This window comes from Marmota flaviventris, chromosome 10, assembly GCF_047511675.1.
Source record: "Marmota flaviventris isolate mMarFla1 chromosome 10, mMarFla1.hap1, whole genome shotgun sequence".
Lineage (NCBI taxonomy): Eukaryota > Metazoa > Chordata > Mammalia > Rodentia > Sciuridae > Marmota > Marmota flaviventris.
In genome coordinates this window covers 120395190-120463553 of record NC_092507.1, presented here as the reverse complement: position 1 = coordinate 120463553, position 68364 = coordinate 120395190, and the positions used below count along the sequence as shown (strand labels likewise).

Sequence of the window (68364 nt, the reverse complement as noted above, 5' to 3'; positions counted from 1 at the left end):
AGCATCGACAAGTGCAGTACCAGGCACTGTGTGTGATGGTTTCCCCACTGGCCGGAGATCCTCCTCCCTCCTCATGAACTCTCCTGTGTCAGTACTAACTCCATCCGGCCCAGGTTCCAGGCCAGCCCTGCTCCCTTCTCTCCTGGAGCCCCTCCGCCAGAGACAGCGCCTGCCTCCTTCTCAGTCTATGCCCCCTGGGCCACCCTTCTCAGTTCTGAGACCCTTCATCTCAGGACTAGGCATAGGTTGAAGCATAGACCTCCTTAGTTTGGTTCCATTCCCCCCCTTTAAATAAATAAATAATAAATTCAGACTGAAAACTAAATATGTATGTGGATATGGGTGATGATCCAAAAATATTAAGAAGGAAGTCTCAGGGAAGTGTCATTTCCTTCAAGAAAAAAAAAAAAAAGCCTCAGGTTGGAAGGCAATCAGAATGCACCAGAAGAGGGTACGTCAAAGGTAGGTGTGACAGAGGCCGGCTGGAGGCAAAGGGAAACTCAGCCTCCTCCACCCAGAAGCCATGGTCAGCAGAGCCCAGAGCTGAGCCAGAAGTCCCTCCTAGGCTAAAGGCTGCAGCAGGGTGGACCCTTTACAAGCATCCCTGGGCTCTGCATCCACCGGCACCCACCAAGCTCTTCCCACCCTCTTCGTGGGAGCCCTTTCCCCCACACCAACTTTTTTCCTTCTCCCTCCTCCTCCACCCGCCGTCTCTCACTAAGGTGATGCTGTTGCCCTGCTTGGGAGCAATGGCCCTGGCCTGCCCTCTGACCAGCTCCAATATCCTACCTCTTTCTAAGTTGAGAGCATCCATGTTCTCAGCCCTCGCCCATCCCCAGCCCCCAACTACTGCTCTCATGAAGCCCAGGGACAACCAACCAGCACCTTCATGGCATTAGATAGAGGACAAGGGGGGGGGTCAGGGTTGGGGGTCAGTCTGACCCAGCCAGAGGAAAGCCACATGATGCCCTATCCTTCCCATTAGACAGGCAGCTCCGATGACCGGGGGCATCTTCCCCCCGACTGGAAGCTTCCTGGGGGTCATTTGTGAATAAGGGACAGAGCCCCTTTTTCTGCTGGGTTCTCAGGCCAACTGGGGGGGGGAGGCTAATGGAGTAAAGCCAGTAGACCCCCAGCACATAGGTGAGGGTGGACTTTACAGGTGAAGTCCCAGCTATGAGGACGGCTGGTCCCAGGGGACAGGTGGCTGGGACCACAGGTCCTGAACTATGCAGCAACAAAGAGGACACACTCCCAAGGCTGTTGAAGTCTCTCTCAGAGATTAATCCCATTAGCAAGGTCCAGAACACATAAGCTCCTCCCTGGCTGCTGGCCCAGCTTCCCCACCCACCTCCCGGGAGAGCACACAGGCACGACCGCGGCTCCCCAGGACTATAGCTCTATTACCCCAGTGGCCTGGGCATCAGCCCACGGGCACCCCATGACCTCCTCCACTGAAGGTGAAGCACCCCTGAAACTCAACAGTAGGTGCACCCCTACTCCCCCTCTAGCTCCCGCCCGCCTTCTCCCACCTCTGCTAACCCTTTACTTTGACGTTATCAGGTGAAGCGCTGACACAGGGTTCTGGAACCATGATTAGATCTTCAGGCTTTGTTTATGGATTCATTAGAGACCAAAGCCGAAAGCCAGGCGCAGGGTTTGCAGAGTGGCATAATTACAGGATGGCAACACGATTATTGTTTACTACGCAGCACAAAGTTGCTAAGATGACATTCCTTTGTCTAATGGTTCCAAGTCACAATCTCTGGTCTCTTTCAGGATGATTATCTAGAGTCAAGACCAAACATATTCTTTTCATTCTTTTTGCTACAGGTTGAATATTTGGGCTCCCCCTAAAAATTCACATGTCAAACCTCACCCCCAATAGTATCTGTAGTGTTTGTAATGAGATCTTTGGAAAGGGATTCAGTCACACAGTAGAGACCCAAATGAGCCCCTTTACCCCTCCCACTATGGGAGAGCCCAGCAAAAAGACAGCCAGCCATCAGAAAACAGGCCCTCACCAGACCCCGAGGCTGCTGGCCCCTCGATCTTGTACTTACAAGCCTCTGGAAGGGTAAGAAATAAATTTATGTTGTTTAAGCTACCCAATCCATGGTATTTTTTTAAAAAACAGCCTGAATAAACTGAAAGAGCTAAGACTTTTTAACTCTCATTTGCTCAAAATTTCATGCTACATTTAAAAAATATTTTTAGTTATACATGGACACAATATCTTTATTTTGTTTATTTATTTTTATGTGGCGCTAAGGATCGAACCCAGTGCCTCACATATACAAGCCCCAACCCCAGCCCAAAATCATGCTACATTTTAATGTGCTTTCTTCCTGGATCATAACCTCATTTTTTATTTTCTGTTTTATTTGATGTCTCTAACTGCTTTGGTGGATTCTCTTATTAAGAAAAGAAATATAGGGGCTGGGATTGTGGGTCAGCAGTAGAGTGCTCACCTAGCATGCGCGAGGCCCTGGTTTTGATCCTCGGCATCACATAAAAATAAACAAATAAAGATATTGTGTCCAACTACAACTAAAAAGTAGATATTTTAATAAAAGAAAAGAAATCTATCTTTTATATTACTATATAATATAAAATTACATATATAAGGTCATATGTATTACCAACTAATATAACTAAAGATTCTTATTCTATTAAATAAAATTTTTTTTCCACCAAATAGAACTTTTCTGGAAATCCCATGTTGAATATTTTTAAGAACGCAGTTTTCTTCTGGTTCCTACATTTTCTCCTTTCCATCTAGGGCCATTGATTTTTCTACATATTGTTTTAGTCTTCCTCTTTTATACTGTGAGTGTTCTTTATATTACGGTGATCTTAAGTCCTTAGGAATGAATGAAAGGTTAAGTTAGCTTTTCTAAGTAACTCTTTTTTTTTTCTAATCAAGGATTGAACCCAGGGGCACTTAACCACTGAACCACATCCCCAGCTCTTTTTTATTTTTTATTTTGCAATAGAGTCTCACTAAGTTGCTCAGGGCCTTGCTAAATTTTCAAGGCTAGCCTCAGACTTGCAATCCTCCTGCCTCAGCTTCCTGAGCTGCTGGGATTATAGGCATGTGCCACTATTCCCAACTCCAAGTAATACTTAAATTGATGCAGGTTTCCTGCATTGCCGTAAACATGTATATGTTTCCCAGCTGGTTTCTCCCCTGCACAGCAGAGTTGCCTAGAGGTACCATTTATAACACTGAAGAGCTGAAGACTGAGTTAACAATTGTTCATACCTACATAATGAAGCCTCCATAAAACATGGGGTTCAAAAATTTTCAGGTTGTCAAAAGCATCCTTGAGGGCTGGGACTGTGGCTCAGTGGTAGCTCACTTGCTTGCGTGTGTGAGGCACTGGGTTCGATTCTCAGCACCACGTATACATAAATAAAATAAAGATCTATCAACAATACCACACACCAACTTCACAGGACGGAATCTCCTGCACCTGGACCATCCCATCTCTTCATCTGCAGTACGTCTTTATCCTTCACCATGTCCTTTATAATGAACCAGTAAACATAATGGCATAGCAAATTATCAAACATAAGGAGAGGGTTGCAAGAACCCACAATTGTAGCCAAAACATATAGAAGTGTGGGTGACCCAGGGACCCACTACTGGCAATTGGCATCTGAATTGACAGCATCTTGTGGGACTAAGCCCTTAACCTGTGGAATCTGGCACTAACTCCAGGTAGATAGTGTCAGAATTGAATTAAATTGTTGGACACCCAAATGGTGTTTGGACAGTTGGAGAATTGATTGGAGGTTAGGGCATCACAAATACACTGTCAGAAGTGCGGTACTGTGTGAGGAGAGAAAGCGTTTTTTCCTGTATGTTCTCTTTCTATAAATTTTGCATGCATTGCAGTGAGCATTTTTGGTCTACATGAGTGTGTACCTTTTTCAGCTTGGAAACTTTCTATGTCGCAGTTACTTCTGCTCTATTATGCTGATCCCTTCCCAGGAACAGCTATAACCGTGGACAGTGCTGTGCTTCAGGGTCTAGATGCCGAACCACATCCACTAGGCTATGTGATCTTGGCTGCTTTATTTTTTTTTCCCTTTAATGAGATAACTTTTCTTTTATAGCTTTATTTTATTCATTTATTTTTTATGTGGGGCTGAGGATTGAACCCAGGGCCTCACGTGTGCTAGACAAGCGCTCTACCACTGAGCCACAACCCCAGGCCATTGGCTGCACCTTAATTTTCCTAAACCTGGCTGCTCATGTGGGAAAAGAGGGTAATGATACCTTGCAAGGATTCATTGTGATGTTTGTGAGTGCTTAGTACAGTGACTGCTACCTGAAAACTCTCAGGTTGCAAGGTACCTGGAGCTTTAACTTCCTGTTCAAAATAAAATAGAAATAAAAAAAGGAGCAAAGAGCTAACTCTTTTATAATTATAACTTCATATGTGCTTCATCTTAATTTCTACTTGATACTTAATCTTCCATGGTTGGAATAATTGTTTTTAATTTTTCCCTCTGTCAAGAATAATGTTCCTGGGGCTGGGCTGTGGCTCAGTGGTAAAGCACTTGTCTCGCATGTGTGAGGCATTGGGTTCGATCCTCAGAACCACATGAAATAAATAAAGATATTGTGTTCATCTACAACTAAAAAAAAAAAAAACTAGGAAAAAAAATCATGTTCCCAGCCAGGTACGGTGGGGCAAACCTATAATCCCAGTGGCTGCGGAGGCTGAGACAGGAGGATCACAAGTTCAAAGCCAGCCTCAGCAAAAGCAAAGTGCTAAGCAACTCAGTGAGACTCTGTCTCTAAATAAAATACAAAATAGGGCTGGGGATGTGGCTTAGTGGCTGAATGGCCCTGAGTTCAATCCCTAGTACCCAACTCCCCCTCCTCAAAAAAAGAACCATGTTCCCACTCAGTGTGGTGGCACACACCTATAATCCCAGTAGCTTGGGAGGCTAAGGCAAGAGGATCTTCAGTTCAAAGCCAGCCTCAGCATCTCAGCAAGACCCTGTCTCTAAATAAAATATAAAAAAGGGCTGGGGATGTGGCTCAGTAGTTTAACACTCCTGGGTTCCATCCCTAATGCAAAAAAAAAAAAGAATGATGTTCCCCGCCACACAGAAGCCTGAGGCAGGAGGGTCCCAAGTTCAAGATCAGCATGGGCAACTTACCAAGACCTTGTCTCAAAATAAAAAGGTCTGGGGATATAGCTCAGTAGTAGAGTGCCCATGAATCAACACCCATACCAATAAAAAAGAAAGAAGAGATAAAGAAAGGGAGGAAGGAAGGAAGGAAATTATGTTAAGATTTTGTGACTCTTTCACATAATCCATTTTTTTTTTGTAATACAAATAATTTCATCCTCTAAATTGTGCAATGGCCAGGCATGGTGGCACACACCTGTCATCCCACCGACTCAAGAGGCTGAGGCAGAAGGACCACAAGTTCAAAGCCAGCCTCAGCAATTTAGTGAGCCCCTAAGCAACTTAGCAAGACCCTGTCTCAAAATAAAAACTAAAAAGGTCCAGGGATGTGGCTCGGGTTAAGTGCCCTGGGTTCAATCCCCGGTAAATATCCTGTATGAGAGTGTGTGTGTGTGTGTGTGTGTGTGTGTACCCTTCATTTATATATTATATAAAATGAAGATATGGGAGTTCTAATGTTAATTATATTTAATAATATAAAGGGCTAATAATTCACGTGGTGGATGCTGTAGCTGTAGAGAAAGTAGTTTAAGATTTGTTATTATTGGTGGGTTTTGTTTTTACTGTTTTTTGGTTTTGCTTGGGTTTGGGGAGCTCTGGAGAGCCCAGCACTGTTTACTTTTGGTTTCACGCGCCCCTGCGCCCACCTCATCCGCGCTCACCACCCAGGCGGGCTGTGACTGACATCAGGGATCCTCAAGTCAGTCTGGACAACTACCTGCTGCTGCAATGACATGTCCCTTCTTCTCTCTGGCACTACTTCCTGCCCTGTTCTTTGGGAGCTGTGGGCTCTTATTAGATAAAGGAAGATTGGAAAGAGGAGGGAGCTCAGAGCCCTGGCTGCCTTATATTAATAGATAGGAAGAAAACCACAGAAATTCAATCAAATAGACTATGAAGAATTGTCCATTGAAGGACCTGGGGTATGACTCAGTGGTAGAGCTCTTGGCCCGCATGTGCAACCCTGCGGTGGTGGGTTTCATCCCCAGCACCACTAAAAAAATAAAAAATAAAAAAAATGAAGGGAGGGTTGGTAAACCCTGTATAATGGGGAAACTCCTTCTCCCCAAACCCACCCCCGTGAAGGAGGAAAGGGAGGACTCCCCTTCTAAGCACCACCGCCCAGAGAGGTGTCGCTGTTGGAGGATGAGGCTTCCACACAAGGTGGGAGGATGCGAGGTTCATTGAAGTGTCCAGATCCAGGGTCCCCCTCCTGCTGGGTGCTCTCTGCTCCCACCCTGTCTGACACCCCTATGAACTGTCTGGCTTAGGAAGGGATTGCATATGCTTCCAAATCTTTATTATCTTGCATCTCTACCCTGCCTGGATTTTTTTTTAAGTGCCAAAAAATAAATAAAACAAAATCCTGCCAAGATTGCAATGCCCTTGTTTTTTCTGTCCCTGTGTTAACCACTCCACTAAAGCCGCAGCAGGCCTGGTTTGTGGCTGGATACTGGGGGGGCTCCAGGAACCGTTCAGTGAAGCCCAGAGGAGGATAAACCACAAAGGGAGGAGCGGGGGCTGTGGCTCTGTGGGAGAGAGCTTGCCTAGCACGTGTGAGGCACTGGGTTCCATCCTCAGTACCATATAAAAATAGATAAATAAAAGTAAAGGAATTGTGTCCATCTACAGCTAAAAAATAAACATTAAAAAAAAAAACAAAAGGGAGCCCCATCCCCTACCTATCTCTAAGCTCTCCCAGAAGCAGAACTTTTGGGACAACAGTTCTCAAAGTGGGCCCCCAGATCTGTAGCGCCTGAGAAGTTGCCACAAATACGTATCCTCAGTCCCCCCGGACTCGCTACGTTGAGAGCCTCTGGGAGTGGGGCCCGGTGATTTCCACTGTAACCAGCACTTGGGGTGATTCCAATGCAGGCTCGAGTTTGGGGACCACTGCTCAGACACCAGCGTCCACTCGCACTTTCACAGGCTGCAGAAACTGTTATTAGAGCAGAAGAACCGCACACGGCCCTCGGCCCTCAAGTTCGGTGCCCATCACGCTGGGTAGTAGGAGGGTGTTGTTTTTCTCCCGTGCTCATGAGGTTTTTCACAAGAACATATGGTTCCAGGGGCCACTATCTGTCAGTGCCTCCTGTGTTTCAAGGCTCAGAGGAGTGCCAACAAGGGGCCAGGCCAGGGCCCATGGCACCAGGAGACAGGGCCCGTGGGTCAGCTGGGTCTGTGTCACACGTTTGCACTGTGGCAAACAGAAGTAGGGCAGGAAGATCGGGAGGACCCCAGACCAACATGGAAATGGGAGACAGCTCCACTAGGAAGGCGGGGAGGTATCGGATGGGAAGAGACGTCAGCGGACATACGCAAGTGGGAATGAATGCAGGAAGGACTCCAAGGACCCACAGCGGGACCAAGGCAGAGACAGGGAGCTGACTGTCGAAGAAAAGGAAATGGGTGGATAACACTCCCCTCACCCGGTGCTAACAAGGCAGGGAAGGTTGCACTTTCCAACACAAGCCGCCACCCCCTGGAAGGCTCTCTTCCTGCAGTTTTGGTCACCTTTCGGTCACATAGGCATGGAAGAAAGAAAACCAAAAATCTATAAAGGGGCAAGACACCCCAACTCCGTCAGGTACCAGCTCTGGACCCCCTCCTCTCTGGAGGAGTCTCTCTCTCTCTCTCTCTCTCTCTCTCTCTCTCTCTCTCTCTCCCTCTCTCTGTCTCTTTTCTATTTCTTAAATAAAATTTACTCTTTCATTCTTGCCTCAGCATTCCTCTGGTATTTAATCCTCAACACTGGGTGAACAAGGACCTGATCCTTATTTTCAAGGCCAGTATTACAACCATGCAGCTAACTATTCACCCTTTATTCCTCCCACCCATCCATGCTTCTACCTACTTGTTTATCTGTCCGTCTGTCTATTTGTCCACCCACCCATCCATCTACCCAATAAGCCAAAAAAAAAAAAAATTGGCCATTTGTGAAAAACTCCTAGGGGTTAAGTTCTGTACTAGGTGCTGGGCATCCGGAATTAAATACACTACCCAGTCCCTGGGGCTTGGGTGTGGTTCTCTATGCCATGCTCATGCATAATTCATTAAAATTACAGACCAACATTGAATATGGGCACATGGATGTTCCATGATCACCAACGGGTTTGACAGAAACCCTGTTTGCCCTGCTTTATGGTGACCATCTTGCTTTCTGGGAACCTTTAAATGCCCAATTCCTAATCTTGCAGCTCCTGGAGAAGGCTTTTCTCTTTCTGAATTTGCTCCGACTGATTTTTTTTCTCTAACTGCTTTCCAGCTTGTTCTTTCAGTTGCTCAATAGCTTTCAGTTTCTTCTTTAGGTTTCTGTCCGTCCGTCTGTCTGTCTACTTCAGGGTCACCAGAAGATGACGGAGAGATAGTGTTTCATGATGTGCTCTGTGGAGCAGGAGTAGGTGCCAAATCTGGGCTCTTGTCATTTTTTTGCTTCCTGCTCAACAGCGTTCTTAGCCTCATGCTTCCTTTGGTTTTGAGGGCCGTGTTTTGATGATGGCTTGTCATTTCCTGGTGGTGGGTTCACTTTCTGCTCCCTTCATGCAGTTTGGAACTGGTGACTGGTTTATTTCTTAAACCTGGAGGTCTGTAAGCTGTGGTAACTTCAGGGTCCTCCCCGGGCACTTCACTCAAAACCGCTTCATAACTGGTAAGTTATTCTTTTTGCTGGGAATATCCCATCAAAAAATGGCTGCCAAGAAATCTCCCACGATTCTGCACTCGATGGCACCTCCTGCTTGTGCAAGACAGAGCCAGTGCAGTGCCAAATCTTGTGCCCATTATTAATGCATAACCTGGGAGCACATGTGGCTGTTAAAATATGCTCACTGTCTGGGCACCGAGCGAAATAATAAGTTGGTAGTTTTTAACATCCCACACTTTTTATTTTTCCCCTCAGATTTCCAAATCCAGCTGGGACTCATATATGTCCATGAGCGCGGAAATAGAGTGCACTGCAAGACCCAATCCCAAAGTCAAACGCACATTCCAAGTTAGAGATCATTGCCTTGGCAGGCATAAAAGCATAACAGCACAAAACCTGGTAGAGCTAGAATCACACCCTACATCCTAAATGGGGCCATTTTTTTGGTAACTACACTCTCCATCTGTTGCAATGTAGTGCCGTTTGTTCTCCGTAATACGAAGCTCCTGTCTTGTGAACATCACCAACACAGCAGTAGCTTTTTTATTCCATATCTCTGTAACCTTATCGGCTTTAAAGAAATTTTATTGGCTAAAGCTGCATGAGGTCCAGCAGAGTTGGGGTGCTGACACAATCTAACAATTGAAGGTGCCCCTTTACTCCCTGGGACATGGACAGCCACCTGATATGGTCGTGGCCCAGGTGGTAAAACAAAATCATTCACTTTTGCAAATGTAATTCACTTACAACTGTGTCCACATTGTTGTTTTCAAAGAAGTGAACTTCATTGTAGACACTTCGGGCACAATAATTTCATCTTCTGACCAGGATGGACACCAATTTTGCATTTTTTTTTTTCTGTCTGAAAGATTTCAAACATGTCCCGGTTTTCCTGGGCCAGTTTTCACATCATTAAGCTGTAGGTTGGGTCAGCCAGCTGGGCCATCTTTAGAAGTTTTCTCCATTGCTCCAGGAAAATAACGTTCCCTCCTCACTAAAGGCATCGACTTTGCAGTTTCCCCAGATTCCCTTGGAAACACTGTGCTGTCTGTGAAACGCAGTGGTCTGTCCACTTTCTGACACTCGGACTGTCATTAGCGACATGGACAGAGCCATCTTGTCCCAGAAAAAGGGACCCCGTTTGGTGTTAAACACCTAGCAACAACTGTCATAACTAAAGCACAGCCAGGCCTGGGCACTTAAAAGGAAAGACAACAGATCTTTCAGTGTAACTTAGGATATCACCTGTGCCAGCCCCATCGAGGGCAGGAAGCTTTTGTAGTCAACTGTAGGCCTGCAGGTCTTCCCAACCTCCTCACAGGCAGACTTGGTTTGTTTACCAGCCCTAAGTGACGGAAATAAAGGGACCTCTGCCAAACAGAGGCTCTGCCAATAGAAAGGTAGTCTACAAAAATAAGATGCCGTTAGAATCTTAACGATACCTTATGGAGGCATCTGTTACATTATAAAAACTAAGTGTGGTGTTTACAGTCCTGATAACTCTGCAACGTAACTGTCCCCAACAGAGGCCACGTCCTCACTGGCTTTGTCACAGAGAGAACTTCTTAGCTCGTGCACTTCCTGGTGAAAAGTGACTGGCTTCTCTCGTCCTCGTGATAGTCATTGACGGGTTCCAGATGCTGCGACATTCGTTTTGTATAATCTCGGTCCAGCACTATGTGTTTTTGTTCCTCCCTCCCACGTGACTTGGCGGCCTGTTCTTTCTCAGCTAGACTTTTACTATAAACCCCCTGACGGACCCAGAACATTCCTAAAAGGAAATCCCAAACTGCTTGCCCCTCTCAGCCTGAAGCAGCTTTACAGCAGTCAGGGTGGCCTTAACCAGAAGGGAGAATGTGACCCGGGCAAAGACAGGCAGCTAATCATCAGAGAGAGGAATGAATGGATAGACAACTCTCTCCAGAGGAGAGGGAGGTTGCACTTTCCAACACAAGCCATCACCCTCTGGAAGGCTCTCTCCCTGCCTTTTGGTCACCTTTCGGTCACATAGGCATGAGAAGAAAGAAAACCAAAAATCTATAAAGGGGCAAGACACCCCCCATTCCCTCAGGGACCAGTTCTGGACCCCTTCCTCTCTGAAGGATATTTTCTCTCTCTCTCTCTCTCTCTCTCTCTCTCTCTCTCTCTCTCTCTCTCTCTCTCTTCTGTTTCTTAAATAAAATTTACTTTGGGCTCTTGCCTCGGAGTTTCTCGGGTGTTTAATCTTCAACACCAGGGGAACAGGATCCCATTCCGATTTTTAAGAATGGTCTCACTTGGACTCAGAGCTCAGGAGTCCTCTTGCACCATCCTCTGTCCCACCTGACTCACCGCCTGCTCATCAGCTCCATGAATAAGTGTGTCCACTCCCCCCACAGGGCTAGGAAGTCTTTTGCCAGAGAATCCAAGGAGCCCAGGAGTCAGCTCCCCAGACCAAGGTCCGGACCCCTCTTCCAGGTCTGTCCTGAGTTGTGGGGCTGACCCTGAAGACAGGAAAGGGGGGATGAAAGAATCTGGACTTGGGCTCAGAGTTCACAGAATCCTGCCCCCAGGGCAGCTCTGCTGGGCCGGGCCCAGGGCTGAGCTGGTCCTCCCCAAGAGACAGAGTGAGAGGTTGACGTGCAAGACTGAGATGTGTCCTCAAGATGGGTCAAGGAGCACGCCTCGTGGAGTCTGGTGGAGACGGGAGGGTGTCATCTCTGGCTTTATCCTCCAACCACTGCCCCACCCAGGGCTGGACACTGGCCTCTCCCCTGCTTTGAACGCCGCACACCATGGCTCCCACCTCCCACCCACCCTCCCCTCCTGATGCTCCCATCCAAGCCAAGGAGCCCAGCCTGACCAGCACCTCTGAGAGGAGCAGCCATGCCAACCACGAGGGCCCTGCTGGGGTGGAGAACCTCCCGAGGGCCAATGCCCCCCTACGTCACCTCATTCGCTTTAACCCCACGTGGGTTCAGTCCCCATCCCTATTTCAGAGATGAGATAATTCCGAAAGAGAACCAGCAAATTTCCCAAGGACAAACAGCCAAGAAATAAGACAGCCAGGATTCAAGCCCAAGTCTGTAGAGGGAATCCACAGCAGAGTCCCCCCACGGCTCCCTGCTGACCTTCCTCCCTTCCACCTGCCTCCTTTCTCACCAGGAAACCTCCCAGATCACAGCCCCGGAGCTGATGATCCTGAATCCAGCCAGCCAGGCACAGTGGCACATGTCTGTCTCCCAACTACTCAGGGGACAGGTGCAGGAGGAACTCGAGTTTGCGGCCAGCCTGGGCAACACTGTCTCAAAAAAAATTTTTTTAAATAAAAAGTACTGGCCTCGATGCCCTGAGTTCAACTCCCAGTTATTGAGGGCAGGGGGACGAAATGCATCCATTCTTTCTACAAAACCCTGTCTAACAGGATGCTAAAATAGAACCTCTTCACTGTCTCCATTTTCACTGTGTCTCCAAAGCTGAGGGATGTTAAGTTCCTACACATTCTACAGAAAGGTTCTTGACCAGCTGTAGAGAATTTTCTAGGCAGGAGGTAATGAAGTCCTTTGATTCTATCCATCAAGGGAAGGAAAGGCTGAGATTGTTCAAACACAGGCCCGAGCTTCCCCCTCCAAGGCAGAGGAGCCGGAGCTTCCCTTCCCCTCTAAACAGGGGCAAGGACCTTGAAGACAACCTACCAGAGGGCTGGACTGTGTCCTGTGGGATTGGAGATGCAAGAAATGGCTCCTGGCTCGCATCTAAAGCATTCTGGAAATGAGAGCTGGCCAGCTCCAAAGCACATGAGGGGAGGCAGCTTGAGAGGTGACCGGCACTTCCAACTGACCTCCAGCAATTATTAGGGTCCCCTGGGCAGATATGAATCCCCACCAAAGGGACCTGCCTGCAGGACACTGTGACCCCCAACAGAGTCTATGTAGAGACTTCTGCTGGAACCCAGGGGTAGAAGGCTAAGTAACCAATTGAAGGAGGCAGTGTGCCCATCAGGAGTTCACAAGGAGGGGGGGAAGCTCAGGGAACCCCCAAAAGCCACCCCAACTGAGGGAGTCAGCACTTGAATTTCCACGACCCCAGGAGGACCCCAAGGTCAGTACTTTGTTTGTTTGTTTGGATGGTTGTTTGTTTCTGTGCTGCGATGGAACCTAGGGCCTCTGGCATGCTATGCAAGAGGTCTACCACTGAGCCCTATCCTTTGTCCTTCAAAACCAAATTATAGATGCTCCTGTCAGAATACCTGTGTGCCCCCTTGTCTGCCCCTCCCTCTCCCTTAGAAGCGCCAGGGTGGAGGGGAAGGGGTCTTGAAGGACAGAGAAAGGCTGCAGCATGCTGCAAGGCGAGCCCCGGACCCACAGGAGAGGCACTTTGACCAGGATGGGACCCAACTTTTCACCATCTGAGAATCGAGACCCCGAGTGACTAGAGAGGCCATAGGAGGGCCAGGTTATAGCTCAGTGGTGGAGCGCCAGCCACCTGCACAAAGCCCTGGGTTCAATTCCCAGCTGCCAGGAAGGAAGGAAGGAAGGAAGGAAGGAAGGAAGGAAGGAAGGAAGGAAGGAAGGAAGGCAGGCCTGTATCACAAGTTCAAGGCCAGCCTGGTGAACTTAACAAGACCCTGTCTCAAAATAAAAAACAAAAAGGGCTGAAGAGGCAACTCAGTTGCAAAATGTGCCCATTGGTTCTATCTCAAGTACAAAAAGTACATGAAATAAAATTAAAAACTAAGCTCATCTTCCCAGATTTGTATGGGTCAGAGCCCTGTGTAAAACACTTTTTGCGGGCACTCTCCATCAGTTCTTTATCCCACAACCCTCACAGCATGGAAGTGTGTTCATCCATTCAGCCAAGATTTAGTGAGCAGCTACTATGTGACAGGCCCTGTGCTAAATAAAGATGAGGATGTCATGGTGCCTTGAGATGAGTAGACTGCAGTCTGAATATCAGGAGGAGGGGGAGAAGAAAGGAAACAGATAGACGCATAAACCAGTCCTTAGCACTACAGTGTAATAAGGACTACTATAGAGGCATGTATTATTTCCAATGGGAGATAAGAGCAGGTGGCCCTTACCTGTGCCTAGGACCTGAGATGTCACCAAGGAAGTAGCATAGAAGGTTGTGGGGGAGGAGGTTGCAGGCATTGCCAAGAGACGGAAGAAATTGCATGCACACAAATCATGGAGGTGCAAAGGACCGGCAAGATCGGGAGGCCAGAGCGAGTGTCCCACATGTGGGCAGTGCTCCTTTCTGCCAGCAGCGGGTGACTTTAGCAAACTGTTCAGGGAGGAGGTGTGGGCTTGGGTCCGTGAAGCTGGGCTAGCAAATGTTCTGTCCACTTTGGTTCTGTGATCAGGGTTTCTTCTGAAATGCCTGTTAGCAAACACAACTCACCATAATCAAATTTTCTACCTGAAAGATGCACAGTCCCCCACTCCTGTACCCTCAGTCCTCTTGGTAAAAGGGCAACACTAGCTGTATTATGCTATGGTGAACTTTTCTTGTTTCTGGTTGACTCCTTCAAAGGACCCCACATTAGCTGCCTCAGCCATCAGACCAAATAGCGCCTTGCTGCTGCGTCTTGTCCTAACTCCACATTTCTCTACACGTCACTGAAACAAAGGTTTCTTTGGTCTCCAGAAGTACTTCTACCCAGGGCCCAGACCCAGGCCGAGGGAAGGAGACAAGTTACAGAAACGGAAGAAAAGGCAGCAACGAAATCGTGAAGGTCTTGGTGCAAACCTAAAGACCTAGGACTGGTTCTATGGTGTTGTAGGAAGGCAAGGTAGGGTTTTATGGAACCAACTTTATTTGCCAAAATAACAAATGTACCACAATGTAAAAAAGCCTAACTCAGCTTTTTTCCTTACCCTGGGTGGCTACACATTATCAGAGGTAGGTGACTTGACCCTGAAGAGGAGCAGAAGGGTCTGGACTCTGCCCTAGTCAGCTGTTCAAACACCTGGATTTAGGTTCTTGAAGGTGGTCCCTTGGCAATCCCCCCACCCCCTCCTCTCTCTCCAGGGCAGAACCACAGTGAGAGGGAACGGATGGCCAGCAGGGGGAGCCAAAGGACCAGTGATGGGGAGAGGAGAACCACTGGTCCCCAAGCCCTAATACAGCCTGACCCTATGGGCTGTCCTTCCTAGCCCCAGGCTCTGACCTCAAGTGGACATCAAAAAAGAAAGGAGACATTTTCAGTCCCACATTTGAGGCAGGGGACCAGGCAAACACTACCCTCACACCAGGTTTTTTGAGGGCTCTTCCCCGTTGCTTGAAGAGATTTTATTTACCAAGCCTGCTAATATCCTGATCAAATTTTGAACAGTAAATTCACATGTTCCTAAACAAATGCTGCAGCTCTGAGCTGCAAAAGACACTTTGCCAAAACATAAAATAATCTGTCAGCACGCAGTGCGGGTCACAGAACTGGCGGATCTGGCGAGTAAGTGGCCGACAAGACGCTGTACTTACGACAGATTTGCCACAATCTGTAACTCAGGCAAGGGCACCCAGAAACAGAAACTAAGTGTTCGAAACTTTGGCAAATATTGAACACCAACAGGAAGAAACTGGGTGTGGTCATTAAAACGGTAATTATGCCTCTGTGGGAAGGTTTGGTAAGAAGTCAGGAATATTTGCCTTTGGGGTGGGGAATACATTGAAAGGAGTTTTCTTCCCTCTCTGGGAGTGGTTCCCTCTACACAGACTTGGAAGATCTCCCCTCACCTGATAGACTCAGAGCAGGCACAAGGGCTTCTCACTTGGCTCAAGGTTTAAATCCTTTGCCCTTTATTTGATGGCTTATAGTGTTTTCTAATTTTCTTTCAAAATTTATTAAGCCCATAGTTCCATTATCTTAATGTTATAAATTTTGAAAACTTTCACATAGAATACAAATATGTATTTCGTATCTTATTAAGGTGCCAAATACCAAGACACAGGTGTCACCTCTCACCCCATATAACAACCGCGGAGAAGGAGCGCTCCCAGGCTCAGCCGGTTCTTCTGCTGCTGACCACTTAGGCTGACGTCAGGGTAGGGCTTCGGCCATGGAGGCAGAAGCCGAGGGAGGGAGGGGGTCTGCAGGAAAAGAGGAAGAAGGATGGGGGTCCGTAACACGGGACACGGAGCGAGCAGGGCTGGGAAACGGTCGGGAAGTCGCCATCCATGGTCCAGGGGTTCCTGGGCATCAGGGGGAGAGAAGGCACCATGTGAGGCACGTGGGCAAGTCCCCAGGGGACGCCTCCGCACTGATGTCGTTCAAATCCTCCTGTGAGTGGGGACTTCCCTCTCTGCCCAGTGAAAGCCTGGTCAGTGTCAGCTGTCACCCTGACACAGCCAGACATGTACCCAAGAACAGCTTCCCATAGCACCCCCAGGACAACTGTACAGCCAGATGGCACCCTGGACACCTAGCGAGGAGGTGGAGAGGGACTCCCCCTGCTCCACCTGGAAGAATAAACCCAGCAAGGTGGGGGTGGGGAGGGTCAAGTACACACCATGAGGTCAAGTTTAAAAAGTAGACGCCACATGGTACATTCACCAGGAGTACAACCGTGTGAAAGTCCGAGGCACAGGAAAGTGGTAGGGACACCCAACTGGAAAGCACAGGTAGTAGAACCCTGAATTGTTAATATTTTTATTTTCTTCTCTGTAACAATGTCTTTTCAAAATTCCTAAAAATTCCTAAGTTTACGGCCCTTTGCTCCTTCTGCCCCGCCCCCCGGGATGCAGGGCTCTATTCTGCATTATGGAGAAAACATGCTTTGCCCACTTGCCCCAGACGTAAATCATTACCACTTAGGAACTGGCCAGCAATGCCCCTTGCAGGCCCCTTGCAGGATTCTAATGATAAACCAAAACCCAAAAACTCTTTCTTCCCATAAACACAACCATATCATTATTTACAGAATTCACTTTTATCCTGGTATCAAAAAGTACACTAAAGGGCTGGGGATGTGGCTCAAGCGGTAGCGCGCTCACCTGGCATGCGTGCGGTGCTGGGTTCGATCCTCAGCACCACATAAAATAAAGATGCTGTGTCTGCCGAAAACTAAAAAATAAATATTAAAAAAATTCTCGCTCTCTCTCTAAAAATAATAATAATAAGTACACTAAAAATTTATCACTAAACTAACTGTATTATATTTTTCCCCTCTTCAATTTCTTTGCTAAATATCTCACTGTCCCGGAGACTTCTGCTTCTTATTCTCTTGGTGTCCACTGTGTCCTCGGCCTTCTGTGGGGTTTCTGCACATGCCGTGGCACCTCGAGGGACCCTCTACTCAGGCTCTCTGCAGTCCAGGCTGCACGCCGGCTTTCCGGACCTCAGACCCCTGAAGTCTGAATGTGCGGTTGCTCCTTTCTCTTCCTGGTTCCTTGTGGGGATGATTCTGTCTTCCGGATCCCAAGCACGTCCCTCGGGAAGACCAGGCTTGACTTCCCCACCACAGTGGGAAAATCTGCTCCCATCCCACCCACCAGCCCCTTGCCCTGGAGCGTGCACCCCCTCCTCCACAGACGGCAAGCCCCCCCAGGGAATTCCACCCCTGGGGACAATTCCTGGACAATCCCAATTGTCCCAACCACAGTCCCTTTGAATCATTTGGGTCTTGAGCTCTGGTGACTACTTCTGCAATGCGGCTGTGATGTCATTTCCCTATGACTGGATCTGTCAGCTTTTTGCTCCTGCGGTTGTCATTTTGACAAATGGCTACTTAGTTTAAAAATAAAGAATTCAGCTGGGCGCGGTGGTGCCCACCAGTCATCCCAGCCACTGGGGAGGCTGAGGCAGGAGGATGGAGGATTCAAAGCCAGCCTCAGCAATGTAGCAAGGCCCTAGCAACTCAGTGAGACCCTGTCTCTAAATAAAAATATAGAAAAGGGCTGGGGATGTGGCTCAGTGGTTAAGAGCTCCTGGGTTCAATCCGTAATAATAATAATAATAATAAAGAATTCGGTGCCAGGCAGTGACACATACCTGTTATCCCAGCAACTCCAGAGGCTAAGGCAGGAGAATTACAAGTTCCAGGCTGGCCTGGGCAGTTTAGTGAGACCTTGTCACAAAATAAAATATGAAAAGGGCCAGGGATGTAGCGCAGTGGTAAGGTGCCTCTAAGTCCAATCCCCAGCATCAGGAGGCAAGGATTCAAGTTGTACCTTATAAGGAAAACAACCTTCCTCTGCCCCGCCCCCAGGCCCACTCCCCAGAATGTCACCTTTAACAAGTTTACCTGCTACTTCTTATCCCAGACCTAACCTTAGTCACTTCAGCCCAATGCTGAATGAGTCCTGGGTGGCTGCTCTGAGGGACACCAGCATGTGGCTTTCTCCCTTGTAAGGAGGTGATAGGTGCTTGGCTCCCAGCTGTCCACACCCTTGAGCCTTGAGGGATCTGGTAATAGAAAAGCATCTCTATCCTCTCAACAAACTCAAAACTACCTAATAAGTATTTGCTATGTTATTATTACTTTACTATATTAATAAAACTCATTATAATTATCATCTACTATAATGCTGTACTAAGTATTGTAAACGTATTACTTCCTTTCGTTCTCACACCTCTAACAGGAAGGTAATTTGCATCTCCGTTCCCTCCACTCCCACCCGCTCCACTCCCACCCCTGTACTGGGGATTGAACCCCACCAAGCGCGCTCTCCCACTGAGCCACACATCCCCGGTTCTTTTTATTTTTTATTTTGAAGCACAGTCTGGCTAAGTGGCAGAGGCTGGCCTTGAACTTACAACTGTCCACCACACCTAGCAGCATCTCCGTTTAAGAGGACAGAACGGAGGCTCAGAGGGGTACAATTAGCTTGCGCATGCTCAGGCCTCCAGTGAGGGCACAGTGTGTGGGGGCGTTTGCAGTCCTGGGGTGAACAGATGCTGCAAGTGCTGTGGTCGAGCTATGACCCAAGGACCACGCGCACACAGGGAGCTGGGCTCCAGAGCCCTGTCACACACTGGACAGCTGGGTATTCCGGTGTGGCCATAGGTAAAGAACACCCCCGTCCCCTTCTCTGCTCAGGGAGAAAGATGGGGATTGGGAAGATTTGGAGCTCGCACCAAATACTCTATTGGTTCAAGGAGAACTATACAGAGCTGCCAGGTAGAGTGGCTCATGCCTGAAGTCCTAGCAATTTGGGAGACTGTGGCAGGAGGATCACAAGTTCAAGTTGAGCCTGGGAAACTTAGAGAGACCCTATCTCAAAATTTAAAAAGGGCTGGGAATGTAGCTCAGTGATACAGTGCCCCTGGGCTCAATCCCTAGCACTGGGGGACTATACAACTCTAACAGAGTGACCCTTGTAAAGAATCTCTGAGGGCCGGGCGCGGTGGCGCACGCCTGTAATCCCAGCAGCTCAGGAGGCTGAGGCAAGAGGATCACAAGTTCAAAGCCAACCCCAGCAAAAAGCAAGGCACTAAGCAACTCAGAGACCTGTCTCTAAATAAAATACAAAATAGGGCTGGGGGTGTGGCTCAGTGGTCGAGTGCCCCTGGGTTCAATCCCTGGTACAAAAAGCAAAAAAAAAAAAAAAAAAAATGAAGAAGAAAGAGAAGGAGAAGAAAAAGAAGAATCTCTGAGGGAATTAAGGCCATGATAATGTCAGAATTGCTACTTCACAAGTGTTTTCGTTAGCTTTTCGCCACTGTGACCAAAAAGACTTGAGAAGAACAATTTTAGAGGAGGAAAAGTTTATTTGCTATTCATCATTTTAGAACTCTCTTTCCATAGATGGATGACTCTTGGCTCTAGGCCTGAGTGAGGTGGAATGCGGAGGTGGAGGGGTGAGGAGGAGGAAAGCAACCCAGGAAATAAAGAGCTTCACTCAGCAGAGACAGAAGGTAAACCCCAAAGGCACACCCCGTGACCACCTCCTCCAGCCACACCCTACCTGCCCTCAGTCACCACCCAGTGAATCCAGTCAGTGGACTCAGAGGCTGATTCCATTAAAGCTCTCCTAACCCCATGGTTTCACCTCTAAACTTTCTTGCATTATCTCACAAACGAACTTGTGGGGAACGTCTCCTACCTAAACTCCGACAACAAGGAAGAGGGTCAGTGACGTTAAAAGTGCCGTAATTTGCTTTCTATTATAAGAAAGGCCGTCCACTCCTGGGTATCTGTCTCCAAGAGAACTGAAAACATCTGCCTGCACAAAACCTGTATGAATGTTTAGTGTAGTCTTATCCATAATAGCCAAAATGTAGGGGGGAATCCAGCTGACGAATGGGTAAGTACATGTGAAGCCCTGTTATTCAACCACAGGAAGAATTAAGGGCCCTCACGCGCCACAGGACAGAGGAACCTTGAGCACACTGTGCTGAGTGGAAGAAGTCCATCACAGAAGGCTACATACCGCTGACTTCATTGACATGCAATGTCCAGAAACGGTCCTGGCTTACAAGTGTCTTCATCAACAGCATCATGAAATATAATCTTTGATATTTTTCTCCGGGGGAAGGGCGCAGAGGCTAAGATGCCTAGGGACATGGGAGTCATAGGGCCCCTGCTGCCTGGTCATCGGTATCAGGAACCCAGCGGGAGCCTTAAGGGGCTGCACTCTTCCTGCCAGGCACCCTGGTCTAGGACCTTGGCCCCACCCTTCAGAGCTGGCGAGCCAGGACGGGAAAGCTCCAGGAACATTCTAGAAAGCCAAGGGACTATGGATAGGACCTCCTCACTGTGAGTGAGATGGAGTGCCCCAAGGGAGGAGCTTGGTCGGGCAGAATTGGAGCCCCGGAGAAGTGGGGGAGGAAGTGGGAAAAGAGGCATCCTCACCGGGAGCCTGCGCACCCCGCACCCCGCCCTCCCGTCTGAAAGCCCTGAACTGAGCCTGGAGGCAGAGGAGGACTTTCCTCCTTTAGTGACTCTTGCCTTCTTGTGTAGCAAGAGTGGAAAGCAGATGCCCCAGGGGACTCTCCACCTTCAGCCTTTGGGACAGAGGGCAGGGCTGGCCTTCCTCAGACTGTGGGAGGACACAGACAAGGAAGTTGGGCATTCGGGAAATAGGACATGGGTCTCCTTGGACATGCCCCTGAGCAATGGCCAGGGTCCTAGGCTCCTCTTTGTTCCCACACACTTCACCTACCACGCCAGGGAGAGCACACACTAAGCCCAAGTTCAAAGTCCCTGCCCCCACTCTGCGAAGGGGGGGTTGGAGCAAGACCCCTTCCCTCCCCCGCCCCTCTTCAGGGCCCACTGAGTCTGCTCCTACACTAGGTCTCCAAGTGAAGGTCCAGGAGGATTGGAGCACTATGCGCAGGAGTGCCACATTGGGCCGCCTGGCCACCAGGAGCCAAGAATATGCCACCCCAGTCTCCCTCCTTGGCTCCGTCCTACCTCCCAGGACTCCACCCTGTTGTCCTTTGTCCAGCGAAGCCTCCATGTGCATCTTTGAGCACCTGCCTACCTCCCCCGCCACCTCCTCCACTCCAGACCCTCAGTACCTCAACATCGGCTTCCGACTCTGTCCAGTCCAGCACCTCCCCGGCCTCCAAATCTCTTGATGTCCATCAAGGCCCCTCCTGTTCAAACCTTCCCTAACCACCCACACCCAGGGCTTAGAGGTGGGGGCTTTCAAACATGCGTCTGTCCCTAGGACCCTTCCTTAAAGTAAGACTCTGGAGAAGCCTGATGAGAAATGTTTAACGGAATGTCTAGTTTCTCCTGTGGAAGTTTTCTTTCATACAGTTTGTCATTGCAGGACTAGTTCTGCCTCGAGGGGGGACCTGCCCTGCAGCAGCACCCCACAGCCCTGGTCAAACCCGTTAGGACAACGTCTGTAGGAGAGGACACACTTCCCCCATCTGAGTCAGAACGGACATCTTTTGTCTTCTGGAGGAAAACAGTCCTTGGGGGTAGGATAAGATCTCTGCTTGACAGAAAGCCGGTTCCAGCGCTCTGAGCCTGAAACGGTAAGTACACAGGTCCCTCTCCTCTGGACTGTGTGGCCCCAGCCACCTCCTAGGTTCAAGGTTTCTTTCCCTTCTGGCAGATTTTAAGGGAAGACTGTACCCTTGAGTCCTTCCGCCCCTTACATCCCTAGAACCGTGGATGTATCACTTCCTAATTTCTACCCATGCATCTCATTAGTGTCATGATAGTTTAAGAATCCTAAATCTAAGCAGATGTTTTCAAAAGGAGACCAATTTTTAAAGTACTTAGTGGCGTACACACGAGCTTTGCACGGCTGAGCTAAATAAGCACGTGACCATTTCTCATACACGAACCTCCACATCCGTGAAAAATAGGATCTGTTTTTGAGAGATGTGAAGCCAGTTTATTTGTGATAAAAATCATATGATTTTTCCCATCCATTGCACATACCTACATGCTATGTCAGGTGGCAGTGGCACAGCAGTCCCTACGCGCCTCTGTAAGGAACAAGATGCTCTCTGTTTATGTGACATTAGGTGCACATTCTTCAGAAACATTCCCACCACCTGCAGGGGGCTGTACCTTTCACAGCTCTGTCAGACCTTTACGTGCACAGTCAGAAAAAAAAGAAGAAGAAGAAGAAAAGAAAAGAAAAAGAAAAATGCAGGGCTCTGACTGCGACTGCAATACCGTAAGGGGCCAGGAGACACTCTTTGAACCATACCCCATGGCAGGGAGGCTTCTGAGCCATCTCTGAAGACCCACTCCTGCTCTTGTAGTTCCAATTTCACTGGCCAAAACTTTTTTAAATGATACTGCCTAAGGCTATCAGAGATGCCGGAAAGGCTGTCTCACTTCTATTGGGAAGTGTGAAGTGTTATTGATGTTTTGGAAAGTAATATAGCAATAGGAATTTATATTAAATATGCATACGCCCTACACCCAGCAGTTTCACTTCTGGGAGTCTGTGCCATTAAAAAAAAAAAGCATCCATTTTTAAGGATGTATATAAAGATATTTACTCTGCACAGTGGTGCTCACCTGTAATCTCAGTGGCTCTGGAGGCTGAGGCACAAAGATTGCAAGTTCAAAGCCAGCTTCAGCAATTAGTGAGACCCTAAGCAACTCAGCAAGACCCTGTCTATAAATAAAATATAAAAAGGGCTGGGGATGATGTGGCCCAGTGGTTAAGCACCTCTGGGTTCAATCCCTGGTTCCAAAAAAAAAAAAGTATTTCATTGTGAGAAATAGGCATATAATAAGCGTTCAGTTGACAAGTTAGGAAGGAAAGCATGTAGAATGCTGTCCAGAGCCCAATTAACTTCTCCTTCACAGTCCCAAGGTGCACCTCCACCAGAATACCCACACCCCCTCCTCCCTGTCAGGCTGGACAGTTCTACTCTTCATCCTAACCACAGTTACACCATATCACCGATTTTTTTAAAGGTATCATAAACCACCAGGTGCTACAATGCACACCTGTAATCCCAGCCACTCAGGAGGCTGAGGTAAGAGGAGCAGGAGTTTTAAGGCCAGCCTGGACAACTCAGAGAGACCCTGTCTCACAATAAGAAATAAAAAGGGCTGGAGACATTTCATTGATGCAACGCCCCTGGGCTTTTCAAAATGTGGGTTTTAAAAATGAAATTCTGAAGCAGAGCATGGTGGCACACACCTGTCAACGGGTAAAAGTAAGTATCCTAGCCAGAAACGAGGAAGAGGTTCCCAGGCCCTGGCCACTGGCATCCCCCTGAGTCCCCTAGCTACATAACATCCCTGAGCCTGCTAATTCAGGTGTCACCTTTGTGCAAATGTGGAAAAGGTGCCTCATCCTCCGGATGTGTGCAGCCAGGGACCAAGGTGGTGGTTCAAAAAGTGCAGCACACGCTGAATTTCAGCCTGCACTGACTCCCTGTCAGGGATTTTTTGTGCAGAGCACTCTTGTATAACTGTTCTCAGCAGCCCTGCCCAGGGTACCTCTGGGGACCCACCCACCGCCAACAGCCCACCCAGCACTGGTACCCCACACTTCTTCAGACTGGCAGCCTGGCTCTCGGATAAAGCAGTTGAGCCATGCGTTTTTTGTGAGATATCTTATTGCAGCTATAAAATCCATTAAAATTACGTTTCTAAGTAAACTGAAATGAGTTCCTCTTATGGCTGGGGGCCGAGAATTCCCTTGAGTCAAACAGGGTATCTCGGGCTGGGGATGTGGCTCAAGCGGTAGCGTGCTCGCCTGGTATGCGTGCGGCCCGGGTTTGATCCTCAGCACCACATACACACAAAGATGTTGTGTCCGCCGAAAATTAAACAACAAAAATAAATTTAAAAAAAAAAAACAGGGTATCTCGTCCTTCCCAGCGTCTCCAGCAATGAGGATGGTTTCTGGCACACAGAGGCACTTCCTGAGCATAAATGTGTTGAATAAAAGAACAAATGATAGCTATTATGGTTTGGATCTGGAATGTCCCCCAGAAGCTCATGTGTTGAAGGCTAGGTCTCCATGGCAGCAGTGCCCAGAGTGACTAGATCATGAGGACTTTGATCTCATGGATGGATTAATGTACTGATAGCTGATGGACTAATGGGAAGTGGTGGAAACTAGGCAGGTAGGGCATGGTTGGGGGAAGTATGTCACTGGGAGTGTGTCCTTGGGGACTCTTGTTTCTGACCCATTCCTCCCTCCCTCTCCTCCCCCCTAACTCCCTCCAGGCTACCATGAACTGAGCATTTTAATATGCCCCACCTTTCTGCCATGAGTTCCACCTCACCTGAGGCCCAAAGCCGACTGTGAACTAAAAGTTCTGGAACTAGAACCTCGTGGCACAACGGTAGCACGTTTGACTCCAGATCCAAAGTTCTGAAACTATGAGCCAAAATAAATCTTTACTCCTCCAAGTTGTTTGGGTCAGATATTCTGGTCTCAATGAAGAAAAGATGACTAACGAAAATGGCAGAATAAGTACCTTGGTCAGCCAGAAACATCTAAAACTGTTACTTAAAGTATAAACATTTTTATTACGTAGAAATGTAAATTTATTTATTTATTTATTTTCAGTACGAAGAACTGAGCCCAAGGGCACCCTACCACTGAGCTACATCCCCAGCCCTTGTTTTTTATTTTTCATTTTTTGATTTTTGAGTCTCACCAAGTTGCCCAAGCCGACCTTGAACCTTCCAGTTCTCCTGCCTCAGCCTCCCAGATAGAGTGACTGGGATTAAAGACATGCACCACCACACCTGGCTGAAAGTCCTTATCAAAGTGCAACAGTAGGATATTTAGCAGGATATCTTAAGAGGTTAAATCTGAATAAAAACAGAAATTCAGAGAAATAAGAACAGCTTGGAAGCTGGGTTTTGCCTGAGGGCATTTGCCAGTACTCAAGATCTTTTCTATGGAGGGAGCATATTGGGGAAGCCCTGTCTCCTCCACCCCTACATAAAGCTGAGCTTTTAAAAGCCTCACCTGTAGGGTAAGTGTGAGGTAGAGATAAACCTACACATCTAGAGACTCAGGAGAATTTGCCTTCTTTAAATCTGGGTACTGCATTTGGGGGGGAGGGGACTCTCAATTAAACAAGCTAGTCATCCCTCAAGTGTGCCCCCAGAATCTGCTAAAACAAATTTAAACTTGCTATAAAGAAACCACCTTCAACTAAGAGGCCTCCAAAAATTTCCACCCACAAGGTTTCCAAAGACTGTGTTCACAGTCAAAAATCACAAAACAGGAGCGGGTGCTGGGTGGAGCGGGTGCTGGGTGGAGGTGCATGCCTGTGACCCCAGCAGCTCAGGACACTGAGACAGGAGGATCAGGAGATGGGAGGCCAGCCTGAGCAACATAGTGAGACCCCGCCTCAAAATAAAACACAACCTGGAGACATATCTCAGTGGTAGAGCTCCCGGGTTCAATCCCCCGCACAGGGGAAATTTTCTCACAGTTCCAGAAAGAGAAGAAAAGAGAGGAGAGGAAGGAAAAGAGAGTTAAGGGAACATTAGCAGACAAAGGGTGAGGACCTTCCAGACAGAGGAAAAACATCATGGGGGGGGTGTGCAGGGGGCGCTCGGGTTGTGGCTCAGCAGTAGAGAGCTCGTCTAGAATGTGCGAGGCCCTGGGTTCGATCCTCAGCACCACATAAAAATCAATAAATAAAATAAAGGTACAAAAAATTATTTTTTTAAAAAAAATCACTTCCATAGGTTCAAGAAGATTTATGAAGCCCAAGCAGGTTACACACAAAGAAATCTAACCCTGGAAGCCAGGTGTGGTGGCACACATCTGTAATCTCAGAGACTCTGGAGGCTGAGGCAGGAGAATCGTAAATTCGAGGTCAGCCTCATGAATTTAGACCCTGTCCGAAAATATAGAATAAAATAAAAAGGGATAGGGATGTAGTTCAGGAGCAGAGCGCCCCTAGGTCAGGTTCCAAGTGTGGGGAGGGGCAGTCTGTGCACCTAACCACACTCAATCCCACCCCTTGATTGCTACCCCTACCAGATTCCATTGTAAATGCCGCTCCCCTATTCCCCACCGCAAAAAACAAAATAAAATATTCTTTTTTTAACTTTAAAATTATTTCACTAAAACAAACGGAAGAATCTGCTACTGTCCCTTTTCATTCCTGTAGAGACGCAGAAGTTAAAGGACAGGTGTTCTGTGCACCTGTGCTTCTCTCCAACCTCCGGGCTGCCCACCCTCCAGAACCCCCTAGAAAAGCGGACCGTACGCCCTTGCCTGAGCAGCCGCTCCCCGCAGCCTGGAGCCCCTCTGCCCACTGAAACAAGACCCCCTCCCTTCGGGGCAGCACTGACTGCACCCAGGTCTCCTGGCCTCCAACGGACCCTCGCTTGGCTTTGCTGAGTGGGCGGGTCTCAGGTGAAGTTGATTGCTGGGCACCAGAAGATCCTTCTGCCTTAACCTCCTCTGAGCGCCAAGATCTATCTCCAGGGCTGTGACCCTGTGCGCCAGCCCTAACACGGTTGACCCCTCTGCAGGGGCCCAAGAAAACCTACCCCGCGCCCTCCCCCAGGGGCCCTGCTCTCTGCCCGCAAGAGGGCGCTGTCTCCAAATTGTCTGCCCCTGGGCGGCGGCGGGGAATGGGGCGAGTACTTTTCCATGGAACTGAATAGCGCCGAGATGTGGACCTTCCTGATAACCCCGCAGGGTGGCGAAGGGGAGGCAACCCTGGGAGGAAGGGTTCCAAAAAGGTGCGGCTCTCAGCGGCTTACCGATCCCCATCCCCGACCAGTGGGCTTAGTTCCACAAAGTTGCACAGGGAGGAGGGGAGGGGAGTAAGAAGGAAGTGGTCTCCATCTGAGGTTGAGATATTTTTTCCCCAGGATATAGGGAGAAACTTGCCCTGTTTGGACAAGGCCTAGAGGCAAGGAATGTCGAGTAAAAAGCCTCTTAATCTCCCCGACCCCACCCTCCTGCCTGAAAACACTGATGCAGACAATAGACAATAAGTCAATTAGTCATCTTCTCTGAAGAGAGCTGAGGACTTGGGTTGGCTCCAGTGGGATGGCTGGTGATTCATTCAAATGAAACTTCAGGGATCGGCTGGGTCAATATTAACAGAAGCTGCCTTTGGCCCATCCCAGGGACCCCTATTGTGCCCCATGTGTGAGCACCTCATGATTCACAAGTTCATGGGGCTGCCAGCTCCTCAGGCCACGACCCCCAACATAAAGGACCCCATCTCTGAACGCAGGGAGAGAGAATTCTAGTGGGCTTCTCCAAGGGCTGGTGATGGGGGGCTCAGTGGTGGAGCACTTACCTGGATGCTTGAGGCCCTGGGTTTGACGCCCAACACCATGAAAATATAAAAATAAAAAAAAATGTGCCTCTCTACCTGCAACTGGAGCATGAGTAGCTTCAATCAACTCTACAGTCTTTAGTGGTCTCAGAAACCACCTCAGACCCGGACTCATGCATCTCAGATGTGCCAGCTACGCCCCACCTCCCTATGGTAACAGAGTGGATTGGCCCCACCCCAGGGCCCATCCAGCACTTCCCCTGTCACCACACCCAGAGCAAAACATGTCTTCAGGGAGCTGTTAGGACGATCTCTGTCCCACTTCTAGGGACCCCAAGCTCCCTCAGAGCCCAGACACCATTTCCTTCTCCAGTCTCACCCTAGGTCTCTACTGGAGATCATTTGATGGCTTCCCCAAGGCAGGGGGGGGGGGCAACTTTTCTAATTCACATAAAGTCTCCTTATGAGCTTGCAGCAGCCTTACCAGGGCAGATGGCCAGTGAGTCAGTCCAGAGGTTAACAAGGAAGCAGACTTCCTGATGGCTGGTACAGCCAGACCAAAGAGGAATCAGAAATCATTGGAAAGCCATGACACAAGGATAGATTCAACAATAACAAAAAAAAAAAAATTTATTGTGCAATTACCCACCACTGGATTGGACTCAGACAAGCCCCCAGAGGGCATCTCCACCTTCCCAATTTATTTGTAGTCCTTGAGGGCATCATTGTAGATCAAAGCCAAGGCCCCTAGGAAGGTGACATACTCCTGGAAGTTCACCTCCTGGTCCTTGTTCCGGTCCAGGTCTTCCATCAGCCTTGAAATTTCGGCATCCTGCAGCTTCTAATGTGTTAGAATGGAAAGTGCAGACTCAAGGAGGAGCCCCTGGGTGCTCTCCCTTCCTCCCTCCCAGGCAGCTCTGCTCAGGGACATCCACCTTGGGTTCAGCTTGGCTTTACCTCTCTTCAGTCCCTGCTCCTCCCTTGAGGGACTGAACACCAGGACAAGACTATCCCGACCCCGGGAGGGAATGGATCTTCAGCTCAGGGAGGCCAGCGGCCCAGGGCCAGATGGCTGAGTGGGCAGAGGGGCCTGGGGAGAAGGCTACTCACGGCGCCGATGGAGAGCTCCTTCTGGATCAGTTCCTTGAGCTCCTTCTTGCTCAGGGTGCTCTTGTCACCCTCCCTGCCCGAGTACTTGTGGAAGATGGCCACGAGCAGACCAATGGCCTGATCCAGGGGGCACGCCATGACTGGGGGCTGGACCTAGAGCTGGTGACAGAAGGGCTGGTTAGTGTCACAGCACCAGGGACTTCTTGCTCACCACACACCCCCAGAGCTCTGTCCCCACGACCTGCCTGAACCACCCAGCCTCAGGCCACACACAGGTGGCATCAGGAGGCAGCGCATGAGAGGTGGGAGCAGACTGAGGCCAGGGGACAGCGCCCCAAGAGGCCACCGCGGGGGAACAGAGACGGTTCAGGGTTCTGAGGAGCAAACGGGCCGATGGCTTAGATCAGGCCAAGGACTCGTCTCCAGGATATCCAGAAAAAGGGAAGGGGATGGAGGCTGCCCTCACACCTCGCAGGGCCACATACTGCGACAATGACACACCCAGGACACACCCTCCCGCACCCCAGGAAAGCACACTCGGTGCTGCCCCCGGGGCTGCCTGGCACAGCCCGCCTCTCCCAGCCGTCCCTCTGGCCCCAGCACCGCGGACCCGGCCAGTGAATCCCGACCCCGACGGGGAGGCAGGGGGTGGCGAGCGGGGACGGCTGGCCCCGAGCGCGAGCCGGTCCTAGGAGGACCCCTGCGCTGTCCCGGCGAGAACTCACCACGATCGAGGCAGCGGAGCAAGATGGGAGCAGCGAGGGGACGGGCTGTGTCGCAGTCCCGCTGGCCTTATAGCGGCCGGCCGCATCCGGGAGGCCGGCTGGGGACAGCCCACCGCCCCACCCCGCCCCGCCCCAGCCCGCTCACACAGCACCGGGTCCCCTCGATGTCCACGCCCAGGGCTGTTCCGGGTAGGACGGGATTGAGAAAGCCTAGCAGCCGGACTAGGGTGTCGAGGGGAGACCACTGCAGGCCAGGTGACATCAGAGTTCCCCCCAGATTTTCATAGTTCACTTTGCCCTTCGTGGTCTATGACAGGGCATGGAGAGGGAGGTCCCCGGGAGGCGGTGGCCGCGGACCTCCCTGCATCTTCCGCAGCCACCGGCCTGCCAGTGCTTGAATGTGGTCCTAAAGTAGCGACCGTGTGGGGAGGGGGAGAGGGAGGGAGGATCTCACAAGAGACTGGTGTCCCCCACCCCCTCAGGGTGATCAGGGTCAATTTTAGAGGAGGGAGAGGGAGCAGCCAGGGGTCGCAAGATGATTCAAAGACTCTAGATCACCCGTCCCCACCAACAACAAATTCCTCTCAATATCAACACTCCACCCCCCCACCCCCACCCCTGGAATTCCACTCGCACAACCGTCTCATGTTGAACTGCACACCCGCCTGAGCCAAGTCCTGCCCCCCCGCATTAGTTACTCACTCTTGAGTGAAAAGTTTTCCAGATCCTCTCTTGAGAAAAAAATCTAGAGAGGGGGAGGCAGAGGGAGAAGAAAGCACTGGTCCCCAGAGACAATTGGGGCAGGGGAAGAATGCTTCTGAGAGGGGATGCAGCAGAGGGAAAGGGCTGGAGCAGAGCCAGACTGCCCCATGAGCTAGCCACAAGCCAGAACTGACTGTCATCACTGCCTTCTGAGCCACACCCAGCGCTCCGGCCTCTTCACTCTCAAAGTACTTTCTCTGTTAGTTTCCTCTGCTTTTCTGCAGCCTGCAGAGAGCATGCAAAAGCCTCCCTGTTTTTCAGGAGGGCAAAACTAAGCCAGGACAAGCTCCATGACAGCAAGTGGGTGGGCGCTCAGGACCCTAACACCCAGAAACTGTCTCCACTCACTAACGGAGGACAGCTACGTGCCCTTTCCCACCCACACCAGAGGGGACAAGACACCTTCAAGAACAGCCTCCAGACACTTGAGATGGAAAATCTTTATTGCCTCTGCTGGAAGAGTCTATCAGGAAGGAAGAGGAGGCTCAGGGGCCAAAGAGGGCTGTCAAAGGAGCTAGAGAGGTCAACAGCTGTGGCAAACAGAGAGGGCAGAGGGGAGCCCCCGTCATTGGTTGTCCTCCAGGAAGAAGTCATTGTAGGCCATGCACAGCGTGGTCAGGAACACCGAGTACTCCTTGAAGTCAATCTCCTGGTCGCTGTTTTTATCCAGGCTCTTCATCAGGTCGTCGATGCTGCTCTCCTTCATCTTCTGCAAGGGTCCAGGTGGAGGGACAGCTCAGAAACCCCTCCCCGTCCTGCTCCACTATGCAAGGCACCCTCAATGTGATCCCCAGCTAAGTCAGCACCCCTGTATGCATGCTGATCCCCCGAATCTCCCCCCGCCAGCCCACACCTGGCTCAGGGCCTGGCCCCCAGTAGGGATCAGTGACCTGACTCCTGACTCCAAATAAATTACAATAGGAAAGTTAGCCTAGTCTCTCCCTCCTCCACACCTTCCCCTGTTAGAGAAGTGATGACCTGAGGCTGGGGATGTGGTTTAGTGGTAAAGCTCTTGCCTAACATGTTTGAGGGCCTAGGTTTGATCCCCAGGATTGCAAAAAATAAAAGCAAAGGACTAGCCAGACATAGTGGCACAAGCCTGTAATCCCAGCTACCTAGACTCTGAGACAAGAGGATCACAAGTTTGAGGCTAGCCTGGGCAACCTAGCAAGACCACATCTTAAAATAAAAAGGGGCTGGGAATGTAGCTCAGTCATATAGCACCCCATGTTCAATCCCTGCTAATGCAAAAATCATGATCGTCCTCCACATGCTAATACCTAATAAAAAACAGCTTAAGGATCATGTGACACTGAGCATCATCTAAATCTCAGACTTATTCTGTCCTGTTTGTTTGTTTGTTTGTTTTGTTTGTTTTTGCCATGCTGGGGATTGAACCTACGTGGGCTGTTCCACTGAGCCACATCCCCAGCCCTTTTTATTTTCAGACAGGACCTCACTGGATTGTGCAGGTTGGCCTCCAACTCGGGATCCTCCTGCCTCAGACTCCTGAGTTGCTGGGATTCCAGGTGCACCCCTGGCAGTAGTCTGTCTCCATGAGAACAGTACATGGAAGCTGAGAAGCCATTCTGCGCCTTCCCCGTGGGAGAGCTGGACTGAAGCTCAGCCTAGCATTGGGTTGTGCTGTCTGTCTGGTCCCCTGTCCTCTCACCCTGCTTCCACCAGAAGGGTGGAGACAGAGCCCTCGGGATGGACCAGGAGGGAACCACAGACAGGCAGATGCTGCCTTCCCCCGTCTTTGCCCTCAGCTCCACATCTTCCGAGGATCCAGGATGCCGGCACATGTGGAGATGGAAACTACCTCTTTGCAACAGGGTCCTGGTTCTTCTCTGGGCTCCTGTGATAGCTAGGCCCTCCCCTGGGACTCTGTCCCCCAGTAACTAACCCCTGATGAGCTGGTAGCCCCTGCCTCTGCCCTCATCAACTCCAGAACGGTGAGATCCAGGCAGGAAGGGCTGAGAGCAGACTGGGGACACCGTCCCTGCTGCCTCTTCTGCCCATGGGGGCACCGCTCTAGGGAACTTCTCTCTGGGGCCCTCCAGAGTTCAGGATGTGACAGAAGGATGTGTCTCCTTCCTACCCTGTGTTCCCCGGCCTCCAGGCCAAATTGTAAAGGAAAAGGGGAGGGTAATGCGCAGGACTGCCCTGGAACTGCAGCTCAGCCTCTCTCTGGACAAATTCCATATAAGTTTCTAAGCCTTGATGTTTTTATTCCTCCCCTGCGTGGTACTGGGGGTCAAACCCCAGGGATGCCCGACCACCAAATTACATCCCCAGCCCTTTTTATTCTTTATTTTGAGACAGGGTCTCACTGAGTTGCCCAAGTTGGTCTTGAACTTGTGGTCTTCCTGCCTCGACCTCCTAAGTCTCTGGGATTACTGACACTGCGCCACCGCAACCAGCCTGAGCCTTGATTTTTTTTTTTTTAACTGTAAAAATAAGATGATGTCTACTCGTGGGCCTTCCCCTCTGTCTCGATCACCTCCCTTCTACCTTCTCCATCTGATAATAATCAGCTCTGTCTCCTTCCTACCCTGTGTTCACAAATTAATCCTTAATCTGCAGGTCAGCACCATCTGAGAGCCATGGCTCTGCCAGGCACAACACACAGAATCAGGCAGGGTCCCCCCTTGACCTAGATACCTGGCACTTTCACCCTGCAGGATTCCTAGCACAGGCTCCGCCACTTCTGTCACAGCCTGGCCCCACCATCAAGAAAGCATCCAGGGCTGGGGCTGGGCCTCAGTGGTGGAGCGCTTGCCTTGCATGCATGAGGCACTGGGTTCCATCCCCAGCACCACATAAAAAGCTAAATAAACAAAATAAAGGTATTGTGTCCATCTACATCTAAAAATGTTTAAAAAAGAAAAGAAAGTATCTGCCTCTGATTTTATAGCCCTTGCGCAGGCTTGCGGTGTAGCCCAGGCTCGGCCCTTCTCCTTCTCAGTAAGCCTGACTCATGCCCAGCACAGAGATCTAGAACTCTGTTAGCTTGAGAAGTCCACCCTCTTCCTTCTGTCTCTGGCCGTACCTTCCAGCCATCCCCACCCCTGGCTTAGACCTGAGTCCCCCAAGGGCAGATTTGTGACTTTGTTGGGGGGGGGGTGAGAAGAAATGGCCACCTACCTCCCCAAGACTCAGCTCCTTCTTGATCAACTCCTTTAGTTCCTTCCTACTCAGGGTCAGCTTGCTACCCTCTCTCCCCGAATATTTGTGGAATGTGGTGACCATAGTGGTCAGGGCCTTCTCAAGTGGAGTCTCCATCACAGTGTGCAGCTCTAGAGTGGAGAGAGGAGAAGTCATAGTGCTCAGGAAGCCAGACCTCTGTCCACCATCATCACTAGCCCACCCAGAGCCCCTCCCTCAAAGGATTGGGGACTGGAACCCATGATAAGACCCAAATCCAGCAACAGAAGGACATTACAGTGAGACTGGCCAGCCCCCAAAGGAACTGCGGACTCCTCCACTAGGGAGATGTCGACAAAGGGGGCTAGGGGCAGAAAGAGGACAGATGACCTCCCCAAAAGAGCTAGTCACAGATAGTAGAGCAGAGAAGGGGCCAAGGTTTCTTCTCTGCCCTGTCCAGCCTGAGCCCTGGTTTTACCTCCTCTCCTCCAGCACCTGAATCACCTGATATCAAGGAAGGTCTTGCTGTAAAGTAGGGGACAGGGCAACGGGTGTCCGAGGGTAGGAGGGGTTGGGGCTGAAAGCTCATAACAGGAAGCAGGAAAGAGGTGACTGGACTTGCCTGTCTGACCTCCAGGCTCAGGCCAGTGACTTGTACCCAGGAGGCATGGAGGCCAGAGGACTATTGACGTCTAACTCCAGGGTCTTTCTGAGACCTGGACCAGAGGTGGGGTTGGAATGGGGGCCTCAATGCTGTCAGCACAGCCACCCCTCCAAGGTAGCTAGAGCCTCTGCAGCTCAGACTCAAAACCACTTCCCCTCAGGGAAGGAGGAGGCCCTACCCAGGGAACTTGAGCAATGCAGGCCGACCTGGTGGAGAGCCCTTAGCCAGGAGGAGGAATGTCTGGCTCTTGCTTCCAGCCCGAAGCCCACCCGTCAGTCCTTGAGCTGGACCCCTCATTCATCTCCCACCTCCCCAAATCCTCATCTTTTCCCCCCCCTCCGGGAGGCTCAGCCAGGACATGATTGCAGTCACAAGTCCCAGCACTCTGCCCTCTCCTCCCGGAGCACACACCCTCTTGCACAGCCGGGCCTTCCTTGAGGAGGTCTCCGTGGCTGGTCACCCTGCGACCTCGTCACCCAGCTCAGGCCAGCAGAGGTGAACAGAGAGATCAGAAGGAGGGACTCACCAAGGAGGGCACGAACCCGAGGAGTGCAAGCAGCAGCCGCTGCCTCCCTCCCCGGTTCTCTGCCTTTATTCCCTGGCTCCCAGTGCCCAGGGGATCAGGGAGAAAAGGCCAAGGAGGAGGGGTCAGGGACGCGAGGACACCCAGCAGAGCCTCCTGGGACTCGACTGGGGAGAAGCCCCTGCTGCACATTTGCCTTCCTTGTTTACAGGTGGGGGGCAGGGAGGGGGCACACATATCTACAGTTCCAGAAACGTCATTTTTCTAACCCAAAACCAGAACTCACCATCTGATAGAGCAATAGGCAGAAGAAGGGAAGTCGGGCTGTTTTGGAAAGAGAAGCCTAGAAGGAAGGAGCCAAATAAAAGTTATCTCCCCAAGGCCGAGGGCAACGCTCCACATTGGAACCCGCCCTACCACCCTCTCCAAGAGCAGAGGAGACACCTGGAGATCCCTGACTGTCAGTGGAGGAGGTATTTCCTATAAGTCAGGATCATTAGCTAGCACGGAGCCAAAGATTTTGTTTGTTTTGTTTTCTTGTTTTTTGTACTGGAAATTGAACTTAGGGTGCTTCACCACTGAGCTACATCCCCAGTCTTTTTTATTTTGAGATTCTTGCTAAGTTGCCCAGGCTGGCCTCCAAATTGCAATCCTCCTACCTCAGCCTCCCAAGTTGCTGAGATTACAGGCATGTGCCATTGTTCCCAATAAGCCAAAAGTTTTTAAAGGGCTCTTAAATGAATGATTTTTTTTTTTTTTTAACTTCACTAAGAAATTCTTCATGGGAAAGAATTGTTGGAGACGCTGGGCAAGGAGGACTGAGAATCAGGGATTGGGGAGCGGATCCAGGGAAAGGTTAGCACTGTGTGATGACGTAGAGGCTGTGGCTAGGAGAAGGGGTCCAGGTTCAGGGTGCAGTCGTGGATGGGGTGAATGTCAGGGAGGGTTACTCAGAGGATGCAATACCACCAGGCCAACTGATTGTAACAGAATGGGCGAGGGGCTCAGTACCCACCACTGCTACAGTCCTACCCTGGCCTGCCCGGATCTTCCTGCTGCCCCTACACCACCCCACCCCCGGCTGCAAGGCTAGTGAGGCAGCAGGGACTGGTTGCTCAGCAACCGGAGTTTCCAAAGTAGAAAATGATGCAGGAGGAGGCTCAGGGGAGGGCCTCCCAGGAAAGATGGCAGATTGACTCGGAGAGAGAGAGCAGGGGAGGAGGCGGTTTTTCCTGGACCAGCCTCTGTCGTCAAATTCCAGGGGAATATCTGAGTCACCTGCCACACTCCTCTGAGGCCGGAGAGAAAGGCCCAGAGTGATTAGAAGGGAAGCCTTAGAGGTCAAGAGGACCCAACCCTGCAGCCTCTGGGCTGAACTTCTATGCACCCCTTCCTTAAAGGTCCCCGTATCATCCAGAAATAGCTTTGAAATCCAACTTCAGTCTCACTCACTGTACCCCCAAGTCACTAGCCTTTAGCCTACCCTGAGGGAAAGCAAGAGCAGACCTCTTTGGGGGCAGGGGATCTCAATTTCATTCATCAGATCATCTGTCTGGGATTTTATCTCTAAAGCTATGGTCATTTCCCCATCATCTCCCTCACTCCTACCCCCTCATTATCCCTCCCTTGGCCCTTCTGAGGCCCCTTGTCCATCTGTGAAGGATCCTGATAACAGATCCCCCCCCTGACACTCTGGGGGCAGATACAGTGGATTGGAGCACTACCATATTCTCATGCCACTGCTGACCGTCTCCCTCCACATGGCCCTCCCTGATCCAGCCATTGACGGGAAAGGGACAGAAGTAATCCTTCCCTGTGGTTCAGAACCAATGAGCTAGAAGGGTAATAGAACAGGGCCAGGAGCCAGTCCCAGCCCACTCACCCCACAACTCCCTCCCTGTGACTCAGCCCTATTGTCTTCCCTCCAGACCCCAACCAGGAGCAGATGTGACCTTCAATCCCAGCCTCAGTATGAAGTTGGAGGGTGGGGGGGCTGGCTAAGATCCCACAGCTGAGGCTTCCCCAACCTCTGGTGGCCCCTCTCCCTGCCTCAGCTCTACCCAGCATTCACACACGCGCGCGCACACACCCCTCTGTCACCCCACATTCCCCCCCCCAACGTCACTAAACTGCAGCTCAACTCCCAGTGCTCCCCTCCCCCACCCCACGCGACATATCCCTCGGCCTCGAGAGTCCCTCAGATCATCAGCCTTATAGCTTCCAAATATTTTTTTATTGAACTTGCTCAGGGTTCTGCACCACGGCATGAACTCATCTGCCGACCTGGAAGACCTCTTCGGCAGACCTCTACCCCCAGCTGCATCGGAGGAACCTCTACTTCTTCCGGGGCTGCTTATCAGGGAAGCCTTCAAAGAATTCGTTGCACATCATGGCGATGCAGGACAGGAAGACGCAGTACTCCTGGAAGTCCACCTCGTTGTCCCTGTTGCTGTCCAAGTTGCTCATCAGCTTCTGGAATGCAGCTTCGTCTGTCCTTTTCTGGAGGGAGAGAAGGCTACGGTAGAAAACAGGAGCCCAGGGAACAGAGCCAAGACTAGACCAGCTTTCCACCTCCAGACGGGGGTGGGGGGTCCTGGGGGAGGGATTCTGAGTATGTGTTGTAACTGGGAAATGAGGGGACCACATCTTCACCCAAGATTGTTCCAATGATTCAATCAGATGATGGTCCTGAAAGCAGTGTGTTTGCAGGAGAAGTCTGTAGGTGTGTGTGTGTCTCCATAATCATGCCTTCACAGATAGAACACCGTTCATTGTCGCGTGGCAGGAGTCAGACAGTCCTGGTTCTAGATCACATTTTTTTTTTTTTTTGTACTGGAGAATCCAGGGATGCTCTACCTCTGAGATACATCCCCAGACCTCTCTCTTGTTTTAAATATTTTTTTTTAGTTGTTGATGGACCTTTATTTAATCAATTTATTTATATGTGGTGCTGCTAGGAAAGCCCTCTACCACTGAGCCACCACCCCAGGCCCAGACCTCTTTATATTTTTAAGTCAGAGTCTCCCTAAGTTGCCCAGACTGGCCTCAAATTTGAGACCTTCCTGCCTCGACCTCCCAAATCATTGGGATTATAGGTGTGCACCAGTCTGGATTGCCACCTTGTAAGTAACCACCTTGAGAAGTCACTTACCTCTTTGAGACTTAGTTTTCCCTTCAGTAAATTGTGCAAAGTGTGTGCAGAGTCTGACCTGTCACCTGCTGACTCACTCCCGACCCTCTCCCTGCTGGGGACCACTGAGGTAGCCGGATGTTGACTGTGTTTCTAGGCCCCCATTTACCCAGCTTAGTGACAGGTGCCAGCTGGAGCTAATGCAGGGCGCCGCCCCTCCTCCTGGGGAATGCCCCACAGGAGGGCATACTCCCAAGCAGGACCCACTCACCCCCAGGAAGCTGGGCAGCTCCCGGGTCAGGAGATCCTTTAGCTCCGCCTTGTTGAGCTTGAACTTGTCACCCTCTTTGCCAGAGTACTTGTGGAAGGTGGACACCATCACATCCAGGGCCTTCTCCAGGGGGCAAGCCATGGCAGCAGTCGGGACCTGGGGGCTGGAAACCTCAGCAATGTACCTAGACCCCCCACTCCACTCCCCCTTCGAGGGGCACTTGGTGAGACTCTACTCCCACCCCCAAGGGACCCCGAAGAAGCCGGCTCAGCTCCTGGTGCAGAAGAGGTGCACAGTGGGGAACACGTGCTTTGGGCAGTGGCTCTGGAGATCCAGGCAGCAAGCCCCTGGGCCTCCCTCCAGCCTGGCCTCAACAACAGCGTTTTTTTCCAGCCCTCTGCCAGCCACAAGTGCCCCGCCCGGGCTCATTCTTCTCCCTCCCAGCATGGGCGCGGCTGCTGGAGGCCTGCCCAGGGGCCTGCAGCGGAAAAAACCAGCTGCCTACAGCCTAGTGCCCAGCACCCAGCACGGGGACAGGCAGGAAGAGGTGGCAGAGGTGGGGGTGCAGGGGAGGGGACGGAGGCCGAGTTCTCTTGGGCTGGGCTGCGGGATGCAGGCAGAGGCAAAAGCCCACAGGTGCCTTCGCTTTGCCTCCCACACCCAAGTGTGCACACAAGAGCTTGTGCAACCCAGAAGACACAAGCCGGCGGGCCAATCATGGGGCACACGCACCAGACACACTGTGGCAGCAGCACATCCAAGCCCTGGCCCCTCAGAAGCTCTCTGAGAGCTCGAATCCAGCCACCTACCCCCGTTTTCGTTTTTTCACTCTCTCACACACACTCGTGCACACACGTCCACGCGTGCGCACACGTGTGCACGCACACCAGAGCCTCCACATCAGAATCTCACATCTGGATCCATTTAGTACATCTGCCCCCCACACTCTCCCCTTCTCCTACCCCAGCCTCGGCCTCGGACACCCCTTGCCTGCGGGTCAGGCCACACAACTCACCAGACCAAGAGAGGAAATGCTGGGGAGAGCTGTGGGGAGAGCCCAGCAGTCTGACCTATTTATACCCAGCCAGGCCCTGCCCATGCAGGGGATGGGGGGGAGCGGAAACTGCCCTCCTGCTGTGGTAAGTGCCACAGCCCCCTCCACCAGGGCGGGAGCCAAGCTTCCCCTCCCCGAGGCGCAGATGGGCACGGGATACACCGGCAGGGACCCCCAGAGGGTGGGTACCACCCAGTGTCCACAACTTAGCCTGAGTGTCAGGGGGTTGAAGACAGGGCAGTCTGTGCCGAAGTGTGGGGACAGGGAGGGAGTAGCCCACCAGATAGGAAAGGAGAAGCCATTCCCACGCGGTGACAGGTGGGTGGCGGCCCAGGAACTTGGGAGGGGAGCCCAGGCCAGTGTGGTGGGACGGCTTAGTAAGCTCTTCTTCCCTCCCCAACCATGATGGCGGTGGTGTAGTGTGGGGGAGCAGGTCCAGGAGGGGCTGGGACACCCCAGGTATTTCCATGGGAACGCTCCTGGGGGAGGTGTGGTGCAGTGGTGGGTGGGAGTGAGCTGTGGGACCCAGGAATGGATGCAGTGTTCAGAGAAGGGGTCAGGAGGGGCCGTTAAAGATTAGGATGGGTGTCAGGAATAAAGAAGCCAGGTGGCAAGGGGAGCTAGTGGTGGGCAAGAAACAGGTTAACCTCTCAAGGTGCGGCAGGCAGGAGCTCAGGATTGAATAGGACCAATAGTGGGAATTAAGGCCCCCAGGGGACTGTGGTTTCAGGGGTGGGGTTTGTCTCAAAATACCCCCCTCCCATACAGAGAAGCTTCCCTGGCTGGGAGCAAACACCTCGGACACCCTAATCCTATTAGTGCTGCCCTCTGGGCTCCCACAGCCCCACCCCACCCCCTGGGCCCCACCCTCCTCCTGGGAACATCCGGTCATAAGGGTTCAGTTTCACCCCCTGCACCCCCCCCACGACCCTCCCTTTTTGATAGCCCAAGACAGGGGGGCTTCTCCTTCAAAGACTCCCCAGGGTCCCCAGGATGGAGTGACCCCCCCCTCCTGCTGGACCATTGAGACCGGTGCATCTGCAGCCGTTGAAACTGCCCTCAGGGCCCGTGGGGAGCTCCAACTCCCGCCCTCAGCCTCCTTCCTCCAGTGGAAAAGTCCAGAGAGGAGCAAAGAGCTCAGCAGCACTCTGTCCCAAGGCCCAGCATGTCCTCTCAGAAGAATCAACCGACCAAGCTGACACCAGTGCTTTATTAGGGTTAGACAGGCCCTTCCCTCCTGGCATCGTCTGTGCACACCCTGCTGGGCCTGGCCTCAGAGCCCACCCCTCCCGTCCACAGCAGGGAGGCAGCGGGGGTTGACAGCTGCCCCCCCACCTCGCCAGCTGGGCATCTGGGCATCCTGGGAAGGTCTCTGAGCCTTGCGGGTAAAATGGGTGAACCTGGACAATTCCAGATTGAAAGAGTGACAGGAGGAAGGACAGGCAGGGTGTGGGAGACTGCCCATGGCCAGCCCCGGGGGGGGGGGGGAGGCTACTCAGCACAGGGGGGCTCTGGGCGGCAGTCCTTGAAGTACTCGTGGCAGTAGAGACAGAGGCAGGCCAGCGAGCGCACGTACTCGGCGAAGTCCACCTCGCAGTCCTTGTTGGTGTCCAGGACACTCATGAATTTATTGTAGTCGCACTCCCGAAACTCAGTCTGTGCCAGGGCGGGATGGGAAGGGATGGGCGAGCAGGATAAGGAAGGCAGAAGAGCCCCGCGCATTGCTTCCCCTCCGCCCACAACCCACAGCCTCCTGGGGACCAACCTCAGCCTCCCTCTCCTGGTGAGGAACACGCCCGTTTCTGTCCCCCTTTCTCAGCCGTTTACCCAGGGCCTGCCCTTCACTGTCAAGCGCCTCCCCAAACCCTGCAAAGTAGCAGCAGTGACTGTCACCCCATTTTATAGATGAGGAGACGGAGGCTTGTGCTGTGTCAGTTCCCCTCCTCCCCAAGCCTGTCCTCTGCCCGCTTGCTGCCCTACACTCGTGCTTGTCCACCGGTCCCTCTTTGCAAAGTTCAAGCAGAGCCTCTCTGCTGTCAGGGAAGGGCGGGCAGCCCAGGGCTCACCGGGGTCCAGGTGGGCATCTCCTTCTGCAGCAGCTCCTTGAGCTCCGACTGACAGAGCTTGTACTTGTCCCCGCAGCGCCCTGCATACTCCTGGAAGGTGCACACGATGGCAGCTACTGCCTGCTCCAGGGGCCGCGTCATCCTCACTGTCACAGAGCAAGGATGTGAGCTGCAGCAAAGGCCAGCCAGCCCCTCTGCTCGCCTCTGCCCGCGGAACTTCCCAGGGACCCCCTCCTGGTGTTTCCCAGGGCTCTTCCCGACGTAATCTCCACCAGGCTTCAGGACCCCCAAGCTCTCCCTCCTCCGAGCAGCCCTCCCTGACCACACTAGTTCCCTTCTGGCTGTCCCCATTGTGATTCTCCTGGACCAAGAGGTCTCACTTCCCAACGTCAGTGCAAACTCCTCGAGGAGAGACTGACTCACCCACCACCCTCACCCCCTTAGCGGAGCTCCCTGGGGTCTCCCTGACACTTGCCCACCTTCTCTGACCCACAACAGTCCCCTGCTCGGCGTCACCTGCTCCCACCCTAGAGGTCTCCGCCCCTCAGGACCCCAGAGTCCCTTCCTGAAGGAACCTGAGTAGGAGGTCCTTGCCCTCAGGCCCTTGGGAAGCAGAGCAAGGGCAGGGAGGGTCCAGTCTGAGAGGAACCCCCAGACCTGCTACCTCCTGCCCTGAACTCAAGGAAACCGCAGTCAAGAGAAACCCTGGGAGCCTCTGCCCCGGCCAGCGAGCACCTGGGCGAGCCATTTCTCCCTCGGGTCTCCGAGGCCTTAAGGTGGGCTCAGTCCCACCCACAGGCCTAGCAGGGACATGAACCAGAAGGTCTCTGGGGAGTTGGCCTGCTCAGGGATTTACCAATCTGTGACCCGCCTTCCGTGGTGGAGGCCATCCCTCAGACCCCTGGGGGGCCTTGAGATACAAGACCCAGTTCTGATGGAGGGGAAGCCATCCTGGCATTGCTCCCCTCCCTAAATCCCACTGCCCCCTTCCGTGCCCTTCCAGAATGATTGCTGCAGCCGAGGGAAACCCTGGGCAGCCAGGAAGACGAGTTGTTTCCACGTGAGCCCAGTGACTCACTCCTGCTTCCCCAGGGGACGGGATCCTGCAACGCGGGACAGACAGGGCAATACTCTCTCCCCAGCCAGTCCCCTTCTGCTGGGGCAAATGGCCATCCTGATTGGCAGGGAAGTAGGGGGCTGGGGTGCCAAGCCTGCTGGGTCCTAATGCTCTGTGACAGCCCAGGGCTAGCGAGGTATCCATGTTCCCTGGAGAGGAAGCGCCATGGTCCCCGGGAGTCAGGAGCCTCAGAGGTGCACAGCATGCCCTTCTGGGCTCCCGCCAGTCTGCCTGGCACCACCTGTGCTACTGTTTCAGAAGCTCAGGGCCTGGAGCCTGGCAGGAATCTTTCCCTACAGCCCTGGCTTGTCCCAACCCATCCCGGGAATGAAGCAAGGGAGCAAGGAGCCAACTAAGGGCTCCACCAGAGCTTCTAGCCCACTGCCCCGTCCTGGAGCCAGACCTCAGTTCTGCACACACACACCCAGGCCTGAACCTCCAGAGAGCCCTTCATGACACAGGAGAACCCTTGAACCACCATGTAGGACTTCCCTCACCCCATCACCCGTGTGGTCCTCTCTCTGCCCACCCCCATGCCCAGACGCTGGGTCAGGAGACAGGCTGGCTACCAAGGAGGCCCCTGAGCTACCCTAGCACCCGACCCCGGGAAGGACCAAGCGGCCACCACTCACCACAGGTGTTGGCGTTTCCGTTCCAGAAGCCTAGTGCCAGGGCATCCCTATTTGTAGCTTCCCGAGGAATGAGGGCAGTAATTATGGGAGTCCCAAGTAGGTCAATGCTCAGGCTGCCCCCAGGGGCTCACCTGCACGCTTCCCCCAGCAGTCCCCATTACAGGCCCACCGCCCACTGTCCACGCACACATCAAAGGCCCGCTCTGGCCTAAAACACCACTCCCCATTCACCCCTCTCCCGCCCCCGAGTGGGAACTGGGGCCGGCGTCCTTCCAGCCCTGGCTGGGCTAATCCCTCCCATCCCTCTCCCTGTCTCTTCACTCTGAAGAAGCACCCACAGCACAAAGTGGGGACACACGTTCGCCTCTTTTAGGTTGCACCCCAGAGCCTCCGTGCCAGGAGGCGCCTTGGCGACCATCGGGGGAAGCCCTCATCCACAAAAGGGAAGAAAGACCAAGGAGACCCCTCTTTGCCCGACCTCCACATCCCTTGCTGCTGCCTGGCTGGAGGCTGTGTGTGAACTGCTCGCTCCCCTGGGAGAGGTTACTGGGGGGTGTCCTGATGCCTAGGCAGAGGATGCTCCTCCTAGGGGGCCTCCTGCGCCTGGGCTTGAGTTTTCTTGCCCTCCGCCCCAGGTGATGTGAAGGAAACTGGGCTTCAGACTCTGGAGAGCCACTTGGGCTGCACCCCTGAAGAGTCGCTCTGCTCTGCTCGGCACTTGGGCATCTCTGAAAAAATAGATAATTTTAATTGTATCCAGAATTTCCTCTGTTGTTGTTGTTGTTGTTGTTGTTGTTGTTGTTGTTGTTTTGCTTTAGCAGAAATGACCAGATGCCCAGAAATGGAAAGCCTTTCACATCCGCTCTCTGTTCTCCCTCTACCCCTAAGTTCCCTGTTTCACAGAAAGAGACTGAAGACCCAGGAGAGCAGGGTGGGGTGGGGAGGGGACAACCAGGACAGGGAAGACATCCTCATGCCCACAGAGGCAGCCCGAGAACTAACGACACCTTGACCTCACCCCGGGGGCCCAGCACCCAGCCTCGCCCGGGTTGTCACCTCCGTGGCCTCCACCGCCTGGAGACAGGGGCAGAAGGGAAGGAAAAGCTGTGATTCACCCTGTTTTATAGGCAGGGAGTTATGGGGAGCAGGGGAAGAGGGCAGAGACAGTCATGCCTCAGAAGTGGGAGCCACGTTGAGCCAATAATTAATTTGGTTCTAGGTCAATCACTTCTTCCCCCCTTAAGTGGGTCACTTCTGCTCCCGGGGCTTCCTCTGCCAATGATGGAGGACAATAGTAGTAACTACCACATAAGTTTGGTTGTGGGGCTTAAATGAGTTAATAAATACAATGCTCACGGAATAAATAGTTGCCCAGTACTTAGAAAGGGCCTATTAAACAAAAGGGGTTCATTGGCCCAAGGCCACATACCTAGTGAGTGGCAGGCTCAGGAGCCAGCCACTGTTCGTGTGAATATTCAGAGGCATCTGTACAGGCACCTGGCACCATGAACAAAAGGGATACAGTCCAGGGGCTGGGGTTGTGGCTCAGTGATTGATAGAGAGCTTGCCTAGCGCTGCTGAGGCCCTGGGTTTGATTCCTAGCACCACATAAAAAAATAAAATAAAATCAACAAAATAAAGGTACTGTGTCCATCTACAACTAAAAATATTTTTTAAAAAGACACAGTCTCTGCTCCAGGGAGATGAATCTAGTCGGGGAAACAGACAATAACAAATGAATGTTTAATAGGCTGGTGACATAATGTCAAGAGGGAAAATAAAGCAGAGTTACGAGAAAGAAAATGGTATTGGTGAGAGGCTGCTTTAGATGGGTGGTCAGGGAAGAACCCCGGAGCCAGGCTCCCAAGTCCACGTGCTTATCTTCCAGCCTTTAATGTTGCTGGACATGGCTGCCCTGCCCTGGGATAAGCAGCTGTGTTTGTCCCCTGGGAGAGCTGGGAGAGGCCAGGCAGACGGCAGAGGGGCGAGGAGCTCACTCTGGAAGGTGACTCCTGAGGGTGGGCTGGGTACAAACCCGTGGGAATTGGAGGACCGTCATGGAAGGAACCCCTGGCCAGACCCTCACTCAGAGTTCCACCGCTCTCCACCAACTGACCTCAGCACGTGGGCCTTTACCTTTTTAGGGCACTACTTTCTTGGCCTCTGAAATGGATCTGGAAGATTTCTACCTTACAGATCTCATGTGAAGCTGGTCGTGGTCAAGCAAATTGGGAGGCGAAGGCAGGCAGACGGTAAGTTCAAGGCCAGCCTGGGCAACTTTGTGAGACTGACTCAAGCCAGGTGCGGTGGCGCACAGCTGTGATGCCAGTAGCTCAGCAGGCTGAGACAGGAGTCGTGAGTTCAAAGCCAGCCTCAGCCAGACCTTGTCTCAACATAAAAAAATAAAAAGAGCTGGGGATGTGGCTCAGTGGTAAAGAATCCCTGGGTTCAGTCCCCAGGACCAACAGAGTGGGGGACTGGGGAATGTAGCTCCGTGGTAAAGTGACCCTGGGTTTACTTCCCAGTGGAGAAAAGAAGAAGGGGGAGGAGACGGAGAAGACCAAGAAATCCAGTGTCGAAGGGCTTTGTTTCACTTGCTGTCACTGTGGGCCATGTGAGAGGTCTCCGGGTCCCCCCGCCCATGCTGTCTGTCTGCGGTGCTTCCTAGAGCACTGTCCCCTGACCCCTTGTCCCCACTGTCAGTGCCATCGTTTCACCAGGTTCCCTGGAAACTGCATCATCCACCTAAAGGTCACTGTCTGTCCTGTGCCTCAGGGGAAAATAAAATGAAGTGTCCTGAGCACCTGGGCAGTCCCCGCATTTGTGCCAAAAAGGCCTGAGCCCCAGGGACAGAGTGATCATTCCAATCCCATAGCCCCACGGGGCCAAAGAACCTTTCCCAAAGGCCTGAGCTCCTTTCTCATCTCCTGAGCCAAGTATGGGGGAAGCATGGGGAGGGGGATTGGATTACTGGAGATGGGGCTGGAGCCAGGCAGGACTCTCTACAGAACTCAGAAAAGAAGAACTGAGCTGGGATCCGGGAGTCTGAAGCTTAGACCTACCACTCTTTTTTGATTTGTTTCCCCCCCCCCAGTACTTTTCCCCCCAGCTATATCCCCAGTCATTTCTATTTACTTATTTATTTATTTATTTATTTATTTTTTAATTTTGAGATCTTTTGAGAAGACAAGATCTTCTGAAGTTGCCCAGGCAGGCCTCAAACTTTTGATCCTCCTGCCTCAGCCCCCTGAGTAGCTGGGATTACAGGTGGGTGCCACCACACCTGGATATCTGTCTTTTTTTTTTTTTTTTTTGACTGCCAAGTCAACAGCTGACTACGTCCATTTCACAGATCAATCACTTTTTCATGTCCGAGCTTGTAACTGAGAAAAAGCCTAAATAAACCCTCTAACTCCACTTGCTCTTAATTAACTTTAAAAATCACTCATTTTTGCCAGGCATGGTGGCGCACGCCTATCATCCCAGCCATTTGGGAAGCTGAGGCAGGAGGACCACAAGTTCAAAGCCAGCCTCAGCAATTTAGTGAGACCCTGTCTCAAAATAAAAAGGCTCAGTGGTTAAGCACCCCTGGGTTTAATCCCCAGAACAAAAAAAAAAAAGATCAATAATTTTGGAAGTGATGTAACTGAACAATACATTATGAGTCTCCCACTAGCTTAGCCGCAGGTGACACTGTGTCATGTAGGTCATGGTGATAGCTGGGGTCTTTTCAAGGACTTACTGGCCACTTTTGCTAAAAATACTGACTTTTCACTTGCGGCTGTACAAGTGTCTGATCGGTGACTAAAACAGGATGGAAAAGTGTGACATCTCTGCTTCTTATTACATCTGACTCCTGCGCCTTGACTTTTGGTTAAGATTTCCTCTTAAGACAGTAGAGTGAATCGACATCACTTTCCTATGTTCATATCGGAATACAAAACCAGTGAAACGCTACATCATGAACAACCCAAGAATGGAAAGTGATATTCCGTGTATGTTTGATATGTCAAAATACATTCCACTGTCATGAATAACTTTTAAAAAAAAAAAGATTTCCTCTTTTTTTTTTTTTTTTTCCCAATCTGACCATTGGGTCAGATTTTTGCTCAATTCCTCATATACACGTATTAGTCATTTAAGGAACATTTGTCTGGAACTAGTACAAGATTGATTTTCCCTAAATTTCCCTACTTTCTCTCCTCCCACTTTAAGGCTAAAGACACCAAGATAAAGATTTCCAAAACTGACAGGGGCATGGCGCCTTGTGATTACAGTATACACTGCAGCACCCCATTCCCGAGCTTGGGAGAAGCACATGGCCAACTGTCGCTGATCCTTCCCAAAACCAAGTAGTCCCCTCCCCTTGCCTAAGGATAAAAGGAGCCTGAAACCCAGACTAAATTCAGATGGCTGGGTCTCGCCACCACCCCAGGGCACTAGCCCATCCTCTCCTCTTGCCGGTGTTCCCAGCCTCTTTTCCTTGTCCCAACAACTTGTAATCAAGAACTGAGCCCCTTTTTTGAGCAACTAGTAAACAGACTTGACTTAGGTAAGAAATCTACCTTTGCCTTCCATTTCCCTTTTCTTGGACTGTTAATGAACTGCCAGGGGTTAACCCAAAGGAGCAAAGGCCAGTAGGACATCACAGGAGGTAAGAGTCCCTAACTCTCCTCCCAACAGCAGTCCCACAGGGAAAGGGAGAGTCTGGCCAGCAGGTCTTCCTTCTCTCTGCCTCAGCACAGAGATTTGGAGACAGGGGGGAAGAAGAATGTTGAGAGTGGCTAGAAAAGTGCAGTTTGTCAGTTTGTCAAATACCCAAGAAGAATGGACATTAGCTTTCTTTGGGACATGCCCAGCCGGGGACAACTCCAGAGGTAGTCAGCTGAAGCCAGTTTCCACCAACCAAAGCAGTTCCAGAATCCTGGGCTGAGAAGCCAGGACCCACGGGGACCAGAAGTCCAAAAGAAATCAGACTGCAGGACCCAGCCACCAGAGAGTGGCCCTGTCCCCCTGTTAATCAGACCGGGAAGACCAGAAGCATCTGACCTCTGGCCAGCCAGGTCCCTTCAGCTCACGCAAAGCCCAGGCTCTGGACTGGCCTGCAGGAAGAGAGGAAGGCCCAGTGCCCCCCAGTGCCCCGAGGACATGCAGACTTTTCTTACAGACATGGCTCAAGTTCTTCTTTACCCTCTCTAGTCCATTTCCTCATCGTGGTGTGCAGAACCAACAGCACATTCCTTGTCCAGTCTTGGGAGGATCCTGGGTAGGCCCCACAGAGCACCTGTTGAGAGGGGTGTTCCACAAACGGCTGATGCTGCGCCCCCTCAGTTTCTGCATCTGTAAACAGGGCCTAGTGATAGTTCCCGTGGGGTTGCCATGAGGCTGAGATGACAGGGTGCAGGAAGGAGCTCTGAGAACTGCGCAGAGATGCTGACCACCATCACGACTCCCCGCCCCGTGTCTACTCGCCCCTTCCCTGCAGGGTCTGAGGACAGTGGGCTTCTGTCTGTTTATGGCCTCAGAAAGAGACCACTTGTCCTTGCAGGCCGGCCCAGCCTCGCCTCACCAGGCTCAGTGTGCAGTTAAGGACGAAGAGTAGGTGAGAACCAGAGGGTCTCCAGCGCCTTCTCCTGGGTCCTTTCCACCCTAGAGAACTGAACCTGAGCTACTCTGCGCATGGTTCCCAAGCAGCCGATTTCCCAGGGAAGGAAGAAAAATATACCAGGAAGATTCTGCTAGTACAAAAAACTAAAACAGGTGTCATTAGCTTTGGGACCAGGCCACGGGTGAAAGCTGGGAGGACCTTTGAAAGGTAGTTAGTTGGTAATAATTTGAATGACAGCCAAAAAAAAAAAAATTGTTCCTGCAGCTGGAGAAAAGGGAGACCCTGTTAGGTAGCGGTGAGATGTCTGGCAACACCATCATCTGGTGTTGATGGGGAATAGAAAAGGCACCTGATAACGTTTCTAGATCCCAGGCAAGAAGACTTTAGACAGAAGAGTGAAGTTGCCTGTCTGTCTCTTCTGGCTGCCTTTGATTAAAAATGAGAAGAGAGAGCTGAAGTGAACAAGGACCTATTTTGTTTTTTTAGCAGAACTTAGAGGAAATACTGAGGTCCCATTGGAGTTTTTCCAGCCAGCAAAAGTGTCTCAAAGTCAGAAAGGGTCTCAGGGCAAAGGTCAACTCCAAGGCTCTGCCTGTGAAGGGGTCTCAAGGTAAGACTGAAATCAAGGTGAGGCCTTTTCGTGAGACCTCAGAAAGATTTAAGGGGAACTTCCTAAGTTTTCTCAAATAAAAAATACAGCTTCTAGTAATTTTATTTATTTTTATTTTATTTATTTACTTATTTGCAGTACTGTGGATTAAACCCAGGGGCTCCTTACCAGTAAGCTAGGTTCCCAGCCTTTTGAGACAGGGTCTGGCTAAATTGCCCAGGGTAGGCTTGAACGCTCCATCCTCCTGCCTCAGCCTCCCAAGTCACCAGGATTACAGGTTTGCACCACTGCACCCACCGTTTTGGCTTCTAGTACTTTTAGAAGTGTGCCACTTGGACCGTTGCAGAGAAGGGCTTTTGAGGGTCTTAAGAACATTCTCTCACAGCACCCTGACACTCAGCCTAAGGTAAAAAGAGATCAGACTCAAAGAGATTTGTAGCTGTGGCTTTCATCTGATTATAAATTGGTGCACAGGGAGTCCACAATATTTTTAAAGGAATTGTATCATCTTGGAAAGAAAGGAACAGAGAAAACTCAAGAGAGAGAGAGAGAGAGAGAGTTAGTTTTGAGTCTTCAGCCTTTTATAGGGAAGAAATAGAGGGAGCTACTTACCTATAAAACAGACATTTCTCTCTCTTCTCATCCCCATCCCAAGTATTGAAGATGAACTCAGGGACACTCTACCACTGAGCCTATATTCACAGCCCTTTGTATTTTTTATTTTGAGACAGGGTCTTGCCCAATTACCCAAGCTGTCCTTGAACTTGGGATCCTCCTGCCTCAGCCTCTCCCCAAGTAGCCGGAATTACAGGTGTTCACCACCATGACCAGCCCAGACATTTCTTACGGAAAAAAAAGAGTTGACTCAGAACATGAAGCCAAGAGCCAGGATCCAAGAGAACCATGTATAGAGAGTAGCAAGCACTGGGCTCTATCAAGGAACTGATGACCTGTGTGTGACTCATTTCAGAACTGCACAAACCATGCCCAGCTAATCAGAACTTTCAAATGATCCACCCCAATTTCCAATACCAAGTGCATGAGACATCCTAAATGAGACCCATTAGCTAAGCCCAGGCTAGCCACAGAACCATTAGAGACAACCAATTTGTGTTTTAAGGCACCATACAGTGGGCTGGTTCATTGTACATCGACAGGTAACCCGTAAAGCGTCTCTGAGCCACTGAGCTAAACATGACCTACCTATCCAGACTGCTTATTGTGTGAGGCATTAAAATGCTGATTTATTTATGACATTACTAGTCAGGCTCTCTGTATGTAAACTAAATACATCACTAACTGGTAGAGCATTTGGTAACTAAAAGTAGAATCTAACAAGGAAAAGAACATAAAATGTGAAATTGGATAAAGACCACAAAGAAAACCATATGAAGACTGGAAGGTTGGTAACCCTTGTTATGACATGGCAAAGCGTCGGGTCAAAGTGTCACCTGATGTGCCTTAGGATGCAGAACCTGTGGCAACCTGGCCTACGGTTTTAGAGAAAATGGTAGGGGAACAAAAAGAATTTTGGCAGGAGCTAGCTCCCTAGGAGCTTTTAGCAGAGATCAACAGGGGAGGAATGAACTCAAAATAGAGCTAGCCAATCTGGAAGCAGATGTGAAAATAAGTATAGCTTTTATGAAAATAAGTACACCACCTAGGGCCTACAATCTGACAGAGTCCTCAAAAATGAATCTTGGCAGGGCTGCTTAGGCTAATTCCCACCAGCTTCTAGGCCTACTCCTTGCTCACGGTATTGAAGTCTGTCCTTTGTTCTGAGGTTAGACACTTCTGGGTTGGAACTGAACTTTTCTTTTTATGAGATGTTAGGAATGGTCAATGGTATTTGCCTTTTTAAAAAATATCTTTATTTGGCGAAATAAAATGTTGAAAAAATATTTTGATTCCCAGATTTTTATTGGTGTCTGAAATCTCAAAACGAGGGCCGAAGGCACAGCTCTGACCTGGAGAGTCAAGGTGCGGAACGGGGTGGGATTCAGGAAGCCCCCAGTTCCCAGCACTTTAACTGAACCAGCCAAGTGACCGGGCAGCACTGAGCAATGAGAGTATTATCAACAAATAAAAATCTTTATTGAGTACAAAATTAAAAGGGATAGAGAGTCCTCCTGAACCCAAGAGATTGGTGGCCCAAGTCCTGAGTTCGTCCTCAGGGCCGGTCTGGGTAGCCCTGGAAGAAGTCATTGCACATGATGGAAATGAGGGCCAAGAAAACAGCATACTCCTGGAAGTCCACCTGCTGGTCGCTGTTCTCATCGAGGTTGCCCATCAGCTTCTTCAGCCCCTCCTCATCCACCTTCTCCTGAAAGCAGGAAGGACTGGGGTCATGGCCAGGCTGGCTCCTGCCCCACTCCGCACCAAAGCCACAGCCAGAACCATGCCCCCAAGCCAGGGCCCGGCGCTCCCTCCACTGGCTGCCAGGTACGTGGTGGGCAGGGAGACCCCGCAAGCTACAACACGCATCCAGTGAGCCAGACAGCTGGACCCTCTTGGTGAAGGTCTCCCGCACACCCTCCTGGGGGTAGGGGGATGCTGGACACACCTCTAAGTGCCCATCGGCTCTAACCCCCACTGTAGCCCAACCAGGTGGATATCATGACCCCATTTTGCTAAAGAGGACACAGGCTTTCTGCTCCCCCAAATCAGCATGGGATTCAGAAAAAGCAAATGCTCTTTATACAACCAAAACGATTTGGAAATTGAAGGAAGGGAGGAAGGGACGGACGGAGGGAGAGAGGGAGGGAGGACGGAAGGACAGACCTGCCTCATATGGTCAAAGCCAGAGACCTGACTTTACCGTTAGTCAGTACCAGGGTAGCAATGGGGAAATGACTGCATTTCTCTGCAAAATGTCCCAGAGTGCATGTCTGTGCTGCGTTATTCTGTCTACATGCCCTCTTGGTTTGGCACGTAAATATGGAAAATAAGAGGAGAGGAGAGTACACAGGCTAGCTGTGTGATCTTGGGCCAGTCACTTTCCCTCTCTGGGCTTTGAGTTGCTCAACTCTCCAGTGAAGAGGATTGACAGATGGACTCTGAGGGTCCCAACAGCACACAGTTCTCAAGAATGCTGCAGGGGACAGCCATAAACAGAATGCTCACACCCGGGCCTTGTTCCCACTCCAGTGAAACCAAGAAGCCAAAGTCGTGGTGGGAACCCTCGACCCCACCCTGGCCTCTGCATCAGCAGGCACCACAGGAGTGAAGAGGCAGAGACTTACCCTGCACCCCGCCCCGCGCCCCCACGACCCAACCCACCCTCCCAGCCTGCCCCCCTCACCCCTACGAAGCTGGGCAGTTCCTTCTGCAGAAGTTTCTTCATCTCCCCTTTACTCAGCTTGAACTTGTCTCCCTCTTGGCCAGAGTACTTGTGGAAGGTAGCGACCATCACCTCCAGCGCCTGCTCCAGGGGACTGGACATCTTGGACCTGGGGCCGTAGAAGTAGCAATGATGTTGATGTCACCAAGACACCTGGGGCCACAGCCCAGCCAGCAGGAGCCACTTCTGCCCTGGGCCCCCCCCCCTACTTCACCAAGCCCCTCTGTAAGTGGGGGCCCCATCTCGCCCTCACAATGTGGCTCCCGTGGGCAAGGGTCGTGCCGACACCTGGCATGAGGGCAGATGCTGAACCTTCCCCGTGTCCCCCAAGGGCACAGTCACACTAGGAACACCTCTGAGGGCAGGGCTCCCCCTCTTGAGTGTCTTGGGAAGGGAACTAACAGGGTGACCAGAGCCGTGCCAAGCTCCGGGGAGCACAGGTGTGCACAGGGCTGGCCGGTGGCTCCCTGCACCACCGGGCAATAGCCATGGCTCCCGGAAGTCTGAGGCTCCCTCCAGGGGTCTCTTCTGCCTTGGGCCAGGGCTGCCGACTGCCTGGGAGCCTCTGTGGCAGGGATGTTGCCTCCCTCGGACCAGGGGCTCTCGGAGACGAGGACGTGTCTCCTTGCTCACCCGAGACCCTCAGTCCTGGAGCGCTGTGTGTGCTGGCAAGACACGGGCAGGGCAGGGGCCACCGAATGCCCCCACCATGAAGGACCTTGCTGGGATTAGAATTAAAGAAACTAAACATTTCGTGCCTTGGGATCCAGGTAGAATCTGGGGTCACAAGGATGGACCTCAGAGGGCATTTTCCATTTGCCACTGAGAATGCTGAGGTCAGCCTGCAAAGTCAGGCAGGTCCCAGCGCAAGGCCAGAGGAGCTGTCCTGGAGGCAGGGAAAGCCCTGGCCCCGCTGCCAGCCCCGCCCGCCAGCCTGCCCTCACCTAGGTGAGGGAGCATGGGGAGCAGCCAGCCGGGCAGAGCTATGCCGCTATTCCAGGCCAGAACCCGGGGTGGGGCCATGTGTCGGAGACCCCTGCTTCTTGTTTCTCAGCCTTACGAAGGATTAGCCAGGACTTTGCAAAAACAAAACCAACTCAGAATTCTCGTTAAAGCACCCCTCACACACATATCAGCTGCCCTTGGGCTAGACCCCCGAAGAAGGACTCCTACAGAATAACAGGCCCCGACCAAGAGACCCGAGGGAAGGCCTCGGATAACCCCCAAACTGAGACCTCCCGGAAGAACCTGGAGAAAGACCCCTCAATCTGACTCACAGAGGGTCCCCCCAAGTGGCTCAAGGCCAATCCCACCGAGGAAATCAGACAGAGAACTATGGAAACAAGGGTCGAGTCGGAGACGTACTCACCAGATGGGGTGGCAGAGACCCAGGAGGGAACAAAGCGCCAGGCACTCGGGAAGGGGTTTTATATGTCAGTCCCACAGCCTCAGACTTAGCGCTTTCAGGAAACAGAACCTGTTCTGGCCTGACTGCCCCACAGCCTGGCCTCCTGCCACCCCACTCACCCTGTGCTGCCCCCTTCCTCCCAGAGATTGCTGGGTCCTCCACCAGCTGGAGGAGGGCCCCCCGCCAGCTAAGAGCAGCCCCTGAGCCCACCCAGGGCAGGGCAGCTAGAGGGAGATGTCATGGGAAAGGGGCAACATGGGTCAGGGGTCAGAGGCTGCTCGGCCTGGTTCTCATGATGTGCCTGTGAGTCACAGCTTGCTCAGCCACCTTGGTGACCCAGAGTAGGCAGGAAATTCGCAGCCCCAAGGTCATGTGCATGCATGTGTGTGTGTGTGTGTTTGAGCATGTGTGAGAGAGAAGCCGACCAGCGCTGCCCTTAGAAAGCTGGGGACCAGAGAAGGCATCTGGGGGGCATCAAGAGGAGGAGGTCAATGCTGACTTCAAGAAGTGAAAGAAATAAATTTTTGTTTGTTTGTTTGTTTGTTTGGTACCAAGGATTGAACCCAGGTGCACTTGACCACTGAGCCACATCCCCAGACCTTTCCATTTTGAGACAGGGTCTTGCTAAGTTGCTTAGGGCCTCACTGAATGGCTGAGGCTGGCTTTGAACTTGCAATCCTCCTGCCTCAGCCTCCTGAGCCACTGGGATTACAGGCGTGAGCCACCGCACCCCACCTAAAATTACTTCTAATGTAACTTTAAGGTAACAAAGTGATTGGGTGCGATTAAAAATACCTCACAGTGAGAAATGGGGATTGCTGTGCATGCAGCCTCAGTTAAAGTGGAGCAAACATCTGTGTGGAGCACAAGGGAGCCCCCTGGAGGGGTCCAGGCAGAACAGGAGAACCCTAGGCTCCTCTTCTCCAGCTTGGAGAGGTGGGGGAGTGGGTGGGGAAGAGAACCCTACCTGAAGCTGGAAAGAGGGAGTTGGGTAGTGTCCCCAGCCAGGAGGCCAGGCCTGAAGCAGAGGCCCAGCCACATCCTCCCTCACCACCCCCAACTCCCCGCCTGCCCTCTCCAAGCCCAGAGAAGGGTGAGCACTGTGGGCCTTCAAGCCAGCCCAGGGGAGAGGTTTTTAGGAAAGATTCAGCTTTACCACCACCCCTCCCAGGGCACCCACCTCCTGCACTCTGTGTACCCTAAACCTAGTTGGGCACCGCCCTTCCTGTCGGCCTAGCTCCCCTCCCCACTCCAGATGTCGAACAGATTTTCCCTTCCCCCAACCCCCCCCACCCCCCCCCTTGGTGACTCACCCGTGGTTCCAGACCCAGATGCCCAGGCAGTGACTCAGCGGCACGCCCTACTCCCCCAGCGCCAGGGCAGCAGCGGCCGGAAAACCCAGGGCCAAAGTACTGGCATGGAGACCCTCCACTGAAGGACCCAGGTCTAGATATGGATGGTGGCACCGCACAGCCAGAGCAGACCAGAGCAGACCAGAGCAGAGAGGTCAGACCCGAGCCGGGCTCGTCCTTCCTGGGGGTCACTGTGAGACTTAGGGGTCAAGGGGAGCAGGGAGAAGTGGGTTAGGATGAGGGCAAATGGGACGTGGTGCACAGCCATTGTTCCATCTCATGGGGGCTTCAGAGGGTCCCTCCCTACTCAAACTGCACCGGCTCTTCCGTAGGGCCAGCAGCGAGGTGCTCCACACTCCGGTCCCCCCTGCTTTCCCACCTCCCTGATGATGCCCAGCTGCCTTGCTCACTGAGCACGTCCAGGGCTGGACACACCTGCCGTGACCCAGACCCTTGGCTGATGACATCGCTTTGCTCAGCATGTGCCCCCACACACACCCACATTACGTCCCCTTCTGCCAAGATCCCTTCTCCCCTTCACAGAGCCTTCCCAGGCCCAGCCAGATTCGGTTTCCACCTGTTCTGTCCCACACAGAGCCTTCGGGAGCACTCCCAGCTACACCGAGTCTTTTGTGTACCTGTTTTCTTTTGCCCTCCACGCTCATGGTGAGCTCACCAAGCAGGGACTGGGCCTGATTCATTTCTGCATGAGCCAAGGGTCTCACCCACACCAGGTGCTAAGCAGGTGTTTACGACCGCTGAATGGCAATGAGGGTCACTGGGGGTGGCATCTAGGAGCCAGGAGGTCAGGGAGTTGTTCTCACCACCTGAGGTCACACCACTGATGACACTAGCAAATAATAACGTCTCCTCTGGGTCCCAGGAGTGGAACTGAGGCATCAGGCTGGAAAACAGAGCTTCAGAGAGCTACAACTCCCTGAGGAGTGACCACAGGAAACGTCCCATCACAGGGACCAGCTAAGGAGCAGAGCAAACTCCCTGGTGGGGCGGGATGGGGACAGGAGGCTACAGAGAGAGACAAAGAGGCAGTCATGGAAAAAGAGAGAAAGAGAGAGGGTAAGGAGGGGAATGAACCTAGGGATGCTTAACCACTGAGCCACATCCCCAGTCCTTATTTTGAGACAGAGTCTTGCTGAGGGGTTGAGGCTGGCCTCATATACAGGTCCCTTCCAGTGGGAAAGAGAAGTTGGGGGAAAGGCCAAACAAAACGGAATGGGGCCGGAGTGACTGGTTTGGAACCAGAAGGGGGAGGGAGCTATCAGGAGTCCCTGCATCAGGAGCCTTGTCCATAGCCAGGTGTCTCCCCTCAGGACCTGAAGCCAGAATTGTGCCCACCCAATGGCGATGCTTTGCGTCTGTGAAAATCAGACTCACTTGCCACCAGCTTGCTGTGTGACCTCAAGCAATCGTTCCCCCACGGCGGGACAGGTCTGTTGGATGAATGAGAGGCCTGAGCCTGATCCTGTTCCAACATTCTCCACTTCTCTACAGGCAGAGAAGCAGGACACAGGCAGGCAGTGGGGATGCCCAGGGCAAGGATGTCCAGCTGGAGAAACTGGACCTTCGCATTCCATCCACGCCCTGGTCGTGCTCCAAGTGGCACAAGTGTTGCACCGGCGGCCGGCTTGCTTTTTCCCGACCGGCTCATGCCCCCTGGTGGTGGCGACCTGTCATTGTCATTGCAGCGCTGGTCTCGGCTTCCGACTTCCCCACCGCTTCTCCCTCTGGTGGCCAGCCCTTCCCAGGCCCTGCTCCTGACTCACCCTGGACCAAGCTGCGCTGATTCACCTCCAAGGAGCCTTCCCACACCCACACCTGCCTGGCTTCAAAGGAGTTTCCTAGCAGTTCCTGCTGAGAAGCCCAGGTGGGCTGAGATTCCCCAGAAATCATTTCAAGTGCTGAGAGATAGTGGGTCACAGTGCATGGGCCTGTGGTCCCAGCAACTCAGGAGGCTGAGGCAGGAGGATCACAAGTTCGAGGCCAGCCACGACTCAGTGAGACCCTAAGCAACTCAGTGAGACTCTGTCTCTAAATAAAACACAAAATAGGGCTGGGGATGTGGCTCAATGGTGGAGTGCCCTTGAGTTCCATCCCCAGTACCCACCTGCCCATACCCAAGAAGAGATAATCACTCCAGAGTCACAGGGAACTTTTGATAAAGAGGAATTGATAGTAAAGTAACAAAGTCTGGATGTCTATGGAGCCTGTGTTCCAACCCTTCCAAGGACAGCATCACAAACTGGGAAGTGCCACTCAAAAAAAAATGGTTTCTAAAGCGAAGAATATTGAAGTTGAAAATAAAAATAAGTGGTCTGCTGTCCCACTAGACAAGTTGGAACCTATGGCTCATATACAGGTCCCTTCCAGTGGGAAAGGGCTGTCCAGAAATTTCACATTTCTCATAGGGTGACCCACATTAAAGACCTCACTGAAAAATACCACATATCCCTTCTGGCAACAGCTCTTCCTATTCTAAAATTGCTAGGTAAAATATATACCCTGGTAGAAACAGATTCAGAGAATGCTCAGGAAAAAAAAATGACTCCAAAATACACTGCTGAGCCTTTCAGAGAACTTTCATGGCATGTGTGTTTCTGCAGCCTGGGGACTGATCCCAGGAATGAACCCACAGGTTAAGCAAGTGCTCCACCATAAGCTACATCCCAGCCCCCTTTTTTTAAAAGTCATTTATAGCATTGATTTTTAATAAACTAGGTAGAAAACTTGCAGAGAAATGATGGTTGTAAGTGTCAACATGCCAACCATGAAGGAAAGAAGTCAGATTTCCTGAACTTTTGGTTCCACTAAAAGGAAAGAGAGTTACTAATTAATTCTCTTCTTATTGTTTCTTCTCTCTCTCTCTCTCTCTCTCTCTCTCTCTCTCTCTCTGTACTGGGGAATGAACCTAGGGATGCTTAACCACTGAGCCACATCCCCAGTCCTTTTACATTTTTATTTTGAGACAGAGTCTTGCTGAGGGGTTGAGGCTGACCTCAGCTGCCTAAGTTGTGGGGATTACAGGCAGGTGCCACTGTGCCCTGCCTAATTAACTCTCTTCTGATGAGAAGATTTTTAAATAAATTTCTTAACACAAATTAGGACAACACATGACTGGAAACTATATTCAATTCACTTTTTCCACAAAACTACTTAGAAATAAAAAATATGCTTATTTTCAAATACCAATTAATCAACACAAGATATATCAAATAGCTATATCATTTGGAATCTTAAAATGGTAACAATTAGCAAATACGTTCACAGCAACAATCATTCAAATATCATTCTCAGACATCAGAGATTTATTACATGTTAGCTGTCTCAGAGTTTTTCAGTGGTAATACATTAAAAATCATACATGTCGGATAAAAGCATCAGTGCAATTATTTTATAATTCAGTTGCAATCAAAATGCTAGCAGGGCCTGTTTTCTCCACACATGCCAAAAATCAGTTTCTATAATGGCAGGATACACTCAAATATTAACTTAGCTATGCTTTCTAAAAATAATTTGTTCAAGAAATATTCTTTCTCCAACTGGGTGTGATGGCACAAGTGTAATCCCAGCATTTTAGGAGGCTAAGACAATAGGTTCAAAAGTTTGAGGCCAGCCTCAGCAATACAGCAACATAAAAGGGGTGGTGGGATGTAGCTCAGCAATAAAGGACCCCTAGCTTCAATTCTCAGTACTGAAAAAATATATATGCATTTATTTTTTATTATCTCTCCAGGAACCCCAGTTCATCTCCTTTCTTTTTTATTCTCTTTCAAAATTAGGGACTTGTTTTTAGTAACATTTGAGATCAGTCATTCATTTGCCACTACATTAAACTTAGAGTTTAATGCCTATGTTATCGCTAATTAACGAATATTATTTAAAATGAGTCCCACAAAATATGATTTTCTACCCCAAATGTTACAGTCACCTTGTGAATACATTAAAGGATTATTTATTACATTCTGTTGTCACCAAGGAAAATATGCTTTGTAGCTTAAACAAAAACTAGTTCAACTTCAGTATTTCACTGTCATATTAAATCTCCTGGCCTGAAAAAAATAAAAATAAAAACTTTTAAAAGCATGACCTTTTTTCTGGAACATTTCCTGCACCACTAAGCACCAGAATTGGGAACTTGCCGTCTCCCCAACTCACCATTCCTTAGGGAATGTCAGTGTACAAAGGCCCACAGTCCCTGAGTTCTGTCACCTGACATCTGATTCAAGAGAGCCTGGGACGCTTCCAAACTGGCTACCAATTCTTCGTGGCCTCCCCGCAGCCAGAGGCTGGCTGCCGTCCCAGCAAGTACATGGGTCTGGGTGTCAGGCAGGCTGGAGTCTCAAGCCAGGCTCCGCCATTTGCCAGAACGGAGAGCCAAGAAAGGACAGTGTCTCCGGTGAAACTAGTGCTAACAGAAATCTACATAAATCAGGGTGATTAACCACCTTCCCAGAAACACCCAGCTTGAGAAATATGTTTTACTGTGTCTTGATAAAGCCAGGGAACGTCCTAAGTCTCAGAAAAAGACTAGAGGCAGTTTCAGAAAAAGCAAGGTGACTCAGAAGTATAAGCGGTGGTTTTTAAAATTATAGGGTATTACTCATGAGGAAGTGATCCCAAGAAAGACATTTTAAAAGATCAACTTGTAATACTAGAAAATGGCTGTGACACAGGGGTTAAGACTTGACTCTACCATTTCTAATTCTATTAATGGAGATCTTTCGGCTCTAAGACAGAGGTTCAACTCAAGTTCACCAAAACCAAACGGGTGTGGCTGCTACAGGGCATAAGGTCACTGCCATCATTCACCAAATCCATGAACCACACCCTTGAGGGCCAGAACCGGGGACTTAACGCCATTCATCCCTCCATCCGTCATCCATCCATCCTTCTCTCGGGCTGTGTGTCTCTCTTTCCATGTCAGCTTCCCTCTTGCTGTGGCACAGCAGGGCCTCTCTATGCAATGAGGAGCATGATCACCTACCCCTCCAGTTCTGTAAACCCAATGTCTCTATGTTAATCAAGGAAGAGTCTGATTGGCTCTGCCGGGTTCACACACTGGGCCATAGGCCAATCCCTGTTTCCAGGGAGACAGAGTGTTATGATTGACTAGTGTGGATTAGAGGCTCATCCCTGCGCCCAAGGGTCTCTGACTAAAGGGAGGGAGCCAGTTACCTCAGCAAGATCACACACTCCACTTAGCTGGGTGTGGTGGCACACACCTTCAATCCCAGCAGCTGCAGAGGCTGAGGCAGAAGGATCCCTAAGCAACTTAGCAAGACCCTGACTCAAAATAAAAAATGAAAAGGGCTGGGGATGTTGTTCAATGATTAAATGCTCCTGAGTTCAATCCCTAGTACATATAGATATATATATAGAGAGAGAGACCCCATGGTGCGTGATCTCACCATTTGAGTGGTACTAGGGAGTGAACTCAGAGGCTCTTTACCAATGAGCCACACTCCCAGTCCCTGTTCATTGTTTATTTGGAGATGAGACCTCACTAAACTGCCCCAGCTGTCCTCAAACTTGTGATCCTCCTGCCTCAGCCTCCTGAGTTGCTGGGATCACCACCACCCAGCTTCTCCCATCATAATTGCCAAAATATCTAGGTCCAGCTTCAAAGACAGTGGAGTTTGGTGGCTTGCTCTAGTCCCGTGTCTCCCCATATGCCGTTTCTTAATAAGAAATCAATTCCTTACATGGGGAGAGACACACAGGTCATTCAGTTTATCCGTGCAACCCTGTAAGATTATCCACGTCCAGTTCCCCAGCTCTCTATCTACCAGCCAGTCTCTGGCAAGAAACAGAGCTGGTTCCCGGGATGTTTGGATGTATGATGAAGTCACAGGATGAACAAGACCTAGTGTCTTGGAACCAGATCACCTCTGAGTGAAGTGATGGAGAATGACCTTCTGAACCTGCCCGGTTTCTGTCCAGATAAACATCTGCTCCCGAGAAGGAAGGACAGAAGGCAGGCCGGCAGGAAGAAGCTAACATTTCCAGGGTGCTGACTCTTGGGCATTGTTCTAAGTACTGAGCATAGAGTATCTCATTTGATCCTCCCAGCCACCCTACCATGGGAACAATGTCTATGATTAATTAGATCAGGACACTAAAGCTCAGGATTAAGTGTAGTGCCAGGATTTGAACTCAGATTGGCCTGGCGAGGGAGTGATGAACCCAGCCTAATTCCATGTTAAGATGGGGAGCCATCTCGTCACAAAGTCACGAAAGTTCATTTCTGTTTTACTGTAAAATACCAAGATTTCTATTTGGCCTGGCCATAATTGGATGTTTTAAACAGTTCCTTGGGATTCCTGCCCTTGCTTTGAACTTCCCCATGCCCCGCTCTCCTTGACCAGATGACAACCCTCCCTGAATCCCAGCTGCTCCTGGTTAACTCTGATGTTGGACTGAGTCTGCTGCCCACCTTGAGATGTTAAACAATGTAGATCCTAAACCTGCTGTCAGCCCTTGAATAACACTTGCCAGAACCCTGTCAGCTCCCTGTCAGTTCCCAAGACACGCCCCCCCCTTTGTAACTTCTTGTGCTATCAAACCTTCTTTTCCCAGATGACTGCTGCCGCTTTAATTTGGTGTGAAGTTGGAGGCGGTGGTCTCTGCATGGCGGAGAGCACCACTCACCCATCAGTCCTGCAGCTGCCTTGCCCCAGCTTCCTGCCCTGGCCCCTCCCCCTTTCCTCTTCCTCCTCCTTCCTCAACTGAGGCTAAAACTGGTTCTCTACACCTCTCTCGCTTGCTTGCTTCCCTCTGTTTCCTCCCTGCCTCTCTCCCTCATTCTCAGTCTTATACCCCCTCAGTGGAGACCGCTCCTAAAATCAAAGGGTTGGGAACCGCACTCAGCCAGCTCCACCCTCCCAGCCCTCTGCTCTCCTCCCCAACGTGGGCATCCCCTCTGTCCAGCCTGTAGAACCCCAGGTTGACCAAACACCAAGCCAGCCGCAGTCCCCACTGAGCACACGCCAAGAGCCACTGGATTTTCCGAGGAATCTCACCTAACTGACCCTTCTTCTCCTACCTGGAGAACCTGCCTCCCCCCAACCTGCCTGGGATGGCGACTTCCTGACCAGTGTCCTCCTGAGCCCCTGTCTCTCCCTTCTTCAACGATTATGATCAGAGTTGAGTTCCCGTTCTCTTTTTGTTTACCTTTATTTTTATTTTTTAACTTTTTGATTTTTTGCAGTACTGGGGATTGAACCTGAGGCGCTCTACCACTAAGCTACATCCCTAACCCTTTTTAGTTTTTTATTATTTTGAGACAGGGTCTTGCTGTTTTCCAGGCTGACCTAGAACTTGTGATCCTCCTGGCTCAGCCTCCCAAGTAGCAACGTGGTTTTGCTACCGCTCGATCCTTGTCCCCAGGTCAGTCCGATAATGAAGACATGGTTTTGAGAAAAAGAAAGAAGGTTTATTGCTTTGCTAGCAAAGGTGTCCCAAAAGCTGTGATTCTGCCCATCAGCAGGAACAGGCTTTTAAAGAGGTGACTCAAAGGCTACAGTGATCTCTGTTGGAGTGGTAATTCGCTTGTTAGTTTGGGAGGGATTCATCTCTGAGATCTTCTGGTGCCATCCCCAAAGTCTGGATGACTTCCTTCCTATGGTGGGTGTGTGCTCAGGACAGATAACTCTGCCAAGGATGGGGAACAAAGGTAATCCTGTTTCCCCTGAGATTAGGGAGGGGAGGGATTAGGGAGGAGCAGGGAGAGAGGAGGAGAAAGCAACATGTCCATAAATAAGTTGGGGGGGGGGGGGCTGGGGCTGTAGCTCCCTGGCTGGGCGCTTCCCTAGCACGTGTGAGGCCCTGGGTTCCATCCTCAGCACCACATAAAGAGAAACAAATAAAATAAAGGCATTCTGTCATCTACAACTACAAAAAAAAAAAAATTTTTTTTAATAAGTTGCAGTGGCAGAGCACAAGGACTATATTCAAAGCATAAAGTGGAGCTCTGTTACAGTTTCTTTTTAAACTCTCTCTTCCATGCTGTTCTGGGTGACAGACTAGAGAGACCCCTCCCTCAACCGGTTCTTTTTTTTTTTTTTTTTTTTTTTTTTTTAATTTTTCAGTCATACATGACAGTAGAATGTATTTTGACATATAATACATACATAAAATGTACACACTTCCATCATATTGTCTATTCTGTTCTGCTGCCCTTCCTATCCCCCCTACTCCCCCCCTCCTCTCCCATCCTTTCTTTCTATCCAACCTAATGTGACACACTTTTTTTCCTTTTTCTCATTACAACATCATATATGTAATCTGTATAACAATGAGGTTCTCCTTCCATCTTCTGTGCAACTCCCCTTCTCCCTCTTTTTCCCTCCCACCTCTCTTCTAGTGGTAGTCTTCTTCTCATGCTCTTCCTCCCTATCCCATTTTGAGTCACGCCCCCCCCCTATATCAGAGAAGACATTCGGCATTTGTTTTTTAGGGATTGGCTAAATTCACTTAGCATAATCTGCTCTAATGCCATCCATTTGCCTGCAAATGCCATGATTTTATTATTTTTTAGTGCTGAGTAATATTCCATTATGTATAAAAGCCACATTTTTTAATCCATTCATCTATTGAAGGGCATCTAGGTTGGTTCCACATTCTAGCTATTGTGAATTGTGCTGCCATAAACATTGATATGGCTGTGTCCCTGTAGTATGCTCTCCTTATAATATAGTCCAAGAAGGGGAATAGCTGGGTCAAATGATGGTTCCATTCCCAGCTTTCCAAGGAATCTCCATACTGCTTTCCAAATTGGCTGCACCAATTTGCAGTCCCACCAGCAATGTATGAGTGTACCTTTTTCCCTGTATCCTCGCCAGCACTTATTGTTGTTTGACTTCATAATGGCTGCCATTCTTATTGGAGTGAGATGGTATCTTAGAGTAGTTTTAATTTGCATTTCTCTGACTGCTAGAGATGGTGAGCATTTTTTTATGTATTTGTTGATTGATTGTATGTCCTCTTCTGAGAAGTTTCTGTTCAAGTCCTTGGCCCATTTGTTGATTGGGTTATTTGCTTTTTTGTTGTTTAACTTTTTGAGTTCTTTGTATACTCTAGAGATTAGAGCTCTATCTGATGTTTGAGGGGTAAAAATTGGTTCCCAGGATGTAGGCTCCCTATTCACCTCGCATATTATTTCTCTTGCTGAGAAAAAACTTTTTAGTTTGAATTCGTCCCATTTGTTGATTCTTGGTTTTAACTCTTGTGCTATAGGTGTCTTATTAAGAAATTTGGGGCCTGCCCCCACGCCTCAGCCGGTTCTTAACCTCAAAAATTATTATTTCAATCAAAGGGACATTGGATATCTCTTTTGGGGGCATTCTGCCCAATGCTTTGGACTGCATGATTCTGTTCTCACTTAACACCCCCTATGTTTAGATTCACACAGTATCAGCTGGGCACAGTAGGGTGCACACCTGTAATCCCAGAGATTTGGGAGGCTGAGGCAAGAGGATATCAATTTCAAGGCCAGCCTCAGCAACACAGCGAGGCCCTGTCTCAGAATAAAAAATAAAAAAGGCTGGGGATGTAGGTCAGTCGTAGGTGACCCTGGGTTCAATCCTCAGTAACAACAACAAAAAAAATCCATACCCTAACTGTGTAATAATGGTCCACTTTATTCTGAACCTAGATAGCCCTTGCTGCTCTGCCACTGTGACTTATTTTTTAAATGGACATATTTCTTTCTCTTTCTCTCCCCTCCTTCCCTAATCTCTGCCCCTCCTTAATCTTGGAGGAAAGAGTTACTTTTCTTCCCCATCCTAGGCGGGGTAATCTGTCCTTGAGCACACACTCACCGCAGGAATGAGATAAAGCATATTTGGGACACCTAAAAAAATGACTATCTCCCAAATCAATAAATGAACAGAGAACAAGTGAAACAGCCTTTGAATCACCTCTTTAAAACCTATTTTTCCTCCTCATGGGTAGAATCACAGCCTCAGGAGTCTCCTGTGTTTCTCCTTTGGTAGCAAATCAATAAAAACTTATTTTTCTCAACACAGTGTCCTTGCTATTGGATTGGCATCAGGAACAAGGACCAAGCTTTCAGTGACAACTGTATTTGGCAGATGGCCCTCCATGGTCTGTGGCTTGGAACTGTATGTTTCATTAAACATGGTCATTGATCCTCTATATTTGATTCCGTTTAGGTTTTTCTCTTCTTTTTTTGTACCAGGGATTGAACCCAGAGGCACTTAACCACTGAGCCACATCCCAGCCCCCTCTTTTTTTTTTTTTTTTAATTGAGTAAGGGCCTCACTAAATTGCTGTGGCTGGCTTTGAACTCACGGTCTTTCTCCTCGGCCTTCTGAGTTGTTGGGATTACAGGCATGGGCCAGTGTGCCTGGGTCTGTTTGGTTTTTCTTAGTGAAGTTCAAAAGCAAAGGAAAAAAATGAAGAAAGGAAGGAAGGAAGGAAGGAAGGAACCCTGTGTACTGCTATCTTTTGTTGCGAGGTCCCCAGACTCATCTTTAAGACCCACATCAACTGGGTGCAATGTAATCCCTGTAATCCCAGCAGCTCAGGAAGTGGAGGTAGGAGGATGGCAAGTTCAAGGCCCCCCTGAGCAACTTAGTTGAGAGTCTGTCTTAAAATAAAAGATACAAAGGTCTTGCATGAGCTCAGCAGCAGAGTGTCAATGGGTTCAAGTCTCAGTACTGCAAAGGAAGGAAGGAACCCTGTTGGCATGACGTGACCTTCCTATTGCCTTGGCACATGGCCTCCTAGCCAAGGATGCCACCAAAGGGGACTGAGAACATGAGACCCAGTTTTCTGCCAAGCACCAATAGTTCCCCGTTCACCCCAGTAACCCCCAGGCCTCCCACACTCCCACCCCACTCTAGACCACCCTCCTCCAGGAGACACCGAGCTCCGTTCAAAGTAAATAACAATCAGAAAGGAAATCACTCAGGAGCTTCGCATTTAAACGCTCTTTTTTTAAAGTGAGAGAAATGGAGGAAAGAAATGGAACAAGGACTTGGACTCTCGACTTTTGCCTGCTCTTGTTCCGTGGATGGCTAACGCATCTCTGCCTTCCCTCCACACCCCTTTCCTTTGCTCTGGTCACCTGGGATTCCAAGGTGACAGGTCAGCTCCGTACACATCCTGTGAGGGGTCAAGCCACTTTCTCACCCCAGACAAGGCTCCACTTGACAATGCCGAGATGATGAGGGGCAGACCTCACGTGATCAAGATGCCCAGCTTTGGCAGCTTGCAAAGCCTCTAGCTGTGCAAACCCCCAACCCCTGCCCTCATTCCCCTTCTATAAAAGCTCCAAGTCATTGTTGGCCCCTCAAAGGATGCAGGTCCCCTTGTCTTTCCAGTGTGGTTAACAATGATTAAAGTTCCTTTCATGCTTGCCACCATTACCTTTCCTGTTTGTTTTTTTGGGGGTTAGTGGCCCTGAGATAGGGATTTAGGATAAGAGAGAGAAATGTGGAATCTTAAGGTAAACACCCTCAAGCCCTTGAGATGCAGAAAACACAGTTGTAAATCCTGGCCCATGCCCTTGTAAAATGAGGGAAATACGCAAGCCCAGGAAAACTGGTGCAAAACTGATGCAGTTCTACCCTGGATTATGCACGTCCAGTCTGGCCCCTGATACGACCTTTCCATAAGTATTGGCCCCCAACCCAAGTCAGGGCTGCTTTTCCCTCCCTAGACAGCCCGCATTCTCCCTTGAATGGGTATCTTCCTTCCCAAATAAACCTCTATGCCTTTGTCTGGCTTGTGCTGAAATTCTTTTCCATCCCATATGCCAAGAACCCTGCTGGACCAGGTGAGATGGGGCACACCTGTAATCCCAGCAGCTCGGGAGGCTGAGACAGGAGGATTGTGAGTTCAAAGCCAGCCTCAGCAACAGTGAGGCACTAAGCAACTCAGTGAGACCCTGTCTCTAAATAAAATACAAAATAGGGCTGGGATGTGGCTCAGTGGTTGAGTGCCCCTGAGTTCAACCCCTGGGACCCCCCCCAAAAAAAATGGAAGAAAGAAAGTGAAGGGAAAGTGAGGAACGAGAGAAATGGAAGAGAGAAATGGAAGACGGAGACCAGGCAGAGACACATACGAGAGTTCATTTGTCGGAGCTGAAAAATTAAGGCCATCTCTCTATAGGAGAGAGGCAAAACAGGCTTGGGTTCTGGGATTTTTCAGGCCCAGAAATCAGATCAGGGCAGGTCCTAATACAGGTGGTTAAGGGTGGGGTTGGTATGAGGGAGTGGGTGAGCCTTTCTCAGATAGGCCCTGGGGCTAGAGAGTGAAACTTCTTCCTTAAAATGGCGGCTGTCACTTAAGATAGCTGTCCAGATGCTAAGCAGCAATGCTATAGAAAGAAAAGTGAAAAAATCGTATAACATGGCCTTCCCCTTACCCCCACTCACCTCACTATGTTGCCCAGGCTGGCTTCAAACTCCTGGGCTCAGGTGAGCTGGGCACACCACCACAACAATGTCATGGTCTATTTTTCTTGAAATAAGTTTTATTTGGGGAGGGGGGTACCAGAGATTAAACCTAGGGGCCCTTAACTACTGAACCATACAACCAGACTTTTTTATTATTATTATTTTGAGACAGGGTCTTGCTAAATTGTTGAGGTTGATTTTGAACTCACAGTCCTCCAGCCTCAGCTTCCAAAGCCGCTGGGATTACAGGTGTGTGTCCCTACACAAAATAATTTTTTTTTTAAAGTTGGAAAAAAAAAAAAAAGTGGATGCAGAGTTTAGCTGGGCGTTGTCATGCCCACTGTAATGCTAGCTACTTGGGAAGCTGGGGCTGTTGTAGGGACAAAGGAGACAAGGCACCGAAGATATTTTTATTCGGCTGCAGCCAGGTTCAGAGGGCATAGCTTTTGCTGTAATCCGTCAATCCCCTGAACCCCGAGTTCAGGGAGTTTCAGAGTTTTATACCCAGCGTGTAAGGGGAGGGGCTCAGAAGTTCCCAGTCTGCAGAAGTTCACATAAAAGCAGCTTTTTCTTTCACTGTTCTGGGTAAGTTAACCCTTCAAGGACCACACCTGAGAAGGGGAGAGCTTCTTCTCCCCTTTCTTTCCTCCCCTGCCAGCTGTTACCATGGAGCCCAGTTGTAACTTATCTTAAAAATGCAGACATCTCTGTGAAGCCTTGTTTGCACATTTCTACAAAGTACTATACTGGATACGTTTGTGAAAAACTAGTAAGGGGTGTCCAGCACCTGGAGTGCTGTATCTTCCCAGCCAGTGGCCAAGTAAACAGGGCGACATGAAAATAGGAAGTTTATCTACATTGGACTCTTTTGCTGACAGTCCTAAATTCAGCCATGGTGAAGAGGGCTTTTCAGTGGAGAAAGGGGGTGC

At 50.6% G+C, this 68364-nt stretch overlaps 5 protein-coding genes and 1 pseudogene across 14 annotated transcripts; all 6 read right to left on the bottom strand.

Moving 5' to 3' along the window:
* Positions 1-8381: 8381 nt before the first annotated feature.
* Positions 8382-13983, bottom strand: LOC114079576 (eukaryotic translation initiation factor 2A pseudogene; annotated as a pseudogene).
* A 14093-nt stretch (positions 13984-28076) lies between these two features.
* Positions 28077-30105, bottom strand: S100a6 (S100 calcium binding protein A6). Of its 2 annotated transcripts, none has more exons than XM_027920975.2 (3): positions 30014-30105; positions 28587-28745; positions 28077-28317 (listed from the first exon to the last, which is right to left on the bottom strand). In XM_027920975.2, exons 2-3 carry the CDS (start codon positions 28722-28724, stop codon positions 28177-28179), a joined length of 279 nt encoding a protein of 92 aa, XP_027776776.1. In that variant the 5' UTR covers positions 28725-28745; positions 30014-30105; the 3' UTR covers positions 28077-28176. The 2 variants fall into 2 exon arrangements, with proteins under 2 accessions (XP_027776776.1, XP_027776775.1); XM_027920974.3 differs by lacking the exon at positions 30014-30105 and adding an exon at positions 29312-29420.
* A 393-nt stretch (positions 30106-30498) lies between these two features.
* S100a5 (S100 calcium binding protein A5) lies at positions 30499-34019 on the bottom strand. 3 transcript variants are annotated; one of them, XM_027920888.2, is made up of 3 exons: positions 33843-34019; positions 33221-33372; positions 30499-30782 (listed from the first exon to the last, which is right to left on the bottom strand). In XM_027920888.2, the coding sequence occupies exons 2-3, from the start codon at positions 33356-33358 to the stop codon at positions 30639-30641; spliced, it is 282 nt and encodes a 93-aa protein (XP_027776689.1). In that variant the 5' UTR covers positions 33359-33372; positions 33843-34019; the 3' UTR covers positions 30499-30638. The 3 variants fall into 3 exon arrangements, with proteins under 3 accessions (XP_027776689.1, XP_027776687.1, XP_027776688.1); XM_027920886.2 differs by lacking the exon at positions 33843-34019 and adding an exon at positions 33725-33821; XM_027920887.2 differs by lacking the exon at positions 33843-34019 and adding an exon at positions 33699-33804.
* Positions 34020-36618: 2599 nt separating this feature from the next.
* S100a4 (S100 calcium binding protein A4) lies at positions 36619-38910 on the bottom strand. The gene is made up of 3 exons (XM_071618415.1): positions 38824-38910; positions 37809-37971; positions 36619-36906 (listed from the first exon to the last, which is right to left on the bottom strand). Exons 2-3 carry the CDS (start codon positions 37947-37949, stop codon positions 36742-36744), a joined length of 306 nt encoding a protein of 101 aa, XP_071474516.1. The 5' UTR covers positions 37950-37971; positions 38824-38910; the 3' UTR covers positions 36619-36741.
* A 1443-nt stretch (positions 38911-40353) lies between these two features.
* S100a3 (S100 calcium binding protein A3) lies at positions 40354-42100 on the bottom strand. The gene is made up of 3 exons (XM_027920810.2): positions 42007-42100; positions 40929-41074; positions 40354-40518 (listed from the first exon to the last, which is right to left on the bottom strand). Coding segments are annotated over exons 1-3 (312 nt in total). The 5' UTR covers positions 42008-42100.
* An 8902-nt stretch (positions 42101-51002) lies between these two features.
* Positions 51003-61672, bottom strand: S100a2 (S100 calcium binding protein A2). Of its 7 annotated transcripts, XM_071618799.1 has the most exons (4): positions 53605-53683; positions 52869-52957; positions 52197-52344; positions 51003-51218 (listed from the first exon to the last, which is right to left on the bottom strand). In XM_071618799.1, exons 3-4 carry the CDS (start codon positions 52335-52337, stop codon positions 51066-51068), a joined length of 294 nt encoding a protein of 97 aa, XP_071474900.1. In that variant the 5' UTR covers positions 52338-52344; positions 52869-52957; positions 53605-53683; the 3' UTR covers positions 51003-51065. The 7 variants fall into 7 exon arrangements, with proteins under 7 accessions (XP_071474900.1, XP_027776779.2, XP_071474902.1 ...); XM_027920978.2 differs by lacking the exons at positions 52869-52957; positions 53605-53683 and adding an exon at positions 61577-61672; XM_071618801.1 differs by lacking the exons at positions 52869-52957; positions 53605-53683 and adding an exon at positions 59169-59189.
* Between the last annotated feature and the right edge of the window lie 6692 nt (positions 61673-68364).

Bases quoted from the DNA above. Each gene is read 5' to 3' on its own strand.
- S100a6 (XM_027920975.2), bottom strand. From the start codon at position 28,724: ATGGCGTGCCCCCTGGATCAGGCCATTGGTCTGCTCGTGGCCATCTTC. The intron at 28,318-28,586 runs GTGAGTAGCCTT...CTAACACATTAG, and splicing joins AGGAGCTCTCCATCGGCGCC to AAGCTGCAGGATGCCGAAAT.
- S100a5 (XM_027920886.2), bottom strand. From the start codon at position 33,809: ATGAGCTTTCAGCCCCAACCCCTCCTACCCTCGGACACCCGTTGCCCT. The intron at 33,373-33,724 runs GTGATTCAGGTG...TCTCCACTCTAG, and splicing joins AAGACCTTCCTTGATATCAG to AGCTGCACACTGTGATGGAG. The intron at 30,783-33,220 runs GTAGGTGGCCAT...GGACCCTTGCAG, and splicing joins AGGAGCTGAGTCTTGGGGAG to AAGATGAAGGAGAGCAGCAT.
- S100a4 (XM_071618415.1), bottom strand. From the start codon at position 37,949: ATGGCTTGCCCCCTGGAGAAGGCCCTGGATGTGATGGTGTCCACCTTC. The intron at 36,907-37,808 runs GTGAGTGGGTCC...CTCTCCCTCCAG, and splicing joins AGCTGCCCAGCTTCCTGGGG to AAAAGGACAGACGAAGCTGC.
- S100a3 (XM_027920810.2), bottom strand. The intron at 40,519-40,928 runs GTGAGCCCTGGG...GCCCTGGCACAG, and splicing joins AGATGCCCACCTGGACCCCG to ACTGAGTTTCGGGAGTGCGA.
- S100a2 (XM_027920978.2), bottom strand. From the start codon at position 61,665: ATGGGTGAGTGGTGCTCTCCGCCATGCAGAGACCACCGCCTCCAACTT. The intron at 52,345-61,576 runs GTTTGATAGCAC...CTACGGCCCCAG, and splicing joins CAGTCATCTGGGAAAAGAAG to GTCCAAGATGTCCAGTCCCC. The intron at 51,219-52,196 runs GTGAGGGGGGCA...TCCTGCTTTCAG, and splicing joins AACTGCCCAGCTTCGTAGGG to GAGAAGGTGGATGAGGAGGG.